The 58990-nt window shown below is 50.1% G+C and overlaps 1 protein-coding gene across 1 annotated transcript; it reads right to left on the bottom strand.

Annotated features, from left to right (window-relative positions):
• Window positions 1-255: 255 nt before the first annotated feature.
• On the bottom strand, window positions 256-50520 carry RIMS4 (regulating synaptic membrane exocytosis 4). Its single transcript, XM_081033559.1, has 6 exons — window positions 50124-50520; window positions 17424-17562; window positions 4973-5085; window positions 4587-4688; window positions 3841-3980; window positions 256-2506 (listed from the first exon to the last, which is right to left on the bottom strand). The coding sequence occupies exons 1-6, from the start codon at window positions 50218-50220 to the stop codon at window positions 2288-2290; spliced, it is 810 nt and encodes a 269-aa protein (XP_080889685.1). The 5' UTR covers window positions 50221-50520; the 3' UTR covers window positions 256-2287.
• Window positions 50521-58990: the final 8470 nt, after the last annotated feature.

Here is a 58990-nt window from a genome sequence, read left to right as displayed (position 1 = left end):
GGAGCTCTCTCTCTCTCTCTCTCTCTCTCTCTCTCTCTCTCTCTCTCTCTTTATAAAGGCTGTGCAGACACCAGAGGGCAGGTTCAGGCTGGGGGGGCCCCCCCGAGCCCCCTCTCCCTTGGGCTGGGACAGCCAGGTTCTTCCTGTCTTTGAAAACTACCTCTGAACAACCAGAGCGGTGACGGCTGCAGAGAGAGGGGAGGCACTCTCCTGGCTCAAAATATTCCAAATGGCGAGTAATACACAGACAGCAGAGAAGTCACATGGGTTTTAAAAAAAAATGGAGGAAGGGTTGATCTTGGGCCTCAGATGCCAGTCCACCCAGAGCCCAGCTGCCTCATATCCCAATCTTGGGGTTCCACCCCCTCAAACCTAGGGAGCTCTGAAGGTCTCCTGGATGAAGGGGATTCTCCATCACCCCTTCCCAGTGCAGTGTGAGAAGCTCCATGGAGGCAACTGAACCCAACCAGAATTTAAAGGATGCCCAGGGCTCAAATAGGCTGGAGGTGGGGTGGGGTGGGGTGGGGGGAGGAATGCCAGGTGAAGGAATCGCCTGGTCAGTAGCTTAGAGTGGAACCAGAGACAAGGTGGGACCAGACACAGCCAGGTATCCTCAGTGGAAAAAGTCCCCCTCTTAATGGAGCCCAGGCCCCCTCCACCAAGGACCAGATCCTCAGGAGTGCCTCATAAATAAAATCAGTACCAAGGGTAATAAATCAGAACATCTGAGTATAGGGGGCAGCTCCAGCTAGAACCCTACAGGAGGAGGGGAAAACAGGGGGAGGAGGAGGGGCTGGCCTCCTGAGCGCCAGGCCCGGGCCAGCAAGGAGACAGGGGGTCTCCTGGAATGTACTTGCATCTCCTCTCCACCCCATCCTGGGACTCCGTGAGAACTATATGCAAGCTAAGAACAGGCCCCAGGGCTTGGAACACTAACTCTACCCAGCTAACCTGGCCTATGCCCTACACAGCAGGGACGGGGTAATAATAATAAGGGGTGGTGGGCTGCTGGGTGCCTCCCAGGGGAGGTGGCAGAAATGTGCTTCTATAAAGAGGGGCCAGCCCGCGTCCTCCCCGGCATGCAAAAGGGCTTCCTAAGGGAAGCTCTAGGGAGGGCTGGGCCAGGAAGGCAGCTACCCAGGTCTGCTTGAGAAGGAATCTCCCAGTTCTTAGACTCACCACCTCCGCACTCTCCTTCTCTCCTTGAGCCAAGGTAATGGAGGCCGGGACAGTGGGTTCTGCCCTTAGTACACATGGTTTGTTTAAAAAGACTAAAATAGGGGAGCTCTGTTGCCTCCCCAGATCCCTCGCCTAGAGGCAGAGGGTAGACAAGATGACCTTTGACCTCATCCAATAAGAAGGGATTCTCCTATTTGGGAAACCCTCACCTTGGCACCACCAGTCCTACTCCCAGCTTTCGCCAGACTCCCTCTCCAATCCAACACCCCAAAATACAGAGATGGTGAGCTCTCTGGGCTTGGGTTTCTGGAATATCAGGGTCCCATAGCTCCTCCACCAAAACCCAGGTGACGGTTCTTTCCAGTCCGATAGTTTCCAAAGTAAACTGTTGCAATCCCACAGAGTAAGGCACCCTGGGGGTCTGTGCCAGGCCCTGGGCACCTCTTCCTTTCCTTTGGTTCCTGCTGGACCCCAATTCCTAGAGCCACCAGAAGAGGGGCAGGCAGGAGGGGACAGACAGATGGACTCGGACAGGCTGCGGCAAAGCTCCTTCCACGGGCAGGTGGAGGGAGGCCTGAGCTCCTCTTCAAGTGGGGGGCTCTGGGCCCCCCCGGAGCTGGCTCCGGATCCTTGCAAAGCTGCCCCATCAGCTTTGGGGCAGGTGTAGCTGCCTGAACCCGGTGCCGCAGGAAAGACACTTGCTGGTAATTGGCACCATGGAGATGGCCGCTGGGTTCTGGACTTGGCTCTGGGCAGCGAGCTTCCGAGGACGCAAAAAGGGGGAACGGTCAGACAGTGTCTGGGGCAGGAGAATGGTGTGCTCTGCCACCTCAGTCTTTCCCTTCTCCGGATTGCAGCCACATCCACCAGGTCAAGAACCAGCCAAGTCACAAGTGCAGCCAATCCCGTTGGGAGAGGAAAGGTGTCGGGACAAGAGGCAAAGAAGGGGTGAGGAGGGTCTCATGGGAGGCAGGTCTCCCCGCTCTGCTTCCCCACTGTGGGGGAGAACTCCATCCTCCTCTGTTCAAGGTGCCCCTGGGCCTGGGGTCCCAGGTCGGGGCTGGGTGGTCTCCAGGCCATCTCGGGGAGCCCCTCCCCACCCCTGGCACTAAGATCGCTCGCCGCAGGGCCCCACGGTGCTCTCGAGGGACAACTGGGATGCCTGCCGGAGCAGGGGCCCTGTGGCTGGGTCCACCATGGAGGAGGTGGGGAAGAGCTTGTACCAGCCCACGGCCAGGGTGCTCAAGTCCAGCTCCTCTAGCAGCACGCGGGCCACTCCCATGAACTGCTTCCGCTCCATACGGCCGTAGTTCCCCCACACGATCACCTGAGGGCAAGAGACACAGTGGTTCCAACCCTCCAATGCCACGTTCAGGCCCAGAACCAGACCCCGAGGTCACCCCATGCCCCATTCACCGTTGAGCCCTATGGGTCTGACCCCCTAAAATATGCTCAAGTCCAACCATATTTTCCTGGCTCCAGTGCAGCCGTCATTGCTCACCTGGATGGCTGGCTTCCTGCCTCCAGTCTTGCCCTCTCCATTCTATGCGATTCTCGACACGCCCCATCTTTTAACCCAAGTCTGAGGGCTGACCCTATATCGTGCGTTCTCTACCTGTTTCCCCCATGCGCCCTCTGCTTCCAGAGCCTCAGAAACCCACTCGTGAAACATGTAGACTGGATGGCCCTCGGGTTGTTTCAAAATTGTGTTTGCATGCCTCTAGACGAGAAGGGTTTTCCCACACTTTTTTGACAAGGGTCACCGGGAAGACCTCCTCACCTGTGCCCACCTGGGCTTTACCATGGAAGCAAGTGCCCCCCCAAAGAAGACTTCCATTACTAGGGGTGATAAATGTTTTCTCTCCTATTCCATTCCATTAAAGGAAAAGTTGCTGAGACTGGTAAACTGATTTCACAGCTCACTGATGGGTCTCACCCTCAGGCGGAGAAACCGTCCGAGACAGGACCTGGGCTTCCCAGTTTGGCAGAAGTCCCACTACCTGGGAAGCTTGTAACACCTTGGCCCCATCCTCATTTGCTTTGCCCTCCCAGGTGAGGAGCGCAAAATTAAGGTACAAGCCAGAGATGCCCAAGCGACAACTCCGAGAGGACGGGCCTATGGCTCCTGCAGCCACCTGATCGGGGCCTCGCCTGTCCCCACGACAGGCAGCTGTTTCTAGCTCCAGGTCTGAGTCACCACTGGGACCCTCTGAACGGCCGCAGGGCCAAACACCTGTGTGCGTCCTCAGAAAGCTCCCGGTCTATTATCAGTGTGCTCCAGCCCACGGCCCTGGCCTCCAGAGCAGGTTGTTAATGATGATGCTGTTGGAAGCCATTTGTAGAGCACATACTACAGGTCAAACCTGTAAATACTTTTCTTGCGCAGGGCACACATTTCACGGTCACTGTTATCAGTAGGTTTGATCAGTGTCCCCCTTTTACAGATGAAAAAGCTGAGGCTCAGAATGAAACCTGTTCAGAGACGCACAGTGAGTTGTGGAGCGCCCCTTAACCACAGTGCTCTATGTCCTCCAGGCGAGGCCCTCCCCAGGAGCACCTCCCTGTCCCTCTGGTACCGTGCGTGCGCGATCCCGCGTGTATACACACACACACACACACACACACACACACACACACTCACACACACACCATGCCCCTCACCTGCAGGACTTTGCCCTGGGGACTCTCAGGAAACAGCAGCACCTGGTTATACAGTGGGTCCAGTGACTTGCGAGCGACTTTGGTCTTCTTCTTGGCAATGCACACACCATTTTCCAGCAGATAGGCCTTGATGTAGGCCGCTGGGGACAGAGGCCAGCAGGGTGAGTTTCAGGGTGGGCCTCAAATGGCAGGCAAAGGGCACAGTGGAAGGAGGCCACCCACCCACCACTGGGGATCAGAGCGCCCTTGTGGGCTCTAGGGAGAAGGCAAAGGGGGCAAGTGGGATGGTGGGAGTGGGCGGTAGGGTGCAGCCAGGGTTGGGTGGGACCTGCTCCACCCCCTTGGGTTGTCCTGCCTGCCTCCCCGCTGCCTTTGCTCACCCTGTACTCACCTGTTGCCTCTGTCTCTGACTCACCTACCCCTCCCTGGCTTACAGTCATCGCCAGCCATTCACTCAACAAATGTTTACTGGGCACCCACGGTGTGCCAAGCACCCTACCTGGCACTGGGGTATAACCATAAACAGGAAAAATGGTCTCTGCCCTCTAGTAGCTCAGTTCAGTGGGAGGCTAACAAGGTCAGCTGACGATTTCAACTGGTTCCCCAGAATAAACCCTAAATCACCAGTTCTACGTGAGTCACCAGAGTTGCAACAAAGGGGTCCCCCACAGTGGGGCTCAATTTTCTCTCTTCTAGACCCCCTCCCTCCCTCCACCCCCACCTCACAGGGGGAGGGCGTCCCACACCTGGCAGAGTCTTGGAGCCTGGCTTGGCCGTCAGTCCCCGAGCCTGGATGATGTCCACTTCGAGCTGACCGTTCCGCTCCTGCAAGCCGATCTCCACGTCTCCTGCAAGAGGCCTCAAGAGATGAGTCTGGGAAGTAGCTTCAAAGCTCAGTCAAGGACTCAGATCCTCCTCTCTGCATAGGGAGGAAATCCCCTTCCCCTGCTCCCAGCCCCAAACAAGACCAGAACCCACTCCCACACTGCATGCCCAGGCTCTGCTGAGGGCTTGGCAGGTGTAGACCAGGCTCTAGGCTGGGTCCTCAGCAGCTGCAGTCAAGGCAGAGGAGATGCAGGGATTCTGGTGGGACCCCCCACACACACTTTGGAACACGTCCTGGGACACTCACCCATCGGCGTGGTGGCCAGGGTCTGGCGGCCCACAAACTGCGCTGGTCCCATGCTGCCCAGGAAGTCACTGAACTGGGCATCCGATGCCAGGCAGACTCCCCCGTAGTTAAGGCTGCAAGAAGAAAGGAGGAGACAAAAACAAATGTTCCGGAGCTGACAGAGGGCTGTGGTGATTCAGGCGGTCAGCTCCAGAACGTCCCACATGCCACGCCGATTCTGTCCACATCTATCACCCAGCCTCCGGCAGACCCGTGTCCTGTCTCTGTCTGTCCTTCCATCTTCATGGCCCTAGAACCTCAGCTCTGAGTCCAACATTCTAGGGGGCAGCTTTTGTGTCCTGCACCATCTCCCTCTCTCTCCTTGCCGAGCCTTCGGTTCCACCTCTGGGAAACGGTATGGTGACACCCGCCTCTTGGGGAGGTTGTAGGAATCGTGGGAGAAGATGCTTGTCAGTGCCTGGCTCCTAGAGTTTAATGCCATGACACTCAAAGTGTGGTCCAGAGGCCAGCAGCACTGCCTGGGAGCTAATTAGAAACAGAATTGCAGCCCTCTTCACCCTCGGCTGCTGACTCAGATCCTGTCTTTTACCACGAGCTCCAGAAGACGCGCTTGCAGCTGAGAGTTTGAGATGCACGGCACAGTAGCTTGGCCTCGGAGGCCTGCATTTGTTGCTGCTGGGGGCTGCCCAATGTCTACCCGCTTCCTTGGGGAACAAGACCTCCAAGTTCCTTTGGGGGAGCCCCGTCTCCAAGACATGATTCCCATGGAGCAGAGCAGACCAGGCTCCAGAGGGCGGCATCAGCTCAGCCTGGCCAATCAGGGCATTCCTTTCCTGGACCAGGATTGGCTCAGAGACAGACGTGTGGCCCCATTCAGCCCCCAGGTATGTGGCCGGGAACCTTTCTTTGAACTGTAGTGGGTGAGAAGCTCTCTTTTCCCACCAGACTTGAACCTGAGACAAAAGACTGGAACCTCTGGCAGCTCTCTTGCTACCATCCGGAGTCCATGAGCGAAGCCATGAAACTGGTGGCATTGTGTGAGCTCCGGGATCACACTCTGCCTGAAGCAGACCTTCATCTTTTCTTGGTTGCACAAGTCAATAACAACAATTACAGTAATAATGTATTTTGCTTAAGCCGATTTTCGTTAGTTTCTCTTTCCCATCTCTGAAATGGGAATAACAATGTTCCCATCTCCTAGGTCTGCTGTATTAAATGAGGTGAGGCAGTAAGTTCCATGCCTAAGGTACCGTGATTCTCTTCAGGAGCAAACCATCACAGGAAGTTGCTTGTTTGTTTTTTTAGCTTTAGCACCATTATTCAGATGAGGACGCCCAGCTTCAGCTGGTCTAAAGCCGCAGAGCTCGCAAGGCAGAGTCAGTACTTAGATACTGCTAACACCAATCCCAGGTGACTTTCCAACTGGGCAAGTTCCAAAAGTGACAGTTAACTTTTAATAAGCACCTACTGTGTGCCAGGTTTCACAGAGCAGCCAGGGAGGTCTTTGAGGAGGAGGAGGGAGCTGCCTTGGGCTGCAAGGGCACTACAGACTTTGTTCACTGCCCTGAGAGTACCCCACCCCCCACCCCACCCAGAACTCCCCTCTTGGGGGACCCGCTGGGATCTTGGCCTTAAAGGAGCGGGAGGAGCTTCCAAGGAAGGTTGGGTTTCTGGTTCCACCCAAGATAGATGCCCCCTTCTGCTTCCAAACCAGTCTGCTCTTCTACCTTTCCCCAAATTCTTCAGAGATAACAATACAATAGGGTCCTCTCTTCCTGCCTCCAGGTCTTCCCAGCCTAGACCTGCTCCCTGTGCTCCCTGACGCTTGAACCAAATCTTTCTGGCCATTACACCTGAGTGCTAATTCACAAAATCTCACGGTTGGCAAAGGATTCACCCACTTGCTCAGCAAAGAGTGACGGGAGAATGTTCTCTAATCCAGCAGATTAGAAGATTAGAAGACTGAGGCCCAGAGTGAGAAAGACACCTGCCTTTCGATGCTCTGGTCTGTATGAGGGCAGTGCTTGCTGCTACACCAGCTTTCTTCCGATTCAAGTCACCCAATAGTATTTTGCACCTTTATGTATAAAGTTCCAGGCAAGCTGCCAAAGGGACCAGAGAAAACCTGATATACAACTTATCATTATGCTGGGCCAATGTGTTGCTCCTAAAGAAACAACTAAAAAAGACACTATAACAAGGCACAGCCAGTCCCCTACCCACCCACCTTGGGTTAGGTACCTCGGAACCAAGGCCCTACTATGTGTCAGCACCCTTCCAAGCTCTGGGGCTATAAGAGTGAACAATACAAAGTCCTTTCCTCATGGATCATACTTTCTGGTGTGACTCCTGCAGTGATTCTATTGAAGGAGGCATGATTTTATTCAGTTGACATGCAAGGAAGCCGAGGTTCAGCAAAGGGAAAGCCACTTGCTTACCAGTGCGAGGGTGGGAGAGGCAGGATTTGCACCTGGCGTTGCTTGTGGAAGACACCTCTAAGCTGGCTGCCCTGGCATACAATAACTTCCCCTCGCCTGGGATTGGTCCCCACACACGCGGTGGGCTGCTAGAAGTCTAGTGGGTGTGGTAAATGCTATGTGTTTACCTTTTCCTCCTGGGTACACAGCTCGATCCATTTCCCAACTTTGTAACTAAGTGTGGCCAATGGATGTCAGCTGAAGTAATGTGGTCCACTTCCACGCCTACCCTATAAAAACCTCCCACATGCCATCTCACGCCCGTTAAAATGGCTGCTATCAAAAACAAAACAAAATTTAAAACACAAAACAACAAGTGTTGGCAAAGATGTGGAGAAACTGGAATCCTTGTGCACTGTCGGTGGGGGTGTAAAATGGTACAGCCATTGTGGAAAACAGTAAGGAGGTGCCTCAAAAAACTAAAAATACAACGACCATGTGACCCAGCAATTCCACTTGGTATATACCAAAAAAGAAAAAAATGCTAAGCACAGTTTCTAAGAGATATTTGTACACTCATGTTCACAGAAGCATGATTTGCCATGGCCGAAAGGTAGAAGCAATCTAAGTGTCCATCGATGGATGAATGGATAAGCAAGACGCAGTGTATACACACACAGGGGAATATTATTCAGCCATTGCAAGGAAATGGAACTCGTTCTGACACAGGTTACAACATGGATGGACCTTGAAGATGTTACCCTAAATGAAATAAGCCAGTCACAAATGGACAAATACTCTATGATTCCACATATATCAAGAATCAATTCATAGAGACAGAAAGCGGAATGGTGTTGCCAGAAGCTAGGAGATTGGGGGACAGAGAGTTATGGTTTAATGAGTGTAGAGTTGCACTTCAACCCGATGAAAAGGGCTCTGGAGATGGATGGTGGGGATAGTAGCGTAACAGAGGGAAGGTGAACGTACTTACTGCCACTGGACCATCCACTTAAAAATGGTTACGATGGTAAATTCGATATTGTGTGAGTTTTACCACAATTTGAAACAAACCCCAAGACGTCCCACATGTGATCTTTTCTTTTCCCCCATCAGTGTCACCAGCAGAGGGTCCTGATGCCCTAAGGATGGTGAAGCCACAAGAGAAAAGGAGCCTGGGGCCAAGCCACCAGAAAACACCTATATTGAAGTTTGCATGAGCAAGAAATAAACATAAGTCATTGAAGGGGCTGGTTATTGCCAACTGGCTTTACTTAAATCCAGTGACCCTGTCCTCTGGCCAGAGTTGATGGATCTCGGGGTCGACAGTTGACCCAAGCTCAAACAGACTGTCTAGAAAATAAAAAAGAGAATCCCAGACACAGAAAGTCACGAGGACTGAGCTGTGTGAATGGTCTGCCCTCGCAAAGAGCCCCAAACTACTAGCTACCCAGTCCTGCCTGCTCAGCTCTCCCCTTCCACATTAGAGACCCCAGCGTGGTTCCAATACATTCTGTTTTTACTTATTGGCAGAGTTGCTGGCAGGAAAATAATTTGATATGTTAGCCTGCGTGCTTTTCATTTTCATAATTTCCTACCATTCCCTGCCACCCTATCCCATTCAGGCAGTAGGCAGGGAACAAAACAGTCAGATTCTTGGCTTTTGAGCTTCAAATCTAAAAAGAAAGAGACTTAGAAAGATAGGTGCAAAACTGGGCTGCCCTGCCCCCAAATAAACAAGCAAACAACAAATCCCCAGCCAGGGAGGGCAGGGGATGTGAAGCGGGGACAGCAGGGTGCTGATACTGGAGGGTGCTCACAGGTCTGGGTCCCCCGGCTGGGCTGGTGGCACTGGAGGATGACAGGAACCCCTCGCTGGGTTTGGGAATCTGAAAGCACAGGGGACTTCTGCCATCCTCCTTATTAGGAGGAGCTAAGGGAAGGGCACGAAGCTTTGCAGAAATGGCTGCCTGGCGTCTTGTCAAGTAAACCTGTGAGAGCCTGAGGCTCTGTGGTCCCTCCACGCGCCAGAGGGGAGCATACATTCCTGCCACATGCAAGAGAAGGCCAAACCCAAACAGAGGCAGAGTAGTGTTTGAATCCAAGCAGTCGGGCTTCCGAATCTATTATCTCCACAATTATGCAACAGTATTATAGAGAAATGACGGGAAAAATAACTTAACTATCTGGGGATAGAAATGTGTGCCTGTCATTCTTACAAACCAAAAGACCCTGAATTAATAATAGCACCACAGCTAAGAACTAGGCTCTCTCACAAAGGCCGGTGACATGGCCTTTCTTTCACACCCAGTCTCTTTTCCACCCCATCCATCCTCCTGGCCATCTGGGCAGAAGTGGGGGGGTGGAGGGACAGTCCATGCTCTTATTTGTGAGGAGGGTCTGTCTGGTCTCCAGAAGCCCGAGAAACGGCATTGCCTCTTGGATTCCAAGCCCCTGGCAGGGCTGGGCTTCTACAACCTGAAATTGAAAGTTTCCTCCAACACCATCATCGTCTGCTCTTCGGTTCCTGGTGGGATTGTGAGCAGACAATGGGGAACTGGCAGGCCTGGTAATTAGCAGTAATTGTTTATAATATTTGGGCGGCTGCCTGATTTCCCATCCCAGGGTGCCTCGCCGGCTGCCAAGGAACCAGGCAGACGCCCCAGAAACCCTGAACGGGTTATCACATCCTCCATGGAGGAAGGAAGAATACAGTGATGGCAGGTCCCTGCTGGCCAGAGGACCAACTGCATCGGAGACCCCACTCCACCTTGGGGTCTTGCCAGGAGTGGCCCGCAAGGCAAAGGATACACAGTCAGAGCTGCTTTTACCCCTCGCCAGACACCTGCCTGCCGTGTGACCTCTGGCAAGCTGCTGGTGTCTCTGCACTTGAATCTTCTTATCTGCAAACAAGACCACGCCCTCCCTAATGAACAGTGTGCAGCCATTGCACTGGGGGGTGCCTGTACATTACCCGTTTGAAAGGTATCGAACATCTCTGCTCATTGGATCCATTTGCAAAGGGGTAGGAAAGAGCTTGCTGAGTTATTATGTACCTGTACATGCTACCATGTACACCATGCCTCGCAGGCACTAGGAACTCAATCAATGTTCACTGCCGAACCCTTCAGCTGGTCCTAAACTGGGAAAATACAGTGGTTAAGACTGGATTGGATTCTAGCGCTGGGCAACCTGGGGTAGGTTTTGTAACCTCTCTGAGGTGCTGTCTCCTCATGTATAAAACAGGAATACATTCTAATCGCCTTGCTGGGTTGTTGGGGAGAATCCATGAGATAGGCAGGCAAGGCGCTTAGCAGAGGGTCTGGCACACAGTGTTTGCTGAATGAATAAAGGCTTGCAATACCATGGCTGCTGGTCCTCGCTGCCCAGCCAGCGAGAGACTTTTCATGGCATTTCTGATGCCAAACCGGTTAGAAGGCGCAGCATCTGGATGCCTGAGACCAAGCTCAGGCCATCTGGAAGTATGGGGGGTGAGGGGCACGGAGGTTTGGAGCAGCTGGTTCCTCCCAGGGGCACACGCCATGCAGAGGCTTGAAATAGGACTACAACCCATGTTCCACGGGCCTTTCATTTTTGTGTTAATGGTGAAATGAGATTACCCGCATTTCAAATCGTGTTAGCTTTTTCTGAGGAGCTGAAACCCATTTGTCTTTTATTATTAATCTTGGAGCTTGGATTTTCTGTGCTCTCGATGGTTAGAGGAGTAACTGGGTTATTGGGGGTTTGACTCTATTCCCTTTTCCAGACCTGTCTCGATTGCATCAGGAATTAAAAGGCTGCACTGCCCTCGTGGTGTTTATGGGTTACATGGTTCTGAAAGGTTTTAGTGTTTTACGGGCTCTCTGTCCACCCATTCACAACCACCTGCCCCACACGTCTACCCATCCATCCACCATCACTCAGACTGGCTGAACCTACCGTGCGGTCAGTTCAAGCCAGGACCATAGTAAAAATGGGAGCATAGTCTTACACACATTAAGTGGTTAAGAAATGAGTAAATACCATAAACATGGGGCTTCACCGTGTTTGCAGATGACCTGAAGTTTGCTTATGGAAATGAGTGTCGGAAGGATTGCAGCCTAAGAGTTACTGCGAAGAGGGGAAGGAGGGCTGTTGAAATGGACGGAAAGTTGTAACACCAGGCGTAGATGGGATAACACACACAGGTGAGGCAGCAGGGAGATGTTTGAGGTGTGTTTTGTGTATTCCTACAAGGGTGCAATTTTCTGCGTTCACCTCGTGTTTCTTGTGGGTGAACTCGCACCTGAGTGAAGGGAAAATGTGTGTCGTGCTCACATTATTCCCTAATACTTCAATCGTGTTGGAACAAATTCATGTTTTCAAAACAAGCGTTGGAGCAGAACTAACTGAATGCCAGGATACACAGCACTGCACAATCCTGACCCTGGTTTCTTCAGTATTGAAGACATTTCCAAACCTACCCCTCCTGCTGCCCCTTGCTCCAAGAGTGTGGTTTGTGGGTATGAAGCCAGGGATTGGTTTTATTTTTTATTTTATTTATTAAAAACTAGGTCATGAGCAAGCACTCTAGTACTAAGTTATCAATATTAACTCACTTATTTCTCATTTAACAACTCCATGAAAGTTAGGTACCCATTATCGATACCCATTTTACAGAAGGGGAAAACAAGGCACAGAAATGTTAAGTAAGCCAACCAAGATCACTCTGATAGTAAGTGGCAGGCAGACCTGGGTAACCACTCTGCTCTACTGTCTCCAGGTGCCCCGAGGGACAAAGCACAGGGAATTGCAGTCCACGCTTTGGGGTCAGGCAGGCCTGGATTTGAATCCTGACTCGCCCACTCACTAGTTGTGGTGACACATTCTTCACTTCTCAGAGCCTGGGTTTCCTTTTCGGTGAAATAGGAATACACAGTGATAGGCTATCTCCTCGGTGCTGTTTAAGCATTAAAAGAGAGAAACGTCCCAGAACGGAATCTGGCACAGTCAGATGCTGATAACCCCCATCTCCTAGCGCACGGCCCCATCCAGTCTTGGTTTGTCCTTCAGGCCTACGACTGCTAACAGCAGAGGTGGGGAAGGGAAAGGGTGTTCTGGCCTCCTGGACCTTTGGTGATTAGGAAAAAGCCTTGGCAGGAATGTGTCCTTGAGCCCAGGTGAGGTGGCCCTGCCATCCGCTCACATTCTGCTTTCTAGGGCTGTGGGCAGAGTGACCCAGACACCCAGGGAACTGGCTGCTGATGACCCAGACACCTCAGGACAACGAGATGCAGAGGGAAGGGATGGAGGGGCACTGGCAGCCAGCTCTGAGAGCTTTGGGTCCTGATTCTGGGATGAAGACGGAGCGTGCGGGTGTGTGTGTGTGTGTGTGTGTGTGTGTGTGTGTAAAGTGTGTGTGCATCTCTTCCTAGTTCCTACCCCTTATCAAAATTTACAGAGGATCACTTGTGGCCAGGCCCCATGCTGGGCAGGCACTGAACTCAGTGTCTAGACAGACACACATGGGACAATTTCAATAGAGTAGAGAGTGCTATGGTGGGGAGTGGGCAGAATGGGCTGCGGCAGCTACTGACACACCCAGAGGAATCGTGGGTCCTGCGGTTCCACATCTCCTGCCCATGCCCAGGCCAGACATTGCTAATCAACCTCAACACTCCTGCCAAGCCTGGACTGGGCTCCAGAATCCTTCTCAACACAGCACTCAGGGGGCCACTATCAGTTAACTGGAGCTGGCACATGAGATGAAGCTTCTGTGCCAGTTCTAAGCTGAGATCTGGAGGAGGCATGAGTCAGAGGGTGGAGAGGGAAGAGGGTTAGGGAAGGGGGTGCCGGGTAGAGGGAGCAACGTATGAAAGACCTGGAGGTGAAACAGAGGGGAGCATAAGAGTTTCAGGGTGCTGGAGCGGGGAGACATGGCTGGGGCCTCGGAGAGGCGGGCAGAGGTCAGAGAGAATGAGCGCCAAGTGACTACAGTGTTTGGACCAAAAAGGACACTTGCAGGTATCCGGGCAAGAGTGATGAGTGGCCTCACCAAGGGGATGGGGATGGGGAGAAATAAATGAAGTCAAGAGATTACTAGGAGTGAAATGGCAGAGCCTAATTACAGATTGGATTTGGAGTGTGAGAGAGGGGGACACATCTGGGAGAACCCCAGGATTCTGGTTGGGCAGCTGGGAGATGGTGGCACTATGCTCTCAGGCAGGGTAGCAGGCTCTGCTGGTCCCCTGACCCCCATATTCCCTGACCCTCACCACGTCACCCTGACTTCTAACTGCCAGCACTTGCGTTCCCCTGGCCCCTGAGGAACTACTCTGGCTTCCAAAGCCCACTGTGCTACAGGAAGAGCAGGGGCGTCAACCGGTAACTGATGAGAGTCGGAGTATAAATACTTCAGCTCTTGAGGGATGACGCTCAGGTGTATGTTCCACATTGGCTCCCGTCAGGACTAAGCTCCAGCTGCCCACAGTGGCAGCTGGCTTCTCAACGCACACATGACTGGACGCCTCCCCTGCCCTATCTCTCACGTGCTCCTCTGTCATGGTTTTCTGGAATCACCGGCACGCGAATCCATGTCTCAGGTCTGGTTCTGAGGAACCCAAACTAAAGCGGACAGTCTAGGGAGTACCTCAGGGTTCAGGGGGGCCCAGGGTGGTACTCTCTCATGGCCCTTTCTTGGGGGCCTTGAACCCTTGGCCCTTTGTCTGGAGGAGACGGGCCTGCTGGTGGAGGGGAGTTTGGCTGGCTGCCAAACCCACAGCTGTTCCCTACCAACCTTGACTTATAGAACCTCCGTTTTCAATCAGGCAGAAAGGGGCTCAGAGAAAGACCGCCCTTCCCCAGCTTCAGGAGATAAACCAGAATCAATCCAACAGGCTGAGGTCTGCGGAGGGAAAAGATGGAGCGACTTGGGGCTCTTCCAGGAATCTTGATACTAGATGCAGCCATTACATGAGGGAAAGAGTCCAATGTCATGGTTAAGGGCAGACGCCAAACATCTGAACTGGAATCCCAGCATTTGGAGCCACTTACTAGCTGTGGTGTGACCTTGGGCAAGCTAATTAACCTCTCTTGGCTTTTTCTTGTCTGTATAACGGGGATGTGAACAGTCCCAACGCCTGCAGGCTGTTGTGAGAATTAAAGGAGTCCACAGCTGTACAGGCACTGAGCACACAGCCCGTGCTCTAAGTGTTACTCTGCGACATGATTACTGTAAGCCAGGGCTGACCAGCCTCAAGGTGCTCGCGAAGCCCCTGGAGACCTCATGAGCATGCAGATTCTGGAGCGGGACAGCAATGGCAGCAGGTGAAGGGTCCAAGAGAGATATGAAGTTGGTGACTCGGAAGACGGAAAAAGAGGGCCACGCATGAACCCAGGAATGTGGGCAGCTGGAAGCTGGAAAAGGCAAGGAAACAGATTCTCCCCTAGAGGGTCCGCAAAAGAATGCAGCCCTGTGGATATCTGGATTTTAGCCAGTGAGACTCACGTCAGACTTCTGCAGACCTGTAAAACCATTTGCATTGTTCTAAGCCACTCAAGTTGTGGTAGCTTGTTAGAGGAGCGATATAAGTGAATACAGGTCTCAGAGTGTCCTTCAACAGCAAAACAGGACCTGCCTGGAGCTATGCCACCCCCCAGAGACTTTGCTCTGAGAGGGTCCATGTTTTTTCGGATTTTGCTTCAGGACCTAGAGGGAAGGCGTCATTTCTGTTCATCTATTTTATTACTTAGAAACCAAAGGTCTACTCTGTCCCATCTAGTGGGCCTCCAATAAATTTCTTCAGACTCTTCAAAGAGTTCTGAATTAGAGGGATTAAAAAAAAAAAAAAAAACAGATTCTGAGTCAGTGGGTCTGCATTTCTCCCGAGCTCTCAGAGGGGGCCGCTGCTGTTGCTGCTGGCCCCGGGGCCACACCCCAGAGAACGAGGGCTGCAGCCACCGTTAGCTGGCACTGTGGAACCTGGAGCCCAAGGGCCTTCACTGAGAGGACGGCCCAACCCACAGGCACCAAGACCTGGGGGGCACGCAGCCTTTGCAATGTTCTCTTCAGGACTTTGCAGCTCTCATCACACGGCTACGGTAGTTACTTGGTCAGAAGGCAGGGTCCCAGAGGTGCCCAGCCCAATTGTCTGACACACTGTAGGTGCTCGAGGCCATTTGCTGAAATGAAGAGCCACCTGGGAGCAGCCCTGTGCCCACTTACAGGAATACACATGCCCGGTGATCCAGTGCCCAGGGTAGACAGACCCAGAAGTGCCCAGGGCCACAGGCTTGGGGGCCTGCTCAGGCGCTGGCTTCCTATAAGCCTCAGCTGGGCTGGCAGGAGCCCAGGAAGAGGACGGCCACACCCCCTCCTGTTTCAGAGCTTGGCATCTGGGTCCTGAAAATGCCCAAAATACCTCCGGAACAAGGAGGAGGCCGACCACAGCTCAAGGTCCCCACCTGTCCCTTCACCTTCACTTTCTTAGCCAGATGTTGGGCAAGGTGGCAGCATGTGTCTGGACTCAGCCCCTCTCAGGAGGGCAAGACTCTGCCTTCTGCTGGACCACACACGCTCCAACCCACCCAATCCTCCCTCAGTCGGGCTCAAGACACACACCCAAAACCTTTCAACAATCATGACCATCACAGCCAATATGTATCCCGTTTACTCTGTGCTAAGCACTTTACAGACACGAGTGTATTTAGAGGGGCTCACTGTTATCTGTTAGAATGCCATTTGCCTCGAGGAGCAAAATGCCCAACCGACAGTGGCTGTGTCAATGACAGACAACAATCATCACAGGAACAATAAACAGTGCTTGCGGTGTGCCAGTCACTGTTCTAAGTGCTTTCACATACGAGTATGTTAACTCATTCAACCCTCAGAACTTATTAGTGGTCTGTACTATTGTCCTTTCTGTAGATGAAGAAATTGGGCTCAGAAAGGAGAAGTACCTTCCCCAAAGGTCACACAGCTACTAAGAAGCAGAAATTAGGTACAAACCAAGGTGTCTGACTCAAGTCCTGGCTTTGAACTTCTGTCATGTAAGTCGTCTCTCTGGTTCCTTAAAACACATGCTAACAAGTGACAACAAGAGCCACCTCCCAAGCACCATCATCTCATTCCTTCTTCACAAAACCCTCCTAAGCTGCTCTCCTTGGAGGAAGTTGTGTTGCATCTCTGAGCCTTTACCTGCTGTTCTATAAAATGGGAATGTGGATCTGACTTCCTGTGGCTGCTCACTACACCACACTGCCCTCCCGTGACCTGGTCCTCCCACCTGCTTGGAAGTCAACAGATGAGATGTTTGCTGGCCTCCCGAAGCTTTAGCAGGCCAAGGAAGATAACCAAGGCCACCAGAGTCAGTGGCAGAGCCAAGACTGGGACTCAAACCACCTGACCCCCTGAAACTCAGCAAGGACCCACTGCTCCCCAGATGCGTACAGTACCTTCCTCCAAGTTTTGCTGCCTTGCCAAGTTTCTCAGGTTAAAGAAAACATTTGTTCCCTTCCCTCTCCTCCTCTCCCTTCCGCCTAGCCTCCTCCTCTTCTCCCTAAGAGGTGGGCGGGACCGCAGCATCTGCCAAGGCAAGGCCATTCACAGAGGCCGGAGATGCCCAGTTTAGGAGGGGTTGGGGGGTGGGACGGCTTCAGGCGGCAGAAGCCCCCAGCTGCGAGGCAGGGCCTGCAATGGGAGGGAGCAGAAGGTGGAGGCCGAGGACTCTCCAACACTCTTTATAAAAATTAACCCATTTAATCTTCATAGCACCCCTATGAGGTTAGTATTATCCTCATTTTACAGATGAGGAAACTGAGGCACAGAGAAGTGACTTGACCAAGGTCACATAGCTGACGAGCAGTGGAGCAGTCGGTCACCAAAGTCTGGCTGTCTCACTTTTCCTCGGAGGTTCCTGGCTTCATCACCTCCCTTCTGAAGACGGGATGTCCCAGGAGCCCTCTCCAGCGCCCCTCCCAGCCCGAGGCCCTCCCATCCCACCCCAGAGAAGACTGAGGGCCGGGATGGCCAGCAGGAGCCGGCCGGGCCCCTCACTCACTTGCCCTCTGAGCCGTAGCTATTCATGCTGTCCTCGATGGACTCGTGGCTGGCCTGGCGCAGTGTCCGGCTGGGCATCTCCACTGCCAGGCCCGTCTCTGTGCTCCTCTGGATGGCCCCCTTCAGCCTCCGGCTGTCTCCTTCTGGGCAGAGAGGCCAAGAGAGGTGGGGAGGCAGACACGGGATGGGAGGGGACAGAGAGGCGAGACATTTGGTTAGTATTTCCAGGGGAGGTGGCTGACCAGTTTTGGCCTCCACCTGACTCCATCAAGCTCCTCCCACCACAGGTCTCCCCAGCACCCACCCTCCTCCGGACAGCCTGTCCTTCTCACCCCCCTGCCCACAAACAGCATCATATGTGTTCTCTTAACTGACGGGTTCATGTACGTGTACCGTTTCTCCCCCCTTAAATCACCTGAGACCTCCTCCAAATCACGTCTCCTCCTCATCATCAGCTACTATTTATTGAGCACCTACTATGTGTCACATATTCTCTTCAAGTGCTTTGCATGGATTTGGACCTGGGTTTCTCAACCCCAGCACAACTGGCCGTTGGATGGGCTATTGCTTTGTTGGCAGGGGCGTCCTGTACATTGTAGAAGGTCTGACGGTATCCTGGCCTCTACCCAGTAAATGCTAATAGCACCTTCCTGTCCAGTAATGGCAATCAAAAACATCTCCAGACATTGCCAAACATCCCCTGGGGGCAAAGTCATCCCTTATTTGAGGTCTGCCGATTTAGGCCATTGGCTATGAACCCAGACGGTCTAGGTTCAAATCCTGAATCCCTTTCTCACTGGCTGTGACACTTTGGTCAAATTATTCAGTCTCTCTGTGCCTCTGTTTCCCCAACTGTAAAATGGGAGAACAAGGTTTTTATGAGGACAATGGCCCTCTGCCCTTTCTATTCCCTCCCCTTGAACAACCCTTCCCCCACAGCAGCTCTACTCTGTGATCACGTCATCCTATCCAAGGCCCTCCTGGACCTGGGGGGAAAGAACCACCCAAATCCCTTCATCTTTCTTGGTAAGAGACAGGAGAGCTGGATCTGCACGCCACATATCAGGGAACAGAGCGAGGCCAGGACACCTCCAGCTGGCCTCCCAACTCTAGGCTGGTGTCCCCTTCCCCCTGACTCTAAGACACACACACACACACACACACACACACACACACAGATGCTGTGTGTGTTTCTCACAGCGTGTGCCCACATGTGTGTCTCCCACGTGTCTGTATTATTCAGACACAGGCGCCCGCATACTCGAAAAACCACACAGTAATGTCCACACACATATAGGGGAATACGTGCAAGGACACGGAGTGTGTGTCTATAGAGCTGAGCGTCCGTGTGTGTGTGTTTCCACGCGTCTCCACAGGCCTGTCGTGCTGTGTTTCGGAGGCCAGTCACACGCAGAGATAAGTATCCATAGATGAAGGACATGCCAACCCACTCAAGACAGCACAGGGAGACATGGACACTGCACTCCTGGGGGTGTGGCACCCTGCGTGTTTCTGAACATGTGGGGGAACGCATGTGTCCTTATGGCTGTGTTCCCTTCCCTCTACCATTTGTTCTTTCCCTAATTTCTATCTGCAGTCTCTGTTTCCTTGTGTGTAGCAGGTACAGAGGCACAGAGAAACATTCTGAAACACACACATGCTCACTCAGAAACAGACTCACAGACATAGAGACGTCCGTCTACTCACCCGTACACACAAGCACAGTCCTATGTCAGGGAACACACAACCCCTCCGCACCGGGCTACACACCCATGACCAGCACCCTGCAGGCAGGCTGCAGACACGTGCCTGGGATGATGACCTCCCCACCGAGCACGGTTCTGGAGCCCAACACCAGCTCGTCCCCATGCAGCAGGATCTGACATTTCTCCAGGAAGAGGGAGGACCAAAACATGACAACTCAGTCGCCGCTGAGACTGACGAGGCCTGGAGAGGTGGGCTTCACATCTGTGTGGCATCTACAGCCCCACAGCGTTCCACATCCAGTCCCCTATTTGGACCCCAGAACAGGTGTGGGGCTTTGCCTGGCTTTGCAATCAGACAGCCCAGGCAGAGTCCTGGGCAAGCAGACCTTGAGCAAGTTGGGCAGCAGCTGTGGAGAAGGTTAAATGGCAGCACACTGACCACAGTACCTGGCATACAGTAGGTGCCAAACAAGAGTAGCCACAGCCACTGCGGAGAAAGACCTCCCAGGACCTCCCAAATGGGCCCACGCCAACTGTCTTTCATCTTCCCTCGGACCTAACACCTTCTCCACCTCAGGAGTCCTCAGTCTGGGAACTCAGGTTGTACCCAACCACACCAACAAGGTCCCCATCTAACCTCAGCCATCGAACCTTCCCGTTGGCCATCTCCCGCTCATCTAGTCACAGCCCCAAAGTGACTTTCCCAACCCCTGCCCCACACCCCATCCACCCCAACAGATGACCTTGCTCCTATTTGACTGAGAAGGTGCGTCTGTCTTGCTCTTTTTCACTTCCCAGTTTCACCATCCTCCAACCTGCCCCTCGACCCTCCCGTCCCCTCCTCTCTGAGAGGAAGGGGTGACCCTTCTCCTTGCCAAAGCTCATCTGCCATCTGTTCTCCCCATCCCACCTCTTCCCATCCTCACTTGGAATGCCTCCCACCACTGGTCCTCTCTGGACGTTGAATCTGCCACCTCTGCGTCTTCTGGCTCTTTCCATTCCTCCTGCAAGCTTGCTCAAGGCTTCACTTCTTCCACCACCCCCTTCAACCAGCACACTTCGGAGAACAGCCTCTCCCACCATGTCACCAACCACGCACGCTCATCTCAGTGTGGCTTCCACTCCACCACTCCGTTCACATGCTTTCTAAACCCGTCTCCCAGGACAGCTCACGACCACACACAAGGGCTAGCTCAGTCCCCAACCCCTGAAGGGTGGTGCCTTCTTCATTCACTTAAGAAACATCTACTGAGTGCCCTCCTGTTCAGTGGGGTGCCCTCATGAAGATGCTAAACCCACTTCTAAATCTGGTCTCCACTGCTAAGAGGCTTCACCACCCATGGTTATCATAACGCTCCACTGGAGAGGCTGGGAGTTGAAGTCCTGTCAACTTTGGGGACCCACAGTGGCTGGCCACTGTGATATACAATGAAATGGAGTTTGAATGACTAATTTGGGGGCTACCCAGTCACACTTGCTGCACCCCAGACTCAAACTGTGCAGCTTGAATTTTCTCCCACAGGGTCCTAAGTCCCTCTTCTGCGAACTTTTGCAGAGAACTTTGTGTGTGTTGTATGCAGTTGTAGATGGCTTACCACCACTGCTATGTAGTATTCCACTGTACGAATATACCACAATCTATTTTTCCATTGTACTCTGGATGGGCATTTGATTTTTTCCCCGGTTTGGAGCTATTAAAAATAATGCTGCTATAACCACTTTAGTGCATGGCCTGGTGAGTATTTGTACCCATGTCTCTCCAAAATATACCTAGGGGTGCAATTGCTGGGCCATAGGGTAAGCATTTGTTCAGCTTTAGCAGACGCTGCCAAATGATTTTCTTAAGTGATCGTACCGATTTACACTCCAACCAGCACATGGGGGGAGGGGCGGATTTTATTTCTCTTTTGTATGCTTCTACGTCTCTTGAAGTTTTACAGTTAAATGTATTCATTCTATAATACAAATGAAGGTAAAATACAAATTCATTAAAAAGTCACACCTTCAGTCATACTACGATCCCATTTAAAACCCAAGTGGGGAGTACAATGGCTCCCCACTGCCCGCCAAATTAGGTTCAATCTTTGCACCCAAGCATTCAACACTCTCCATTACCTGATTCCCTCCCCATCTGCTCCCGGCTTCCCTCAATCTCCACACCCCAGCCCATCCCGGCGCCTCATCGTTCATAAACATATCTAAAATTAGGATATGAATGACAACCTATGGCAAGTCAGCGTTAAATTCTGACACGTTTTATCTCCCTGGGTGGTACATAACGTAAAGCGGTGCCTTGCCGCACAAAGCGCTTTGACGCTACTAGTAAGTTTGGTCCCCACCGCCAGATGCCGAGGGAACTGTCCTTGGTGCTGACCAGGAGCGGAGGCCTGGGCTTGCCTGGGGCGGAGATGGCAGCTCGCAGGGAGCGGAGATCTCAAAACCACACAACCCCATCCCGTGCTGGTTTTTCAACCACTATTCCTTTCCACTAGCTTTCTGATGACTCAAAGTCCTCCATTCCACGTAGACAGGGACTCCCACTTACTGAGCTCAACCAGAGCCTATGACAGCTGGTCAACTTATATTACTTCATTTAAGCCTCACAACCATCATTGTCTCCATGTTCAGAAGAGAACACTGACTCAGAGAGGCCCATGAAACTGCCCGAGATGGTAAAACCGCTAAATGGGAGCAAGAGTTTGGTTCCCATTTTTGCAAATCAGAGTACAACTTGCCTTTTAGGCTGCTTTATACTGGGGAAGGGGGGAGGGAAAATCAGGAAGATGCAAAGATGAAACGGGTGGCAGCAAGGGAGGCAAAGAGCCCATGATAAGGATTTAAGAACACTAGACAGAGAATCTGAAGATTCTGAGAGGATCAACTGGGTACTGTATATGAATATACTTTCTAACTCTAAAGGGTTCTGCCCCTGGAATGGAATGTATTCTCACTTATCCAATGAAATAGACATTTATGGAGCTCCTCTCTCATGCCATGCTTTTCTTGGCCTTGAGGATTCTAATAAGATATCGTCCTTGTCTTTAAGGAGCTTATAGTTAGTGGGGGTGGGAGTGGGAGATGAAACCGATAAGTAATAATCATTCAATCAACACATTCTTACTACGTGCCTCTTCAGGATTTGTGCTGGAGACTCAGGACACAGATGAGTTAAATCCAGACCTTGCTGAAACTCCCAGTCTACTGGGGTGCAGGCAAGCAAAGGGGCCATTATAACACAAGGTGTTGTAATTACAACACAGTATACTTCAAGGACAGAGGTATATACAGAGTATTGTGAGAGCTGAGAAGAGTAATTAATACAGCACTGGAAGCGGAGGGAGGGTCTGGATTGTAAGTAGAATTATTTCAATACTGAATTAAAGTTGATTGCAAGTAAACTCATAGTAAGAGTTTACTATACATGCAAGTACTACCTTCTGGAAGTTTCCAACCAAGAGCTACATTGACAAGTACAAAACATCTAGGGAGAAGGCAAAAATGTGGAACCAAAATGTCAACTGAGGACCAAGAATACTGAATGCAGAGTAAATGCATTTAGCGGAGGAGAGGAAGGTCTTACACTGAGCAGGGATGGTCAGAGGAAAGTCATTCACTCTATTCTGGCCAGCGTGGGTAGACTTTCTGGAGAAGGGGCATCTCAGCTATCATTGGAAGGAAGACAATTTACAATCCCCACAAGTGGGTGCCTTTCCCCAGAAAGCCATTCTCACTAGCACTGGAGAAAAACTGAGCAAGCTCTGGAAGAAGTTGGGTTGTGGGCAAATGTAGCGTCTATGGGCCCATCTGGCACTAGCAAGCTTCACAATCCACACAGCACTCAAGGATCTGCCCCAAATCTATACCGCAAGCCTGATTCCACGCACACACCAGGTGTTCCATCCACACTGGGTTACTCATCATTCACCAAACACAGCCCCCGTACTTCCGTCTTCTTAAAAGCATAGGCTCTAGAGCCGGAATAACTGGGCTTGGGACTTAAAGTGTCCCTCTGCCACTTTCTGAATAAACTAAAGCAAGTGACTGAACCTCTCTGAGCTTCAATTCCCTCATAAAATAGAAATACTATTAGTAACCTCCTCACATATTATTGCAAGGGTTAAATGTATCTGTCAGCTCTCACTAGGTTAGGCTGCAGTAACAAGCGACCCCCAAATCTCAGTGGCTTTTAAAACAAAAGTTTAATTCTTGCTCATATTAAATGTCCCTTGTGAGTTAGCTGTGACCCTATCCCATGAATTATCCTGGGATGCAGGATGAAGCAACCAGCCCTATCTGGGACATGCCGTTCTCATAACGGGGAAAATAGGAATGATGGAACCAGGAAAGAACTCTTCCAGCCACTGCATTTTTCTCGAGATATATATAATTTTTTTAATGTACAAAAGGAAAGATAAGAAATATGTCCCCTAATAATGTAAAAAGGCCAAGTGTAGGGAAGATGGGGTGAGTTCTCTCTCCCACACATACAGTGGAAAGAGAAGTCATCAAGTTGACAAACGATTTGCTATAACAAGGCAGGATGTTAGCCCATTATAGCACAGGTCCACAGTAATTGTGAAATAAATCCTCTCCTGCCCCTTGTAGGGCTGAACTCAATGACATAACATATGTCCAATGACTATCACAATCAGACAAAGGCACTCAGTAAATTATAGCTGCTGTTATCAACATGTAGTGTTATCTATCTACTGTGAGATACATAGCAGTGTCCCCAATTCCCAGAAACTCTCCGAAAACTGAGGCTCTGAGCACTGAAGCAGGTTGCTCATGGTTCCACAGCAAGTAAGTGGTGGGGAAGCAGAATGCAAAACAAAGCCATCCCATCCACACAGAAGAGTCACACATAAATGTTCACAGCCGCATTATTCCTAAGAGTCAAAAAGTGGAAACCATCCAAATGTTCACCCACTGATGAACAAACAGAATGTAGTATATCCATATACTGGGATATTATTCAGCCATAACAAGGAACGAAGTCCGGATAAATGCTACAGCACAGATAAACCTTGAAAATAGGCAATCTGAAAGAAACCAGTTATGAAACACCACATATTCTATGACTATTTATATGAAATATCCAGAATAGGCAAAACCACAGAGACAGAAAGCATACTAGTGGTTGCCAGGGGTTAGGGTGGTGGTGGGGGGGCTGACAGTGACTGCTACTGGATATAGGATTTCTTTTTAGGGCGATGAAAATGTTCTACAATTGATTGTGGTGATGACTACATAATGAATACACTAGAATCCAATGAATTATAAACTTAAAATACGTGAGCTATACGGTATGTCGTTATACCTCAATAAAGCACATACGAGTATATATTCTCCATCTCATCACCCAGGCCCTACTCTTGACCCCTAATCTACACTGACTCCCAGAGGGCCAAGGAGCCAGTGGTGTGGGGCGGGTCAGCACTGGCCTCTGCCAAGGGCAGCAGAGGGTGCAGCTGAGCAAGAGGCCAGCGCATAAGCCTGTTCCAGCAAAGGCCAGACGAGGCCTGGCTATGCAGTTTGGATCCCAAGCATGCCATCTTCAAAGCACATACGTACACTCGTACCCCCACCGAGGCACACCTGTGACAAGAGGCAGTGAGCACCTGGGGCAGAGGAGGTAGGACCCCTTACTCCCAGTGCCTTCTGTCTGTGCCTCAGGCTCTCCACTGCCACCTTCCCCGGTCCACACATGGTCAGCTTCCTTCAGGGCCTACCGGACCCAGAAGAGCTGGCCAGGATCAGGTGAGGCCAGTTGGAACCAGCTAGAACCACCCAGCACTAGCACTCACCAGGGTAAACCCACCTTAGATCAACTGTTCTCAGTAGCAGAGGCTGCTGGTAAAGCAGGCCTCAGGCAGCACATCCCCTCTTGCTCCCTCTCAGCTCATCCAAATCCCATGACTGCAGTCCCTTTTGTGGAAAGCTAACCCTCAGTGCCCACTGAGGCTCTCTGGGCAAGAACCTCCCTGCACACCTGCTTAATGCCGGCTGGGTTCTCAGACACCTTGGACAGAAGGCCAACCCTTCATTTGCAAACAGTTGAAACAAAGACCTCCCTGGATGTGGCCTTAGCAATGCTGCAGAGCATCTGGGCCACGCCTTGGCGAAGGAGCCTCAGTTTCTTTCCACTCCCTCTAATGTGGGCAGGGACATGTCTGTTTTGAAACACTTTGCACTTGCAAAGATGCCTGGCACTCAGCAAGCGCTCCATACCCAAGTGGGAAACCAACGTCTGCCATGCTTCCAAATTCCAGCCCTAAGCCTTTCAAACGTTAATATGCAAATGAATCACCCAGGGAGCTTGTTCAAATACAGATTTGGATTCAGCAGGTGCTGGGTGGGCCTGAGAGTCTGCATTTCTAACAACTTCCGAGGTTAGGCCAATACTGCTAATCTGTGGCCCACACTTGGAGTAGCAAGACTTCCGGCCCGTTTCACTCACGCTCTTTTCTCTGATTTCGTTGCCTTTCTTGATGGTGCAAGGAGCCTCTTGAGAAGCTGGAGAAAGCTGTTCTCTCTTTCTTTAAAAAACTATCTGCCAGCGCATACACACAATATGTTGCATACAATTTTGAGGCTTACAGTCCATGGGTTAAAAACCTTTCTTCTGAACCGTTCTTGCGGAAAAGAGGATGCAGCAGAGGACAGAAAGGGAAAAAAGTCTCATGAGAGTTAGGACTCCTGGGTCTGGCCCCTGCTTCACTAGGGACTTCCTGTGTGACATCAGACAAGTTTCTGCCCCTCTCTGAGCTTCAGTTTCCCCCATCAGGAGGGGGCTGGACTAGATTATGATGATACATAGGTTTTCTTATTTTTGACACTCTGGTAACTATTGCTGAAAATATCCATGTTAAGAATTCTTAGACTGTCTAGACTTGGCAGAAAAGGGTGCCTTGATTGATTGGTGATACCTGTCATGGTCCCAGGAAAGGGCGGGGTGGGGGGGTGGGGGGGGTGGGGATCTTAATTGATTGGTGATGTCTGCCAAGGTCCCTGTGACATTCCATAGCTCATTTAGAGTCATCCCAAACTGGGGAAACAGAAGTCTGCGCTTGTCCTCAAGGGGGCAGGAAGGGATAATTCTTTAAGCTGCTGGCTTCTCACACCTGTCACCCTGCAGCCCCTTTGAGACCAGGTAGCAGAATCCCTGCTCCATGGCAGAGAACGACAGCATGTCCTCATGCTCCCATCCTTGGCTATTTTTAACTTCAAGGACAAAGGCTCAGGCAGAAGCTGAAATATAGAAGGGCTGCCGCAGGCCACCCAGCCTCCTGAGGGAGGGGAAGCCACCACCTTCCCATCGGTCCCAAGTTGTTCCATCGTTGGCCAAATGAGAGTCAAGGCAAGCTGCCAAGCCAGGGCCAAGAGCAGGTTCCTCAGGAGGTGTGCCATGCGAATCCTTCCCTGGGACTGCCCCACCAGGTGGGCCGGTGCCCCTCCTTGGTACAACCACAGATACTCTGCCAGCCCCTATCCCATTACACCCGTATCTGTTCATTCCTGCATCCAGCCCACACATACGAGCTGGGCCTTGTGTGCTGAGGACACAGCATCCAGCAAGACAGACGGGGGTCCTTGTCCACTGGGCCCATCCAATCTGGGGCGGAAGAAAGACTGCATGCAGGATGGCAGCACAATTCCGTAGTTACGACTGCAGTCAGGGCTTGCAGAGAACTGCACTGTGGTCATGCCCACGCCTGTGAGCTCCTTGAGAACAAGGATGTTCTCCCTTACCTCTCTATCCCGAAAACCTCAGACCCGACCTGGCTCACAGAAGGGTTCAGAGTATATTTGCTGATTGCAAATGCTGCTGAGGAGACATGTTCTGGAGTGTCGGGATCCTACAGGAGCCTATCTCAGACTAACTGAGAGCTATCCATTCATTCATTCACTCACTGATTCACGCACTCACCACGCCTTTTCTCAAGCACCGTTCGAGACATATTCTACGCACTGGAGCTAAAGCTGAAAAAACACTAAGAGACACAAAGTGCCCTCCTAAATCTCCAACCTAGGAGAGGCAAGTACACATTAAACCACACAAATATGTGACTATAGAGAGGGTGCTAGAAGGTGAGTGGAGGGATGGATGTTTCACTTTTAGACAGAGGCTCGAGAGGCCTCACTATGATACGTGGATAAGACCAGAAGGAAGTGAAAGAACAAGCCAGGTGGACATCTGTGGGGAAAGCGCTCCCAACACAGAGATGACAGACAGACCCCGAAGCAGACATACGCCTGTGTGTTCCACGAACAACAAAGGAAGCCAGAATGGCTGGAGTAGAATGAGCAAAGGGGAGTGATACAGACAGACTTTGAGATGATGTGGTGGGCGAGGAAGGACAGCTTAGGGAGACAGACACACGTTGCGTTACGCCTGGCGTACAGTCAAAGGAAACAGTGGTGACCAAGAGGAAGACGATGGTGACGATACGAGCAGCCAGCACTGACCCTGTGCCCGGCGCTATGCTACACAACGAGCGTGGATTCGTTCATTTAATCCCCACGACCACCCATGAAATAGGTCCTATATTATCCCCATCTCACAGACGAGCAGGCTGAAGTCCAACCAGGCTCACGCAGCTTGGAGGCGGCAGGGCTGGGACAGGGACGCTGGCCGCCTGGAGCCAGCGTTCGCCCTCTTCCTGAACACACCAGCCCTGACGCGCATGCACTGCAAGTACCAGTTTCTTTCCCTCTCACGGTCCATGAACCATGTGGACTCCTTTGACCAGCTTCGGAAAGCTGTTCTTCTCCATTTAAAAAATTCTGGGTTTCTCCAGAATGAAAAACAGACGCGCACGATGACACAACTTATACATCATTTCAAGACCTTCAAGGTTATGAACTTGGGCTCTGAAAAGAAGCGCTTTATAAACATTTGCAGCAAAAGCAAGAATTGTCAGAGTTGTCTAAAGAGGCAGGGGCCACGGGCTCCTATCAGATCAGCTCAAACAATTTCTACAATTTGTCAAGAGCCTCCTGGGAGAGAGGTGCTTGTAGATTCTTTGTATCTCATTTAAACCTCATTCAAACCCTGTGCGGGGACTGCTATTATGCCGCTTTTACAAATGAGGAAACTGGAGCACAGAGAGATAATGTGATTTGCCCAACATCACACAGCTGGTATTTGGCAGAGCTGGCGTCGACCTCAGTCTGATCCTAGACCTCCGCCTCTATTCCAGACAGCTTCCTCTGAATTCTAACATAATTGCACCCCTTTATCTTCCCAGAGAGGGGAAGAAACTTGTTCAAGGTCTCACACCTTAGCACATACAGAGCTGGGTCTAGAGCTCTGCTGCCCAAGACGGTAGCCACTAGCCACATGTGACCACTGAAATTCAGGAACATTTTTAAAAATTAAGAATTTAGTTGCTCAGTTGCACTGACCACACGGGCTTGTTCTGAACTGTGCAGATACATTTCCACCATCACAGAAATTTCTATCGGGCAGCACTGCTCGAGAGCTTGGCTCTTGACTCTCAACCCAAGGTTTCTGCATTGTCAGAAGCTACTAGTGATCACATTTGCCTGACCAATGAAGTGGATGGAAAGGGAGACAGGAACAGGGCAGCTGAGGTTGTGTAAGAGAACAAGCAAGCTCAGAGAAAGGCTGGGAACAGGGAAGCTTAAGCTGACATCTTGTACAGGATAAAAGACATGAGAGCCACTGGCTTAGGACCCACCTCCCCAGCGACAAACATGCCGGTATGTCTGATCACAGTTCTTCTCAGTTCTTCTAGCTACAGTTCTGATTTCTTTGTTGATGTCTGTGGTTTCATTACCAGAGGACAGGGCCTTTCATCCAGTGGAGACGTCAAGCTGAATGGCAGTGCCCTGGGAGAGAGAACTCAGTGGCCAAAACTCCAGCTCACTCCGCTGAGACAGCAAGGAGACTGAGAGCGGGGCATTCCGTAGCCAGCCTTGGACCCAACAAATCCAGTGGGGCCTGGACTCAGGGAAGCCACACTGTGGGCACCGGGCAGTGACTCAGGGTGGATGAGACTGCAGACGGGACAAGGGTTGGCCGCAGCTGCAGCTGCCAGAGCAGATTTGAAGACCCAGACCACACCCAGGAGAGCCACCTGAGCAGCTGGGTCACACGGTGCTCTGAGGACTCATTTACACCTGCGAGATGCTCAAAGACCTCCTAACCGGGTTTCTCTAGTGGAATGTTGTACAGGGAGAGAAGAAAGGACCACAGAGCTGCCTGGCACAGAGGAAACCATGCAGGCTAAGGCTGGGGCAGTCCTTCACCCTGTGCATGATGGTCCTTCCTTCTCTCCCTTTCTTTCTTCCTTCCTTCACATATGGACAGCTGCAAAAGCCCGCTGAAAAGAAGCGTATGAGATGGAAGACACAGACGAATTCCTTCCCATCTCTAAGCAGCTGCGTGGGCTTTAGAAACCCGCTAACCCTCAGAGCTTCATCTGCCTATCGGTAAAAGGTGAGTGATTTTGCTACCTACCCCAGCAGCTCTGAAAGGCTCAACAGATGCTAATAATACTGATAATGACGACGGCCATTTATAAGAACTTTTTCGTGCTGGACCTTATCACTACATTAGGGCTGGTCATACATTAAGCACTCAATAAAAGCCTCTTGAACGTTGAATTCACCATGTAAATGTTTTATGTCATAATAATAATAATAATAATAATAATAATAATAATAATGAAGTGAGTGCCTTACTACAGTACTGAGCCCGTATCACGCACGTTACTCAATCCTTCCAGTGACCTGAGAGGTAAATACTATTATCTCCATTTAGGAGATGAGGACACTGAAACACAGAGAGGCCAAGTCATTTATTTCAGGTCACAGCTAATAAGGTAGGACAAGAAAAGGGGAGTGGTTTAAATGCGGGTCTGTTTGATTTTAAAATCTAGGTCGTTTTTGCCTTCAAATTAAATAAGCATTTTGTAGACAACAAAGGACTGTACAAATTTGATTTGCAGTGTCATCACGGAGTTAGGAATACTGGTGAAGGTGACCTTGGGCACAAGGGAAGAAGGACTTTCTGCAGTTGAGCTGTGTGTCAAGGGAAGGAACCGCCTGGAAAGGTTGTGAGTTCCCTTCATTGTCATCCAAGAGAGACTGGACTGGGGACGAAGGCACAGTCCCCAGATGGGAAGCTGGACAGACATCACATGAATCACCAATGTACGAGGTTGGGCAACTAAGTTAGCGAACTCATCCTAGAAGAAGTACCACATACCTCATTTCTGAATATCACTACGGTCACCTTCGAAGTACTCCCCTTGGGAAGCTATGCACCAATGCCAGCACCTAGTCCACCCTTCAAAGCAATTTTGGAACTCTTTTTCTGGAATGGCCATCAGAGCTGTTGTCGTATTACCCTTGATGTCCTGAATGTCATCAAAATGTCTTCCTTTCGATATTTCCTTTATCTTCAGGTAAAGAAAGAAGTCATTGGGGGCCAGATCAAGTGAGTAGGGAGGGTGTTTCAATACAGTTATTTGTTTACTGGCTAAAAACTCCCTCACAGACAGTGCCGTGTGAGCTGGTGCCCTGTCGTGATGCAAGAGCCATGAATTGTTGGCGAAAAGTTCAGGTCGTCTACCTTTTTCACGCAGCCTTTTCAGCACTTCCAAATAGTAAACTTGGTTAACTGTTTGTTCAGTTGGTACAAATTCATAATGAATAATCCCTTTCACATAAAAAGAGGTTATCAACATCGTTGCAACAAGTTCACAAACTTAATTGTCACACCTCAGATGTGGTCAAACATCAGAATCACTTGGGGAGCTTGAGAAGCAATAGATTTCAAGGTCCATCCAAGATTTTTGAGTCGTCTGGGTTGGAGCTCAGGATTCTGGTTTCCGATGGGAAGGCATGTGCAGAACAGGTTGAGAATCAGTGGGCTACTGAAATGCTGAGCGTCCTCCTCATCCAAGATTGTTGGATTCTAGAAGCCATGGAAGCTACCAAAGGAACCCAGGACATGCCCTCAAGAAGCATGCAATGGCTTAGTAGTAATGAAACCTTGCTCTTTGTCAAGGATTACACACATGGCCCCACAGACTCCTTCGCTTAGGCCACTTCCTCCCCAGGTTCCCTGTCTCCTCCTTCCCTTTCTCAGCTCCAGCATCCCCTCCTCCAGGAAGCCTTTCTGGACTCCCAGAGTTAGGGACCCCTCTTTGGGCTTCCACGATGACAAGATTTTCATTTGCAGGTGTCCGTTTCTACATATACCCCCACTACCACCGGCCACGATGGAGCTGGTGGCTCACTCAAGCCTGTGTACCCAGTACCCAGGCCCAGCATAAGTGCTCACTAAGCATTTAGAGCCGGACTTGCTCTGCTCCATGAAGGATGAGCAGAGGAGGCAGTGAGGAAAGCAACTGCGGCAGGAAGGAAGTAATCCAGGTCACCAGGTTGGGAGGAAACAGAACCTACAAATTCTCCCTGCCACTGTTCAGAAGCAGCCTGGCCTATTTATAGCTCCCAAGCCTTCTGCTTCTTGCATTTAAATGCTGGGCCAGGCGTGGAATAAAAATCCTGGGTCGGTCTGTTCATTTTCAATTTTATGTCTTTCTTTTTTCTTTTCTTTTCTTTATTTGTTTTGTTGAGTGTGTGTGTGTGTGTGTGTGTGTGTGTGTGTGTGTGTGTGTGTGTGTTTACAAGAATAGGAACAGAAAGCAGGGAAGAAAATGAAAATGAACCATGGCTATCAGGCTGAGCTACCTTGTGTCATCCCTGGGTCTGACTCGGCAAGCCTGTGGTTTACAGACAAATCATACGCAACTCTAGACCTGATCCTAGAAATCAGTGTCCCTGTAGAGAGGAGCCTGTGAAGGTCTTTTTAAGGTGATTTTTAAATAGTGCCTTCAATTTACAAAACAGTATCACAGCATGATCCTGCTTTGGTTGAAACATGCATTCCTGCACACACACACACACACACACACACACACGCACACGCACACGCACACCCCCATAACACAACAGGAAAAAAAATTGCTGAAAAAAAATGGTTAAATATTCTGCTTTTGGATTATAGAATTGGAGTCACTTTTACTTTCTTTTTGTATGCATTCTCTGCATTTTCCCGAAATTTCCACCAGGCATAGACTGGGGATGTTAGATGCAGGAAACCGGCTCTGTCATTTGCTAGTGTGTGACCTTGGGCAGTTCCTCAATTTCCTCATCTGTACAATGGGAATAGCAGAAGGACCTCCATCGGAGGTTTGCTCTGAGGACTACACAAGGTCACATGCATGACATCTAAGCATGGCATCTGGAACATGTATGTGCAAGAAATGCCAGCTAGTGCAAACATACAAGTGTTTGCAACTTGTGAAAGCACGACATTGTTTTAAAAAATTAAAAAGATAAATGGTGATTCTCCCACTCCTGGTGTAGACCACAGCTTGGGAGAACTCAGAGGCCCGACTGAGTTCCACATCCAACCTGGCTGCAAAAGCACCAACTGACCCTTTCTTCTCCTCTCAACCTCACTTTCCTGGCTTTTAAAAGGCCCACCCCTCTCGGCAGGGATCCAAGAGGCCTGAAGATGATGACAGAGCTCTGGGCTTCAAGAAGGGCCACGAGGGCCTCTCCTTACCCACCCACCCCTCCTTCCCCAGGTCAAGCCTGCTAAACAGCTTTTCCTCTTCAAGACCATACTCAGCACTCCTCGCTCAATGGGGTCACCCAGTTATCTGCTCTGCTTGTCTTCCCTCCTCGGCTGAGGGGGAACCAGTCCTCTCCCACACCATACTTTTGCTACCCAGCACATTAGAACAAGGGTCAGTAAATATGTGGATTGCATCAAGAATGCTTTGAATATTGAATGTCAACTATAATTAAAATATATATGTATATATATATACATACATATATAGTTGCTGAGTGTAAAATACAGCATAGGGAATATAGTCAATGATATTGTAATAGCTATGGATGGTGTCAGATGGGAAGTAGACTTGTTGGGGTGATCACTTTGTGAGGGGAGTAAATGTCTAATCATGATGTTGTTTTGAAACTAATAAAAATAAATAAAAACTCACAGATGAGACAAAACACCTTATGAATGGAATAAAATAATAAAACAAAAAGAACATTTTAAAAAATTACAAAGAGTGCAGGGCAGTGACCAGGCTAACAGACTCAAGCACCGGCAGACCAGTGTTTGACCTTACTACTGAACGGTCCTGGGCCAAAGACAAGCCTATCCTCTCCGAGCCTCAGTTTCCTCATCTGTACAATGGGTACGGCAATGGTACTCCCCTCAGGTTCTGATGTTTCAATAGGATAAGGCAGGTAAAGTGCTCAGAATACCTGGCATGTATGAAACACAAAAGAAACATCAGCTATCATCATGAGGATGATTACTAAAAGTGTACAATGACTTAACGGTTATCTCGGGATCCCAGAGTGTCAACACCTTCCCTTCCAGTCTCACCCGTGGCTCTTCTCTGATTTAGGTCCATGGGACCCTGTGAACCATGGGACAGGTTGCTACCTGCACAAAGGTGCCCAATTGAGCATGGTCACAGGGCTGAAATACAGCCTGTTTGCCCTTGCCAGGCCATACACCCCACTGTACTAGAGAGGGGGAGCCCTTTTCTAATTCATCCTCCTACAGGAAGACCCTTCTTATTTATTTATTTAATCACCCAGGATGGAGGTGATTACCTCCATACAAGCCATGTGTCTGCACAGGGCCCAGGACATGGAACCACGGGGGCAAGGGTGGTCCCTAGGCTGCTCTCACTCTCAGTTCAAAGGATGATGCAAACTTGCAAAGTTCCCCCCACCCCAAATGTTGCAGGGCCCAGGGCAATTGAGGCCCTCATACTTACTCTAAATATTTAAAAGTTATAAATCAGGCTATTAATAAAATATGTTCTACCCTTCCACTCTGACAAATATGCCTCCATAATGACCTTGACAGCCAGGACAGGTTCAAATTTAGAATCCTCAGAGTTCCATGGCTGAATATGGAGTGAGGAGGGAACTGGCCCCAAGCTGCAGTCTGCCTCTTCCCTTTATCATCCCCTCCCTACCCTTAGACTCCACCCTTCCCCCTCTGTTCTCACCTCCACAAACTGTCACTTTGGGGCCACCTATAAGGACAGCAGCAATGGACAGAGTCCATCCTCAGGATGGACCTACAGAAGGGGTCTGGACAGACCCCAGAAGCTGACTCAGAGCCCTATGAGCAGGGAATTCTGGGGTCCCGATACTCAGAACGCTGCCTGGAAAGAGAGAACAGCATGGGCATATCCTGACTCACCTCAATGAGGAGCGCCAGAGAGCAACCCAGTAAAGATCTCAAATCAGGGCACTTCCTCCCGGTGTAAAGGCGGTAATATGCAGCCCATGGTTCTACCGGCAGCCAGGTCTACCACTCACCAAACAGGTCGTGAGAAAACTCAGGAGAGCCTGACCCGGGTTGATTCTTTCAGAGATTGTGGCCCAATTATTACCAAACCCTTTCACAAAGCAGCAGATTTGCCAACCACTTGGGGGTGAGGTGGCATGAGGCCTCTCTCATCTTTCTCTCCCTGCAAGGCCCAGATTTAGGGGTTTAAATTTCCTGGGCATCCCCAGGCATCAGGAGGCCCAGGCCTACTCTGAGCCCCTGCTGCAGCTGGAGACATACAGACCCTGTTCCCAGTTCCTGGTCAGGGCTGGGGTCACAGACAGCGCTACAAACCCAACCTTTCACTGAAGAGTGGTTTTCCTTTATTTTTTTAATTTTAATTTTTTTTTAAGACGTAGACATTCACCTCTGGAGAGAAATTATGGGTTTCAAGAGTTTTTGACAAAGAGCTTCATTCCAGAAATGTAAAGCCGGCATTTTAAATTTGGTTCTTATTCACTGCTGGAAAGTATTAGAATGAAGATTACAAATTTAATAATGTAACACGGCAGGAATTGGCCCAGCCTCATCTCCAGGAAAGTAATGTGTTCCTGACTTCAAACTGGCACTTCCCAGCCTGCCGGCATCACCAGACTAGCCTGGGGACACACTCCTGACTTTTTCGTGTCTTGCGCTCCGGCCCACGCAGCTAGCTAGCCCAGACCCCAAAAGATTGCCATCACCAGAGGCTGGGGATTCAGTGCCGGAATGGTCAGACCCATTCGGGGACAGTCACTCTAACCAAAGGTGCCTCTTGGCTCCATTCTTCCCACCTGCAGCCAGAGAGGTCTTTGCAAACCCCAGATCTGAATCTGTCACTTCACTGCTCGAAACCCAACAGGGGCTCAACTGTCCCTAAGCTCAAGTCCAGGAGTCTTGACTTTAAAGACCTAGTATGATCCAGTCCTGCTACTTCACCAGCCACATGCTCCTTTCCCTGGGTTTTCAAAACACCGTGTGCCAGTCTCAGAGATAGAGAGAAAAAAGCTGATGGTTGCTAGATGGGCGGGGGTGGGGATAAGCGAGAAGGGGAGGGGATTAGAAAGCACAAATTCGTAGCCACAAGATTGCCACGAGGATATGAAAGACAGTATGGGAAATATAATCCATAGTGTTGTAAAGATTTGGTAGGGTATCCAATGGACACTAATCTTATTAGGGAGACCACTTCATGGACGGTGTAGATGCCTGACCACTGCACTGAAACCGAAGCTGAATAATACTGAATGTCAACTATAATTTAACATATATATATATATATATATATATATATATATATATATATATATATGTATGTATATAGTCACAGGAAGTGGAGTACAGCATAGGAAATACAGTCAGTGGAACTGTAACAGTTACATACGATGTCAGAGGGGTAGTAGATTGGGGGAGGAAGGATTATGACTTTGTGAGGGGTGTAAATGTCTAACTAGTACATTGTTTTGTACACCTGAAATAATTTTTTAAAACCCCACTGTGTGCCCACCTCTGCACAGCTGCTAATAATGAGAACTAAACTAACAGAGCACTGACTGTGTGTCACACTGCGCTCAGGGCTTGACAGGTGTCCTCTCAATCCTCACCCCTACCTCGTGTATAGGCAGTAGAGCTTAGTGGTTAAGCTCAGACTCTGGAGTCCGATACAGGGGTGTAAGTCCTGCCTCTGACCCTTACTAGCTGTGTGATCTTGGGCAACATGCTTAACCTCTCTGTGCCTGTTTCCTCATCTATAAACAGGGATGGTGATGGTACCTACCTCACAGAGTAGCTGCGAGGCTCGACCGAGTTAATGGATGCGACATGTCAGAACATGATGGGTGCCGTATGTTAACCATCACCTCCATTTTACAGCAACAGAGACAGAAGCACCGAGTGATTAAACAACGTGGTTAAGATTACACCGTTACCAGTGGGAGCGCGGTCTCCAGACTCTGAAGCCCTCAGTTTTCACCACGACACATCCATTGTAAAACATTTGGAATATGGAAAACGAAGCACAAACTAGAAATCGAAAACTACCCATAATTCTGCCATGCAGAAGCAATTATGGTTAATATTTCCATCCGTGTGCATGAATGTGTGGAGGGAGAGGGGAGAGAAAGGGAAACAGCCACACAGACTGAGAGAATCCAGGATTCAACCCCCCCTCACCCCGCATTCCCATAATTGACTCCCAAGTATGTGCTCTCAGAATTATGGCATCCAGTCACACTCCCCTGCCCTCACTTGGCCAACTCCACTCATACCTTAGATCTTAGCTTAGCTGTCCCCTCTCCTGCCACCCGCAACCCCCCCAGACAGGTCAGTTCTCCCAGCTCCAGCCTTTCTGGCACCCTGTACTGGTCTTGTATGACACCCATCACAGCAGTCATCAAATTATTAGTTGTTACTTTGGTTATGGAATGTCTAAAGCCACCCCCCCTCCACCACCACCAGACTGTAAACTCCATGAGGGCAAAGACTGGGCCTGCCTTGGGTCACCAGCACCTAGAATAGGGCCTTGCCATCAGCAACTACTGGAGGAAGAAAGGAAGAAATGGAGCAGGGAGGAGAATGGGAGAGAGGAAGAATGGGAAGGAAGGAGAACTTTGGGATACAGCTCCAGCTCTTAGCTCCAAATCAGCATCCCCAGTGTGAGATGCCGACAAGAATTACACAGTGCCTGCCCTGGAGGGGCTCACAGTGTGGCCGTGGAAAAGTGATGGAAGCCAGACTGTGCAGGGGCTGGAGAGAAAGAAGTGCAGAGCGCCACCCAAGTGGGCATCCAGGAGAAATGAACAACTCCACCCTAGAGGAGTCAGGTGAGCCTCCCGGAGGAGGCGGCACTGGAGAGCCCTGAAAGGAGAGGGGAGGACACTCCAAGGAGGGAATCACCCAAGCAGAGGCATGGAAGTAAAAAAAAAAAAAACACAAAAAAACAAAACATGAGCAAGACCACGAAGAATGGAGGAACCAATTTTTGCCTGGAAATAACAAATAGCTGGAAAGGCTGGAACTAGGAAGTTAAGTAACCTGGCTCAGCACAAAACTTGTTTTCCTGTTCATCCTGCCACCTTCTCTCCAGCACACTTTCCAAACAGAGCCATGCCCCTGACCCGGGGTGACTGATGCTGTCAGTCTCCTGCCCCATATGCCTCATCTTGACTGTTTCCGTGACTGCTGGCCCGATCCCCTGTTGCCCGTACCTGTATTTCTTGGCCCAAGGGCTACCACTTGTGACAGGTCAGAAATGATGGCAACAAATAACTCTCCGGCCCATTCCCTGTGGCTCTCAACTGAGGACTGATGGAAGTTGGTGTATAAATACCCCCAGCTCCCATGTTCTACTGCAGGGGTCCAGAAACTACCGCCAGTGAACTAAATTCAGCTCGCTGACTCTTTTTGTAAATAAAGTTTTATTAGAACACAGCCTCGCCGACCATTTACATATCATCTGGGGCTGCTTTTGCACTCCAACTTCATAAGTGAGCAGTTGCAAAAGAGACCCTCTGGCCCTCGCAGCCTAAAATATCCACCCTGTGGTCCATTACAGAAGTTTGTTGAGTTCCATTCTACAGCCTCCCAGAAGCCCCCAATAAGACTCAGCTCAGTTGCCCTGAATCAATTGGCAGAAATGGGGTCTCAAATCCAGGTTTTCTTATGACTAATCGAAGGCTCATTCCATGACAAGTCAGCTACCCTTTAAACCTTTCGCCTCAGGCAGCCTGTCGGGTCTCTGCCCACCTCTCTGGAAAAATCCTTCCTAGTATGTGGATCTGGGGAGATCAAACAGGCAAAAACGTTCTGTCACAGCCAAAGGGCTTTCTGTTTTCAAGGTACAAGAAAATCCAGACAGACACCCTTCAAAGAAGTACTCGGAAAGAGGTCCACTAGGAAGCATGAAATATATATACATGTGACAAACATTAACTGCAGTACAGAATGTTGGAAAGACCACAGGTGTTGCAGGCAGGCCTGGATTTGAAGCCCTTGCTACCCTCACTGGCTGTGTGCCCTTGCCCAAGTCGAGTCCATCCAGATACTTGATTCTCCCAGCCCGCCTAATGCAACGATCGCCTCGTAAGACTGTGGAAAAGGTGACCTGAAATCGGGGTGGGCACTGCTCAGCACAGAACTGGCCCCACCTGCTCCCCCCAGGCTGTCGCCAGAAGCTCCTAGACAGCAGGTGGAGCCCAGCCAGATCCCCTATTCCAAGCAGGGAGTCAGTACCCGTGAGTATCTGTTGTGAGTAACCGCGGGTCCTGCCTCATGGCTGCCCCTTCTTTGGGGAACTGCCCTGAGCTGATGGGAGCTGCCTTGTCCCAAAAGTTATGCCCCCATCCCCTAACCTGGGGGACCGCCCACAGCCAACGACGGACTGATATGGGAGCACAGCAGGCCGGGCAACCTGGGATGTCATCCGCTCCCCAGAGCTTCCCACGGATGTCGCTGAAGCCAGCCTGTGGCTTAGGGCCCATCTTTAGCTGCTTCTTTTCCTGCCCATCCTGTATCCCTCTCACCCTCTCACGGGTCTCACCTGAGAGCACTTGCATAGCATATCACCTGTACACGAATCCCGTGAGAACAGGAGGGAAGAGATGTCCCATCTTCTGTATTCTTCTCAACTAGAAGACTGCTGGGAGGAGGCTAAGACTGTTATCCAGATAGACCTCAGAGGTTCTGAGGGTTGTTGCGAGACCACCACAACAAATCAAGTATCACAATAAAGCGTGTCACAATCTTTTTGCTGATAGAGGGTCTTGCCTTCCACGTGTAAAAAACGCAACATCTGAGAAGCACCATAAAGCAACACGCAATGACACAAGGTATGCCTGTACATGTTTCTTTCTGCCTCGCTAGTGGCACCCTCCTGATTCCCATCAGGGCCAGGGTCCCCCGTTGGAAGGTCCTTCTCCCGGCACTCAGCACACCCAACAGAAGCTGGACAGAACTGGCAGCTTCCTAGGGCCAGCTGGCTTGGGGGTGGGTTGGCCAGGGCCTGGGGGGGACCCAGTGGCACCTGGTCCAGTCTTGCTGTTGGGCCCAGGCAGATGTTTCTCATGACATTTGCTGAGGAACTAATTAATTACCATTACAGGCCCCAGTGAGTGACACATCCTCCCACCCACTCCCAGGGAGGCTCCAGGTGGCATTTTTCAGGGACACCAAGTGCTGGAAACACAGGGTGAGGACTCGAATCCTCAGGTACTGATAGAGTCTGGGGTGGCCACTTGGTCCTGGCTGGGGGTCCAGACACATAGGTTCTTTTCCTGGCTTTGCCAGAGATCTGCTGTGAGGCTTTGAGCAAACTGTGCGTTCCCTTTTTGGGCCTCAAGTAAAGATGAGTAGATGACCTTGGAGCGATTTCCACTGTGAAGGCGCTAAGATAGTAATAGCCAACACTTTTGAAACACTTTCCGTGTGTGGGCTTTCTACAAAGCACTTGACAAATGTTTACTCATTTAACACACATGACACCTTCAAGGCAGGGAGGGGCTATGATTAGCCCATTTTACAGTTGAGAAACTGAGGCTCAGAGAAGTTAAGTGACTTCCTCGAGGTCACACAGCCATTAAGTGGCAAAGCCAGGATTCAAATCCATCTGGCTGTAGAGTTCGTATCGTAACCATCAGCATGCTACACTGGCCTAATATAACCTGACTTACCCTCGGACCCTCACAGTGCCTGGCACAGGTCTGGGCACCCTCTAAGTACTTAATAAGAATTTGGTAACTGGAAAAGAAAGAAAAAACTGGTAGCATAAAACCAGTGGTGGTTTATGGGAAGGGGCTGGGTGGCTGAGGTAGGAGGTAGGCTGATGTTTCCTTGAGAGCCCTTTGGTGCTCATGGGCTTTTTAACCAGGTAACATGTTATCATCAGTAATAGCCACAGAAAGGGTCGTAAGAGCTGCAAACCATGTCGCTCCCAGGGAAAGGACAGGAGAGTCAAGGATGGAGGGGCCTGGGACACTTTTCACTGGGTTTCTTTCGTGCTTTTAAAATGTTATAACATCTGCATATATTACCTAATCCAAACAATATGTATTCTTTTAAAAATTATTCAATGATCAATCAGCCAAGGATCAACTAGAGAGAAACGTTGGCAGGAGGGGACGCTCTGGGGATGAAAGTGACAGTGGAGGGGCTATAGCGGAGTGGATAGGGGACTCTAAAGGAGGAGTGGGGGGGCGTGGACAAATGTCCTGTTTTCTGGAAGATTCTGGTTGTATCTAAACCACGCTCACTAGCCTGTCACTCTTCAGATGGGGATTCTCGGCCTGAAAGACAAAGGGAATGGCCAGAAGAGACGCTGAGGTTCAGCAGCTGCGCAGAGACCTCTGGACGCCTCACGCGGCCTCTCGGGCTCCCCGGGGGCACACAGAAAACACCAGCAATCCGGACCGGAGCCAGACACCCCACGCCAGGCTGTGCACTCCCATCTCCCCGCCCTTCCCGCACCCAGGACGTCTACATTGGCAGGAAAGGAAGCGGCTTCCACTTCCCGGATGCCTCCTACATGTAGCACCTACGGTATCTCTAATTCTCACGAGGTAGGAGTTATTCACGCCATTTTGTAAAGGACGAGGCTGAGGCCCAGCACGGTTACATACCACAGCGAAGACACACAGCCAGTGTGTGACAGAGACTCAGACCCAGGTTTGGGGGCCTCCAAAGTCCCTGCTCTTTTGCTACCCGAGTCACCCCGCTCAGAGAGTACTTCCCATCAGTTTAGGACAAGTCCCACCCGAAAACTGTCCGTGCCTTTTCTGGAGACTCTTGAGTTTTATGAGACTGGATGGAAATCTTATCACATCATAAGATTTGTCCCTGCTGCCTCCCATCTGAGCTAAATCCCAACCTTCCCAAGAAAATTACCAGCGACCCCTTTCTGAGAAGTGCTGAAAGAAGCTGACTCAGTAAACTCCCCCGGGAGCACTTCCCAGCTTTTCGCCCCTTTACATGGATGATTCCTTTGATTTACTTCTTCCCAGCAGAGGCCTGTCCTCAAATGAACCTCCTGGTCCAATATCCCACAGAAGGATATTATGGCCTGATGTGTTATTCATGCTGACTCATTTATCAGGTATACAGACGATGACTCCCAGAAGGATTTTATAGGGTCCTACACATTACACCCAGTGCAAAGCAGGGCAGCAGCTGAGGCTCATTCGGTCTGAGACCGTGTAATAGAAACACGTGCCTGAAGATGATACCCACGTAGCGCATTTGGTACCCAATACCCCAGGATCTAAGACACAGGTAGCCAGGAGACACCCCCACTTGAGCATAACCCTCCATTTCTCTCCAGCTTTTCTCTCTAACCCAGTGGTTCTCAAGGCAGAGCCCCTGGCCCAGCAGCGTCAGGATCAGCATTACCTGGGGACTTGTTAGAAATGAGATTTTCAGGTCCCATTCCAGACTGAACAAGAAACTCTGGGGTGGGGCCCAGCAATCTGGGTTTTAACAAGCCCCCTAGACGAGTCTGACCCATTAAAACTGATGGTAATAACCACAATTGCAGCAGCTCCCACTAACAGCACGTACTATGTGCCCAGCATTAAACACAATCTCTTTTCCATAACTGAGAAAACCTTAATTCTACATGCCCAGCGCTGGGCTAGGTACATTTTGTGCATTATATCATTTATTCCTCACAATAACCCTTTGAAGACCTCAACTTTTATTATGCTTCCATTTTACAGATGAGGATATTGAGCCCTAGAGAGTTGAAGCCACTTGCCCAAGGTCACACGATTTAGAAGTGGCAGAGGCAAGATGGAAATTCAAGGGTGTTGGATTCCAAAGTCATGTTCTTTCTGCCCCACTATGTTAGCTCCCCAGGGTCTTTCACAGCTACGTCAGCCCGAGAAGATATACAGCTGGCTCAGGTGAGATTCAAGGAGGAGAGCAGGGTGGGCAGAAAGAGCCCTGCCCGACTCCACAGTACCTTCCAGCTACAATGTGAAAGGAAGCCTTTAAAAGAAATAACCATCGTGTCTAAGGAACAAAAAAGACTCAGGGCGCTGGAGTTCTCGGCCTCTCTCTGACTTTACCCAGCTGAGGGGGCCTTTTTTCTTTCCACTCTAGACGTCAGTTTCCCCACCTGATAATCAATATCATTGTCTACATGACTGAGTAATCTGCCCCCAGTTTACTTCTCTGACCTCATATCCCCTCACCTACTCTCTCTCTAACTGTGCCGGTCTGCTTTCTGTTCCCTAAACACCCAAACTCACACTGACCTCAGGATCTTTGCACCAGCTGTTTCCTCTACACCCTCATATTCCCATTGCTGTCTCTGTCATTTAGGCCTCAACTCGAATGTCACCTACTCAGTGAGCCTTCCCTAACTGCCTTACTTAATGTTATCTCCTATCCTGTTTTATCCCCCATCAATCTGTTTTATTTTCATTCCACTTAACACAACCTGAACTAATTTATTTTTTAATTGATTGCCTGTGTATCATCTGTCTCCCCATGCCAGAACATAAGTCCATGAGAGCAGAAACCATGTCTGCCTTGTCCCGTGATACCATGTTTCCCTGAGAATAAGACCTAGCCGGACAATCAGCTCTAATGAATCTTTTGGAGCAAAAATTAACATAAGACCGGGTCTTATTTTACTATAAGACTGGGTCTTTATAATATAATATAATAAATATAATATAATATAATATAATATAATATAATGTAATATAATACCGGGTCTTATATTAATTTTTGCTCCAAAAGATGCATTAGAGCTGATTGTCCGGCTAGGGCTTATTTTCAGAGAAACACAGTATCTCCCACACCTAGAATACTATTTGGCACTGAGCAGCTAATGAAAGGCTAGCTGAAAGAAAATTACCAAGGAAGAAATACCAAGGAAGAAAACTCAGAGGCCAGAGCCCTTGATCCTTAACACGTGACCCTGGCAAACCACTTTGCCTCTCTGAGCCTCAGTTTCCTTTCTTGCCTAATAAGGGAAATGGACTAGATACTCTCCAAGGGTCCTTTCAAGACTGCCAGTCTTGGAAAGCCAAGCCTGGAACCCGTCCAGTTGGTCCATCCAGAAGCAGCAGCTGCCCCTCCCTACCCCCACCCCCACCCATGTCCCTGCCCAGCCGCCCAGCCCTCTCACTCCCCCCTGGCAGAAACTGTTAATGAAGTGCGCACTGCTAAATGCAGTTACAATTACGGGGGCTAAGAATAAGGTGCTGACATCAGCCTCTTAGTTTCCGAGTGAATCAGAAGGGGCGGGGCGGGGGGGGGGGGGGGAGGAAGAAGAAAAGGGGAGGAGGGATGGCACTCTGGAACTGTCAAGTGGAAATAGCACAGCGTTAAATATAATCCAGCATTGGCCTACATCGGTCTGGAGAGGCAGGTGACGACTGGCCCCCAGGGCCAGGGCAGACACCCGGATTCTTCAAGGAGGCCAGACAGCCCCGTGATGGGGATCATCCAGGAACTGGTGGCCAGGAAGACATTCCAGCGGGTTGGGGCAAACTGTGGTGGGATGGTGGACCCTAAAGGGACACCTCTGAAAGTGAAGAGGCCCATGTGCCCCAGTCACTTGTTTTGACAGCACAAGCACAGCCCCTAGGCTTACACAGCCCTTTCCCACATTTCTCACTTCACGCCAAGAGGCAGAGGGTGGCCGCTGAAGTCAAACACACCTGGGTTTGAATCACCACCATGCAACCCAAGAGAGTCATGGAGCTACTCCCAGCTGCCTGGTTTTTCCTCATCTGTCAAATGGGTACATCCACAATAGCAGCTGCCTTTTGGCTGCTATAGGATTCAGTGAGATCATGGAAAGCACTAAGCACAGCCAAGCAGCCTTTCAATCATGTTATCTTTACAGTCTTGAGAGATGCTCAGAAAAGGAGAATGAACCCTTTTTTTCCAGATGAGGAAACTGAGGCCCCAGAGCCAAGGAGGAATCAAATCCAAACCCCAAGAAATAAACTGGGTGGCGGAATTGAGAGAACTTCAGTGCCGTTCAATCATTCCAGGTGACTGAAGGGTGGGAATTGGAGCTCTAACAGTAAAAAGTGGGATTGACTATAGCCCTGGAAAGGGGGGCATAACAGTGGGGGAGATGTTTACCCGCTTTTGAGCACATTCTCCAAAACTGACACCTTGCTAACAATTCAAAAGAAATACTGACCCAATGGTTGTTAGGGCCAAAGGGAAAAGACATTAGAGGAGGCAAAGTACAAGAAAGGCCCTAAGAAAGGAGAGAAGGTCAGCTGACATGGAAGCTCTCTTATATTCTGGCTCTCTTCCACACCTCAGCCCCACCCTCACTCCACCTTCAACTAGAACTGGCTCAGCCTCTGGGATGGAAGTGGATGGGGAGGGAGACAGCATCATCCCCAAAGGAAGACAAGGTGAATGGACCCCTCCTTCCCCCTTCCCACCGAACCGAACCTGATGGGCCTCTGGCAGCTGCAAACTGTCAAGGAAGCTGAGGCCATGAGTCTGGCAGCACGGGGATGGGGAAGAGGCGGTGCCTAGGGGTGAGAAATCTAAGGAAAGAGCGCGAATAGCATCGGAGCAGATCCTTACGCCCGTGAGCTGTGGAATGGGGGAAGGAGTGAACCTCCAAGCACCTGATTTTTTTCTGAGAGACTTCTTTCAGGATAATTTGATTAAGATAAAGCAGTATGGGTCTATATTCTCATCTCATTCCACACTTGAACTGTGGGAATAATTGGTTCAATTCTTTACCATGCCTCAGTTATCCCAATCTAGAAGAGTTCTGCCCAGCTGTTTACACATAAAGGAAATTACTGCACTTGGTGGTAAACTGGGGAAGGGGCAGAGCGGCGACTGGAAGTGGCTGCCCTAGGGATGAGAGTGGGAATGGAGGCTTTAAAACGTCAACCTCGTGCCCTCAAGTGGCCCTGGCCCCAGAGGATACTTTAAGCCTCCCCCGCACCCCACCACCATTCCCACTTATCCATGTAGCAACCCCTCCAGGGCTGAAGCACTTAGTTCCCACCATCTCAGAGGGACATTTTGTTTCCCAGAAAAAGCTCAGGTCAAATTTCAAGGACAAAAGTTAGCACATGGTCTGGAAAAGAAAACTCTGCCAAATGGATGAAGGGAGGGGGGCAGGAATTGGATCTCTGATTCCCCCTGCCAGGATCTATCTGGCAGGATATGAGTTTCTCCACCCCACAACCCAGAAGTAACTCAAACAACCCCCTCCATTTCCCCTCTGTCCAAAAAGAAAGGGGGTGGACTTCGGTACTAGTTTGTAGGACCCATCCACCATGCCACCCCACCCACCAGATTTGGCCTTTGCAGAAGAGGGAGGTGCCATGAAGGGCTTTCCAGCCCAGAGATGTGGCCCTAACAGCTAGGAGAGGGACCGGTAGCCAGCCGGTGTTGCCATGGCAACTTCCTCCCTGCACCAGATCGAAGCATCCTATGGGCAAATCAGAGCTGGCTGCTCCAGCTTCTCCGCCCTTCTCCCGGGCGGGGGAGAACTAGACGCCAAAACCACTTGGTCAGTCTCTGACCATCCTCAATTCCAGACCCTGATGTAACAACCCCTTTTGGCATTTGCTAGAAACTGGAGACATCTCTGCTCCCCAGCTGTGCCCCAAGGCAGACTGGCAGGGCTGCAGCTGTAGATGTGATGAAAATTAACTGTCAGGAAGAACAGGAAAATGGGGAACTGGACTGCTCCCCACCCTCTTGTTCCTCATGCAAGTCCCCCAAATCCCCATCTTTAAACCACTTCCAAGAAGGAGGGCCCAGCTCTACCTTAATAGCTGTAACAATGCAATAAAATTAGCTTATTAAAAATTATAAAAGCTAGCATTTTGAGAATCAGGATTTCCCCCCTCCCAAACCCCAAAGATTCTTTTCTATAGTCATGCTCAGAAACAAGTCTTACTTGGTAATAAGACAGGTAAGCGTTAACAGGTATTGCAAGCCTACCTGGTGCCAGGTACTATATATATACTAAGCCCTTTACGTAGCACAAACAGCATAATAATCAAAAGCATAAATGCTCAAATCAGATTGTTCAAGTTCAAATCCCAATTCCCTCACTTCCTGGTTGCGTGACCTTGAATGAATATTCTCTCTGTGCCTCGGTTTTCTCATCTGAAAACAGGGATGTTACATGCTAATTCTACAGAGTTGCTAAGAGGAAAGAATTAAACTAACACATGTATTTCAAGTGTCTAGAAGGACGCGTAGCCAAAAGGAATCATCTGTAAAATGCTGACCCTATGCGGTCCATGCTCTTATTTTCTTCCTCATACAGATAAGAAGACCTGAGGTCCTGTGACTCACACCTCCCCCCCCATTACAAACCCAGTGCCAGCAAGGCTGAGTGATGGAGACACAGACACAAAAATGCCCCGAAACGCAGGCCTCTCTAAAACTCCAGCATCTTTGCAAAAAGGGGCAACTAGTAGCGCAAGAAAGGAGTTCTGAGTGCACGGGGAAGGGGGGGGGAGGGGGAGATATCCTGCTCCTTGAGAGGATTTCTAGGAATCTGCAACGGCCAGCATCCTGAGCCCCTGGGTGGCTAGAGAGGGGTAGGAGGGAGGGGCAGCTCCTCTGTGCTTTTGATTGTTACACAAAATGTCCAAACCTCCCAAGCCCGAGGCAGGAAAGTGCTCTGGCCCAGTTAAGGCTAATGAAATAGTCTCCTTCTCACACGGTTCCTCAGGAAACCAGCTGAAGGGTGGCACGTAAGCCATGAAGATGGCTCTGGCTCGATCTGGTTGATGGAAAAGATGCATTTGACAGGAGTCGGAAGCAGCAAAAAGGGGAGGCACCTAGATGAGCCAGAGGCCCTTCAGGGACACACTTCTGAGCCACTAAGTGGACGAGGGGAGGGAGCAGAGAAGAGGATGATAGAGAGAAGCCAGTTCCGACAGCCCTCCTCCCGAAGCGGTCTCTGTCCAGTGTTTGAGAGATTATTCAAACTGCTTTTAGAAATTAGTTCAGTGCAGTTCTGGTCTAAGAGAATAAATCCAAAAGGCTTTTTTAAGGAGAAAATGAATGACTTCGAGAAGAACAAGAGATATTAAGCACCAAGACAACGTTCTCTACTTCAAGTTTTCACCAGACGCTCATTAGTCTTCCGGAAATGAAACTTGACTTTCTCCCTCCCCCTCCCAAACTCGAAGCATCCCTTAAGATAAGCAGACAGTAAGCAGGAGATGCCCAAACCAAACTCTTGGCTGTCAGCCACTCCCTGGGGCCTCCTCACCTGGGAACCATTTTCTACACAGTGAGATTTGGCTTTTTAAAAAATCCTCTTTCAGAGAGAGGGCTAGTGGTTTACTGGAAAGAGAACTGGAAACCTGATTTTAGTCTCGGCTCTGTGCCTGCCTCACTGGGTGACCTTGGGTCACACACACACACCAGGCCTCCAGTCTCACACACACATACATAAATTCTCTCTCTCTCTCTCTCTCTCTCTCTCTCCCATCTGAGGTTAAAAAGGGGTTGGACAAGATGATTTCTAGGTCTTTTCCAAGTGAAAAACTTAAGAATTTGAAGAAACCCGCTGGAAAAAACATCAGGTGGCTCTTTAAAAAAAAAAATCTCTAATATTACATGAAGTTTGACTTAAGTGAAACCAGGGCAAGTCGCCTACAACCAGCAATAATCACCAAGGCATCGGACCCATGACATGGAGCATGACTTTGGAGAAAAATCTAACTGATAGCTCCTACAAATCCATACTCCTGTCCAGCCCGGCTTTTGAGACCCAAGTGGTCTGTTGAACTTCAGGAGAGTCCACAACCATCCAGGGAGGGGTGGGGAAGCCATCTCACCGAGGCTGGTGGGGCTCCCTGCCTCAACCCCCATGCTAGCCTGATTTCTTTCTGATTTTGCTCCAGTGGAGGCCACTGTGTTAGAGAGCCCCTCCGTTCCTCCTCACAGTGCCTTGTCCAGAAAAATAATACAACCCCCCTCTGCTACATCAAGGGGGAAGGTAAGCCTCTGAGCCTCAGTTATTTTTTTCTGTAAAATGATGATTCTGTAAAATGGCTCTGCAGAAACCATCTTTACCCTATCCCCATCTCCAGGTCAACAGCAAGACAGGGGTCTGCCTCACACACCCCCCCCCCCCCCCCCCGTTCACTCACTAGGCCAACAAATTCTTCTGGAGAACCTTCTCCCCCTTTTCCCCAACCTGCCTGCTGCTCCATCGCAAACATGAGTGCGCCCATCACCCACAGCTCCATCCGTGGCTTATCAGATAATGGATTGACCAGACAAGGGTCTCTGCAGGCAGGGAGTCTTAGGCAGGGCCCATGAACTCCCAAAAACTGTGCACAAAATTTTGTGGATGGGCATATGTGTTTGTTTTTGGTTTTGTTTTTGGAGAGATAGTCCATAATTTCATCAGGTTCTCAAAAGTGTCCATGAAGCCATTTTACTCCTCCCCATCACAGACAGCCCTTTTCCCTTTTGTCCCCTGACTGAATTCAAATACTCTCAGATTTTTCAGCTTACAGAATACTTTTAACTCCCCCTTGTGTCTGTGACACTCATCCCATTTTACAGATGAGGCTATCCCATGATATGCCCAAGGTCACAGCTAATAAGTAGCGAAGCAAGACTGGAATCTGATTCTGACTCTTAAACTGGAACTCTGGGGAACTGTCACCCAGGCCCTCTAGCCTCCCCACCTGTTGGTGGATTCGCTTCCGCAGGGCACAACCTGATCTGGAGGCCTCCTGTTCTCTGTCTGGTCCCAGGGCCCCAAAGACCAGGTTTCCCGACATTTCCCCGCCCCTCGGGCTCTGGCTGAGGTTCTGCACAGGCCAGGGAACCAGAGGTTCGCGCCGCTGGATGGTGGCCGGGTTCAGCTCGCCGAGAAGGGCTACTCCAGGGACAAGAGTACCCGGGGTCAGGGGCACACTCCCGAGGCCGCGCAGGTGTAGAGTTGGCACTGCCCTACGCCTCCCCCAAGGACCGGCGAGTGAGAAAGGAGACGACAGGCCGTCACTGGGCCCGGCCCCCCACCCCACCCCCAGGGTCCGCTCCAGTCTGAGAAAAAACCTGGAGTCCAGAGACCCCCGCCTCTAGGAGAAGCGGAGGAGAAACAAATGGGGTGCTAAAGGCCTTGGGCGCAGGGCGGGGGGTCTAGGGCAGGGAGCCTCTGGAAGCATCCAAGACAAAGATGGAGAGGTAAGGTCTGCGCGCCACCTCCGATGGCAGGGGGCGCGTCGGAGCCCCAGGGGTGAGGCCGCCAAAGCCCCGGGGTTTGAGGAAGGGGCGCAAACGAGAGGCTCAGGGCGGGCGGCGGGTCCGATGCAGGGGCAGGACAGGGCCATCCAGTAGGCGCAGGTGAGTAGGAAGCTGGGTCCACTCGACTCAAAGGGCCCACCTGCGGGAAGGGGGTGAATGCAGAGGATCTGGGGTCCCTGGGGGGAGCGGGAGGCTAGAAGGCGCCGCCTCCCGGAGACCCTGGAGTGCCGTAGGTGGGGAAGGAGACCCTGGGGCGCATCCCCGCGCGGGGATGGGGGCGGGGAGGGGAGAGGCCCCCTCTACGGGCGCACCGGGTCGGGTGCAGGGCCTCGGGATCTGGCTCCCGGGACAGCCCCCGGGGTCGGGGGTCGGGGGCGGGCAGGCTTACCCGCGTCCTCGTCGTCGAAGGAGTTCATGCACGGGAAGTAGATGGCGAGCGCCTCGAAGGAGGCAGACAGGCTGAGGCGGCTCTGCGAGCGCTCCATGCCCGCGCCGGCGCCCGGAGCCTCGGCCGCGGCCGCGGCGGCGGGCGGCTTGGGCAGCTTGGCCGCCCCATTCTTGACGCGGAGTACGGCGCGCGGCGTGGTGGCGGCGACCCGGAGCCAGGCCGGGGCTCCGCGGCAGCGGTGGCTGGCGCGGCGGGGCCGGGGGGCGGGCGGCGGACGAGCCGGGAGCCGGCAGAGCGCGGAGCCCGAGGCGCGCGATGCTCCCGGCGACCGTGGCGCTGGCGCTGGCGGTGGTGGCGGCGGCGGCGGCGGCGCAGCGAGCTCCGGCCCGTGGCGCCCTCAGCCGGTCGCGTGGGGTGGGCTCGGAGCCGTCGCCGCAGCCAATGGGCGCTGCCCGGGGGAGGAGGCGCCGCGCTCCGGGGCGTGGGAGCCGGGAGGGTGTGGGTGACACCTCCTCGCCAACCCCCGGTCAGGCAGGTGTGCACCGGAGGGAGGATCGCGCCAGGCTGTCAGCGACCCAATCCCGTGGCCGCGCCCCAACCCCATACTCAGCCTTCATTCAGATTCGCTCCGTTTCAGGCTTCCAGTCCCCCACCGAGACAGGCCTCCCCCAGGGACACAGACGCGCCCAGAAGGGACACACTAGGAATGACCGGCACACAAGACCCTCAGATTCACACAGGAACCCATGGAGGCGCTCACACAGGCACCCACACGATTGTATTCACTGCAAGATACACCACAACCACCCCGACTCAATACACACATCGGCAGAGATTCGCCCGGACTCGCTCATAGAGACACTTGCCAACCAATCCACAGACACCCTCAGCCAGACTCCAGACACCGGGAGACCCACACAGGTAGACACACCCGGGGACATACACAGACTCACATCCAGAGACTTGCAGACACACACAGAGTGACAAGTATGGACACCTTGGGCCACAAAGGGAGACTCTGGGATCCCACACAAACCACAGAGAAGTTCAGGTGGGCACACACACTCTCACGTACCCACACTCCTCACAGACACCCTAGAATTCATACACATGGCACTCCCAGCCTCAGAGGACACACTCTCAGACCTGTACACTGAGACACTCGGTACCCTCCCCCTCAGCGCTGACCCCCCCGCACTGATTCACACATACACACAAACACTGGCTAACACACAGTCATCCTCAGACACAGAGCCTCACAGGGAGACGCAGACACAGTTCAGTGGGCACGCACATGCTCACACTGAGACACAGCCACACAGACTTAGTCATTTCAGTGACAGATACATTCTGATGCAGAGCTGACCTCCGACTCACACACAATGAGACACACTCCACCAGGTTCCCACACTCACACAGACACACCCACATGGACACCTTCAGGGACCCACACACTCAGGTTCTGACACCAGGATGAACACAATCACAGTGGAAAACCTGAACTCCGTTGCCCGGCCTTGACCCAGGACCTGAGGCCTCCATCCAGGCAGGTTCCAGATGTTTAACCTCTGTCAGCTGCTCTGACACCCTCTTTAGGAAGCAGTCTGGTACGATGGTAAGATTCCCAGAGTTTCAGTCCCAACTGTGGCACTATGCTGTCCGGCGTAGGGCAAAGCCCTTTACGTCACCTACCTGTTCCCTCATCTGTACAATGGGAACGGGACCCTCCAGGTTGGATGGTGTGAGGATTAAGTAAAATAAGTTTCTATTGCTGCGTAGCAAACTATGAGGCTTAAAAACAACACGCATTTATTAGTTTGCAACGCCATAGTTCAGAAGTCTGAGCAGGCTCAACTGGGTTCTTTGCTTAAGCTTCACAAGACATCAGCCAGACTGGGCTCTTGGCTGGAGGCTCTAGAGAGGAATCTGCTTCCAAGCTCACTCAGGTTGTTGGCACTGTTCAGTTCCGTGTGGCTGTAGGACTCAGGCTCCCGTTCCCTGCTGGTCATTGGCTGGGCATCACTCTCAGCTCCTAGAAATGGCTGTCTGGTCTTTATACACAGCCTCCTCCATCTTCATGGTCGTCACCAGGATGTGAAACACTTCTCGTCCTTTGAATCTCTCTAACTTCCCTTCTGCTTACTAGCCTGAGAAAACGTTGCTTTTAAAGAGCTCACATGATTAGGTTAAGCCCACCCAGGTAATCTCCCTTTGTCATGTAATGTGACATAATCACAGGAGTGACATCATATACACCAGTTTCACCCACATTTGGACAGGAGGCACTGATAGCAGGGCCAGAATCTTTGGGGTCATTCTTACAATTCTGCCTACCACCATATGTAAAACACCTAGCACAGTGCCTGGCACAGGTAAATGTTCCTGTTCCCTCCCGTCTTCCCAGGAACCAGACCTAGACCTTGAAAACAGCCTGGTGGAGTGCCTGGTATGGTGGTTAAGGGTCAACCCCCGCCCCCCAATCATCCCCATCTTGGTGATTGGCAGCTCCATTTTTCCCCATTGTTCAGGCCATAAATCTTGGAGTCATCTCTGATTCCTCTCTTTCTCTCACCTATCACATTCAATCCATCAGCAATTCGATACCCAAAATGTATCCAGAATCTAATCTAACTTCTCTCCACCACACAACCTCCCTCCCCCATTACTACCCTAAGCTAAGCTGCCATCATCTCTCAGCAGGAGTCTTGCAGCAATCTCCTCTCTGGTCTCTATATCTGCCCTTGGCCTCTACAGCTCATCTGTGCCCAGCAGCCAGAGGGCCCCTGTGAAAGCTGAAATCAGAGGCTACCGCTCCTCTGCCCAGAACCCTGCTGTGGGACCCGTGAGGAATGGCTAAGAGACCAGCAATGAGCCAGCCTTTAGAGCTTCAGATTCAAGCTTTTCCACTTATCAGTTAAGTCCCTTTGGTGGTTTTAAAACATGTGTGCGCATTCTCTGTCTTCCCATTTAGAGGAGTGTCTATGTCTCCTGCCCTTAAACTGGTTCAACCGTCGTGATTGGCTTGTCACTGGTAGAATGCAGAAGAAGTGATATGCAAAATTCTGAAGCTAGGTCAGAAAGTTTCCTGCAGCTTCTTCCTGGCTCACTAGGGTTATGCCCTTGCGAGGAAACCAGCCTCCAGGTAAGAAGTCTGACTACTCCAAGATGGCTGTGCTGGAGAGGCTGCAGGAAGCCCAGCTGACCTCTCAGCCGACAGCCAGCATCAACCACTAAGCATGTGAGTGAGTGATCTTGTGTGTCCCACTTCAGTGGAGTCCCAGCTGACATCTGATGACAACTGCATGAAAAACACTCAAGCAAGAGTTGCTCAGCTAAGCCCTCCCCAAATTCCTGACCCACAGAAAAAATGGTTGCCATTTTACACCACTAGGTTTGGGGATAATACATGCCCCAAAGGAATAGTGACCTTGAGCAAGTGAATTAAGCAATCTGGGCCTCCGTTTCTTCAGTTGTAAATGGGGGGCAGTGACTCACAGTAAATGTCCTCATCAAGGGAGGAACAGATATGGCCTTCTTAGGACAGTGCCAGACACAGTAAGTCACAAGGACAAGACAGCTCCACCTATCAGAGGCAGATGTCCAGCGCTGGAAGGGATCTGAGAGGTCATCCAACCCCCCTTCTGGGAGAGGGAAACCGAGGCCCGGAAAGTACCAGGAACTGCCTAAAGCCTCATAGCAATTGGGGCAGAGTGTTGCCAGGTCAGAAGCTTCCTGATGTGGGCAGTACCCTTCCTACTGCGCTCACCCGGCAAGAGTGGCAGTCCCCCCACCCCCACCCCCTGCCCCAGGAAAGGCAGCCAAAGAAGCTGACTCAGCCTCTGGGCAGCAATATAGGCAGTAGACTCCTTGTGTGATTTCTCCTTTCTTGGTTAGCTCATGCCTAAAATTCCACCAATAGGGTTTGGGCCTGTAAGCTGACATCTTTGATCCCTTGTGAATACGTCATTTCCTCGTGGGATACCTAAGTTATCTGCTATTTTGCTCCTGAATATGAATAGTGTGTTTTAAGAACAAGTTTGAGGATACAGGGTGCTTGACATGGTGCTTGGGGGGTGTGGTGAGTGCAGAAGAGGGAAGGGTGGGGAATCACAGACAAACTTCTCATTTGGGGCTTTATAGCCCTGTGAGGTGGAGATGCCAAGGGTTAGACGGCATGGTGGGCTGGAGTTGAAGAAGTCCTGCCTGCCTTGGGTTAAGAGCCTATCCTTATTTTAGCTGTGTGACCTTGAGCAAACCCCCTCAGGGTTTTCATTCAAAAAGAAGCATAATTAACACTTTGCAAAGTCATGGTGGAGATTAAATGTGTATATAGTGCCTGGCACATAGTAGGGACTTAATAAATACATTCATTGAATAAAAGTTTTGAGTGCCATCCTGTGCCAGTCATTGTACCTGGCACTAAGAACACATAGACGAATAAAACAGACTTGGTCCCCGACTTCATGGCTTTGTAGTCTGGCAACACTAGACAAATTATCATTCCCGTAATCATTTCATTATAACATTATATAATAGTTTCATTATAATACAAGATGTACTTTATAGTGCATGTGTGTGCACCTGCAAATGCCCCCCATCTGGCCTTAGGAGATCTAGGAAGGCTTCCATGGGGAGGCGACGTTTAAGCTAAAAATGGCACTTACTGTGTGCTTGGCACCGTTTTTGGCCCTGAGGAGATATATAGAGATATCTATCAGTAGATATCTATATCTATCTATCTATATACATCTATCTATATCTACATCTGTATATCAATAGATAAAATAAAGTCACTGCCCTCACATTTGCATTTTAAAATTATTCCTGGAGCTGCTCTGGGCGAATGTTTTGGAGTGAATTCAGAAGGTTGCCTTCCCCCTTATCTTCAGATAAGTCCTGATTTGAAGCAAAAAGCCACTGATTTTTTTTTTTAATGGGCAAGGCAGGGGAGGCTGAGGAAGAATGTCCCGTGGAAAGACAAGGTAGTGGAGGTGGGGGCCATGGGTCCGAAGGCCAGATGAAGGCTGCGGGACTCTGGTGGGAGGCAACAGAAGCCAAGTCTGAGGAGAGGGCAGGAAGGGCTGAGCCTGAGAAAGTTCCAGAGATAACTTGAGCAGAATGAAGACTGGACAGGTGAGGCTCAGGAAGGAAAAGGAGGGATGGAGCCACTACCAAGCTTCGCAGCATCAAGAGCAAACAGCACATAGAGCAGCCCTCTACTTCAGCATCTTCCCTCTACCATGAAGGACTGAGGCACATGGCCCCTAAATTTTGCATATTGAGCAAGACCCAGATGAGTGCCATTCTGGAGAAAGTGAGAAATGACTGAAATGTAGCTAAACCTAACAGGGCCCAGTTTGCTGCTTTGTCAGAGAGAGAAAGACTGATGTCAGCTGTGTTTGACCTGCTGGTGTGTGTGTGTGTGTGTGTGTGTGTGTGTGTGTGTGTGAGAGAGAGAGAGAGAGACAGAGACAGAGAGACAGACAGACAGACAGACAGACAGACAGAGAGACAGAGACAGAGACAGAGGAGAGACTGGATAAGGGATTTCTGCCCCAATAAAGTGGATTTCTGCCCCAATAAACTACCACTTTGGAGAAGAGACGGAGGAAAAAGGAAACCAAGGGTAGAAAGAGACAGAGATTAGAAAAGGGACCGGGAGGTAGTAACAGAGAGACGCTAGAGACAGAGAACAAGAGGCAGAAGAAGAAACGAGAGGGAGGGAGATAATTAGAGATAGGAAAATAGGAGGAATGAAGTCAGGCTGTATTGTAGACCTGGTTTGAGCCGCCCCAAAGCAAGGCTTCACCTGTAGCAGCCCCTGCATCAAGGGCTGCCATTGGGTCACCCTCGACCAACACACACACACACACACACACACACACACACACACACACCTCATCCGAATCGGACTGTGATATACTCGTAAGCAAGAAATCAAATGTTGTTGTCTGAAGTCATTGAGATTCCAGACTCATTTGTTACCGCTGTTAACCTCCCCTGGCTAGCACACTCTCTACAGGACACTTGTACTTGAACTGGGAGGAGATATTAAGGTGGGGCTAAAAGGACACTCGTCTGGGCCCTAGGCCATGTGGAGCAAAGAAAGTCAGACTGCCCAGAGAAAACAGGATAGTGAAAAAGAACTCTGTGGAGATGAACAGAGAAAATCAAGCTGTGGAAATAGGGAAGGGCAACCCTGGGGCCTGATGTTTCAGTTCCCGGTTCCATTTCTTCTTGAGGTCAGAAACAGACACGGTGAATTGCCAACCCAAATCCATCTTCCTGCCCCTTCCTGTTTTTATTTGGGTGATCTACCCTCCACGACACAGCTATTCCTCTTGCCAGTGTTTGCAGTAGGCATATGACTCAACTGTGACCAATGTGATGGGAGTGAAATTGCAGGGGAGGGGCAAGCAGCTCCTTGGAAAGGTCCCCTCACTCTTGATAAATAGACACACAAAGAAACATTACCTTTCCCATTGTTGGACATATACTCACTGCAACGAGGAGGAAAGCTAAATTAGGACAAAGCTGAAACGCCGTTTGGCAGAACACGTAAAAGAAAGAACCCAGATCCTTAATGATGTCATTGAGCCACCGAATTAACTAACCTTGGAGCTGCCCTACTTAGTGGCTTAGTGTAATTGTTAGCATATACGTTTCATTATTGTTTAATACATATTACTTTAGGCATCCCAATGGATACACCCACCTGATGATATACTTCCTGCCAACAACCTCTTGGCATTGGCCTGCCTCCCTTCAATAAAACCCCCTCTTTGTTTTGTGTCTTGAAACCAAGTAACCCCAGACTGAACCAGAGCGCCTCCAAGCCACCTCCAAATGTAGATTTTAATGGCAGGTGTCTTTGTTTCTGATTCAGGCAAGAAAGGGGCAGACAGAAGGGAGGAAAGTGGGTGCAGGCCTCATGTTAATGCTATTGTGCTGTATGTTTTATTCTATTGCCCCCTTTTCTTCAATCAATACTGTTTTTAAGCTCTGTCTGTGTTGATTTATGTAACTCTTAATTTACTTATTTGAGCTACTATTTAATTTTTGTTTTCATTTTTTAAATTCATTTTCAGACTGATGTAACTGGTTGCCATCACTTTGCTATTATAAACAATGCTGTGATGAATATCTTCTTACTATCTCTTTCTCTTTGCTAGAGTTTCTATGCAGAAACGGGATTGCTAGGTGGTAGGGTCTTTCCAACTTATTTTTACATCATAATCTGGTAAGGACCCCCATCCACACATATAAGTAAAACAAGCGTTTCATGAAATAATACCCTTTTTATGAGAAGAGCATTCTGGTGTGTTTTATCCTATTTAATTCAGCTTCCTTTGTTAATGTTGTTCATAGCTTACTAAAGTGATTTTATGAACTATTAATGGGCCATGACCCACTAATTTGAAAAATAGTGGATTAAAATATATTCGGTTTGACTATATACTTTGAAATTTCAGAATGGCCACGCTAATTTACAAAGCAATAGGCTCTCATTTCCCTACAATCTAGCCAGCACTTGATACTATCTTTTTTTCTTTTTACCAGTCTGATGAATATAAAGCAGTAAGCATGCCATCGCTGTTTTAATTTTTCTTTTTCTGGTTACTAATAAGTTGAGTTTCTCTTTCTATGTTTATTCACTACTTGAGTTCCTCTGAGAGTGAGTTTGTCCATTTTTTTGTCGGTTTGCAGATTTTTTTCTTGCTGATTTATTGCTAAGCTTCGTGTATAATTTAAATTTTAATCCTTCATTGGTTGTTGTTGCCAAAATACTGCAGATACCTTTTCCCAATCTGTCAATGATTTGTTAATTTTGCCCGTCATATAATTTATTGAACAGAAATCCATCAGTCATTTTCTTTATGGCTTGGACTTTTTGTATCCTATTTGAGAAATGAATATCATAAAAGTAAAGTTATCCCTAACTCAATATCATAAAGATTTGCCTTTTGATTTTTTTACAGCTTCTTAAATCATCTGAACTACTTTCCCCCATACCATTAAAATAATCCATCCTTTCCCCACTGATTTATGTTGCCATCTCTATCACATACCAAATATCCATATACTTGGGTCTTTTTCTGGATTCTTCTCTTCTGTTCCTTGCATTAATAGCACACTTTGACAAATTAGACTTTGTAATATGTCTCAATATCTGGTAGGGGAGATCCCACCTTTGCTTTTATTTTTGAGAATGCTTGACTTAGCTCCTCGTGGAAACTTGTTGTGTGCAAATTTTAGAATTGGTTTATGCAATTTCTCTCCCCCAATTATTTAATTAGACATATCTAAATTGACATCATTACAATGCTATGTCTTCCCTTCCACAAACATAGTATATTTCTCCGTTTATCCATGTCCTCCATCTATCCAAGTGATAAAATCTCCTTCAGCAGGTTTTCTCTGGATGCTTGGTTAATTCTAGATAGTTTATTCTCTCTCTCTCTCTCTCTCTCTCTCTCTCTCTCTCTCTCTCTCTCTCTCTCCCTTTTTAAAAATATAGTCTCCAATTTAATAGTTGGGAATGGTGTCTCTTTTCAGGACATCCAGGTTTTCTATATACTTCCTACATGGCCTTGCCTCCTGCATAACTTCTTTGGTAAGCGATGACCCCAAAGATCTCAGAAATCCTGGAAGAACCAGTATGGCACTAGTCAGATGGGCAGTTACCAAGACTGCCAATATCTAGAAGGTGCTAAGCATTTCTGGGGTTCTAAAACAACTTTAGAGATAAAATGAGATGGAGAGAATTATATTGACCTGAATTCCTCTCAAGGATGTCACTACCTATTTGAAAGTGATACTTTGAAAAACTGCTTGGGGTGTTGGGGGGTTGGGGGAGATGATTTGGA

The sequence above is a fragment of the Rhinolophus hipposideros genome (assembly GCF_964194185.1).
Source record: "Rhinolophus hipposideros genome assembly, chromosome: 22".
Lineage (NCBI taxonomy): Eukaryota > Metazoa > Chordata > Mammalia > Chiroptera > Rhinolophidae > Rhinolophus > Rhinolophus hipposideros.
Note: the sequence above shows the minus strand (reverse complement) of the source record. Positions and strands in the feature narration are given on the sequence as shown.

Excerpts from the sequence above, each read along its gene's own strand:
- RIMS4 (XM_081033559.1), bottom strand. The coding sequence starts at position 50,220 with ATGGAGCGCTCGCAGAGCCGCCTCAGCCTGTCTGCCTCCTTCGAGGCG. Across the intron at positions 17,563-50,123 it reads CTTCGACGACGAGGACGCGG|GAGACAGCCGGAGGCTGAAG; the intron begins GTAAGCCTGCCC and ends TCTGCCCAGAAG. Across the intron at positions 3,981-4,586 it reads AGGCTCCAAGACTCTGCCAG|CGGCCTACATCAAGGCCTAT; the intron begins GTGTGGGACGCC and ends CTCTGTCCCCAG.